At 45.1% G+C, this 71,574-nt stretch overlaps 3 protein-coding genes across 5 annotated transcripts; 2 read left to right on the plus strand and 1 right to left on the minus strand.

Annotated features, from left to right (window-relative positions):
- Positions 1-21,385: 21,385 nt before the first annotated feature.
- On the plus strand, positions 21,386-25,622 carry LOC109740140 (serine/threonine-protein kinase 52). 2 transcript variants are annotated; one of them, XM_020299178.4, is made up of 6 exons: positions 21,386-21,975; positions 23,213-23,334; positions 24,129-24,325; positions 24,432-24,606; positions 24,869-25,003; positions 25,109-25,622. In XM_020299178.4, exons 1-6 carry the CDS (start codon positions 21,660-21,662, stop codon positions 25,316-25,318), a joined length of 1,155 nt encoding a protein of 384 aa, XP_020154767.1. In that variant the 5' UTR covers positions 21,386-21,659; the 3' UTR covers positions 25,319-25,622. The 2 variants fall into 2 exon arrangements, with proteins under 2 accessions (XP_020154767.1, XP_020154768.1); XM_020299179.4 differs by having other exon boundaries at positions 21,388-21,960.
- A 2,398-nt stretch (positions 25,623-28,020) lies between these two features.
- Positions 28,021-31,696, plus strand: LOC109740133 (uncharacterized). Its single transcript, XM_020299166.4, has 8 exons — positions 28,021-28,467; positions 29,658-29,782; positions 29,904-29,941; positions 30,077-30,187; positions 30,277-30,356; positions 30,697-30,733; positions 31,145-31,186; positions 31,273-31,696. Exons 1-8 carry the CDS (start codon positions 28,207-28,209, stop codon positions 31,350-31,352), a joined length of 774 nt encoding a protein of 257 aa, XP_020154755.1. The 5' UTR covers positions 28,021-28,206; the 3' UTR covers positions 31,353-31,696.
- Positions 31,697-32,134: 438 nt separating this feature from the next.
- Positions 32,135-38,988, minus strand: LOC109740134 (uncharacterized). Of its 2 annotated transcripts, none has more exons than XM_020299168.4 (9): positions 38,548-38,988; positions 37,312-37,423; positions 37,126-37,208; positions 36,252-36,377; positions 36,032-36,152; positions 35,847-35,931; positions 35,316-35,429; positions 35,188-35,227; positions 32,135-32,578 (listed from the first exon to the last, which is right to left on the minus strand). In XM_020299168.4, exons 2-9 carry the CDS (start codon positions 37,397-37,399, stop codon positions 32,426-32,428), a joined length of 810 nt encoding a protein of 269 aa, XP_020154757.1. In that variant the 5' UTR covers positions 37,400-37,423; positions 38,548-38,988; the 3' UTR covers positions 32,135-32,425. The 2 variants fall into 2 exon arrangements, with proteins under 2 accessions (XP_020154757.1, XP_020154756.1); XM_020299167.4 differs by lacking the exon at positions 38,548-38,988 and adding an exon at positions 38,120-38,432.
- Positions 38,989-71,574: the final 32,586 nt, after the last annotated feature.

Here is a 71,574-nt window from a genome sequence, read left to right on the forward strand (position 1 = left end):
TTCGGCGGAGGCCACCTTTCGCCTCCTTGCTCTTTTTCTTGGGTTTTTTCTCCGACGCCTGATAGGGCGCCGAAACCAGCATCTTCATTAACACATGATCAGCTGGGTTTTTAGGGAGCGGAGCCGGACACCTGATCCGCTCTGCCTTCTTTGTCCAGCCCTGTTATAAGACAAAAAGTCTCAGTACACCCCTTTCTTTTGATTGATGAACTAAGTTATGACCGGACATACTGCACTTACTAGGGAAGCCGGATGATTGCAGTCAAGGCCGATGTCTTCAGACGTCTGTGGCCACAACTTTTGAGTTTTGAAGAGCATTCCATATTGCTTCGTGCGTCGTGCCGAAGAATTGTTGCAGGGTCCGCGTCCCTTCCGGATTGAACTCCCACATGCGGAGTGGCCGGCGTTGGCAGGGAAGGGTTCGGCGGATAAGCATCACCTGGACCATGTCAGTGAGGCTGGTGTCCTTCTCTATGATACTTTTGATGCGCTTTTGCAGCCTCAACACCTCATCGGATGATCCCCAGTCCAGGCCCTTGTTGGTCCACGACGCGAGCCGCAGCGGGGGTCTGGATCTGAAGGCAGGAGCGGCCGCCCACTTGCTGCCGCGAGGTTCAGTGATGTAGAACCACTCCTGCTGCCACGTCTTGACGGTCTCCATGAATGCCCCTCTAGGCCAGGTGACGTTGGGGAGTTTGCTCACCATGGCGGCGCCGCAATCTGCATGCTCTCCGTCGACCACCTTCGGCTTCACGTTGAAAGCCTTGAGCCACAAGCCGAAGTGTGGGGGGATGCGGAGGAATGCTTCACACACGACGATGAATGCCGAGATGTGGAGAATGGAGTTTGGGGCTAGATCGTGAAAATCTAGCCCATAATAGAACATGAGACCTCGAACAAAGGGGTGTAGGGGAAACCCTAGTCCGCGGAGAAAGTGAGGGAGGAACACAACCCTCTCACCAGGCTCTGGAGTGGGGATAACTTGCTCTTTGGCAGGGAGCATGTGTCTGATTTCCGCTGTCAAGTACCTCGCCTCCCGAAGCTCCTTGATGCTCTTCTCCGTCATGGAGGAGGCCACCCACTTGCCTTGAGAGCCGGATTCGGACATGGCTAGAGTGTTTGCTGGGGACGGAAAGGATTGAAGCTTGGGCGTTGGAGCTCGAGGGCGGATGGGCTGAGGAGGAAGAAGGCGTGGGGTAAAAAGATGGATCCTTATCCTCTTATAAAGTCAGTGAATATCAAGCGCCCTCCCCCACGAGCCTTAGAACTTGCCTATTCCCAAGGGGTCGTGCAAACGGCACGGTTGGATTACCCAAACCCATATTGATGAGAATCCCGCAATAAGGGGACACGATCTCTGCTTTGACAAGACGTGCCAATGAAGACCGTGCCTCGAAACGCAAAGCGGAAGGCTAAAAATGGTTCGAAATAATAAGAAGGCCAGAACATAACGTCTCACCGAAAAAGCTGTCAGTAGACATAACCTATTTTGTTTAAGTATTTTGCCCTTGTGGTTCAGGGTTGTAACTATTATACAAAGCCGGATATAGTTCTCTTGTTCAAATGCTCTGGAGTATTCGGAGGAGGAACCCGCCTTGCAATGCCGAAGACAATCTGCGCGCCGGACACATCGTCGTTGAAGCCTAGTTCAGGGGCTACTGAGGGGGTCCTGGATTAGGGGGTCCTCGGGCGTCCGGGCTATGTGACATGGGCCGGATTGATGGGCTGTGAAGATACAAGATAGAGGGCCTTCCCCCGTGTCCGGATGGGACTCTCCTTTGTGTGGATGGCAAGCTTGGCGTTCGAATATGAAGATTCCTTTCTCTGTAAACCGACTCTGTATAACCCTAGGCCCCTCCGGTGTCTATATAAACCAGAGGGTTTAGTCCGTAGAGGCAATCATAATCATACAGGCTAGACATCTAGGGTTTAGCCATTACGATCTCGAGGTAGATCAACTCTTGTAACCCCTATACTCATCAAAGTGAACCAAGAAGGAAGTAGGGTGTTACCTCCATTAAGAGGGCCCGAACCTGGGTAAACACCGTGTCCCTTGTCTCCTGTTACCTTCGATCCTCAGACGCACAGTTCGGGATCCCCTACCCGAGATCGGCCGGTTTTGACACCAACACCCGTGAGACTCACTCCTCCTCTTATGATGGTGGACCACTGCCATGGAAATCCGAGGACAAGATCTCTCCTTCATCACCATCATCTTCTTCACCACCGAAGGAGAACTGAGTATCGGGTATGGGCACTCCCCTTGGCTTCCGCCAAGCTTGGGGGAGGTGCCCCGGCATCATCTGTAAGTGCATCTAGTGCCCCTTAGTGATTTTGGTGTATTGAAGACTTATAGGTTAAGACAATGATATGTTTGTGAGTGTACACAAGTCTGTAAGTCTATGAGGAGTTTGATATTTACAGAGAAAGTCGACCCCTAAAAATGAAGTTCTTCGACTGAAGACTTTGGATTTCTGAAGACTTTGAAAGTGAAGAAATTGGTGTGACCTTAAAGACTTGGTATTCATTTGAGGAACATGAAGCGTGAAGACTTTTGTTTTCGTAGTTTCATTTTCTCTTTCTTGAGTCATAGGAAACACCGTACTGTTAAAGGGGGTCGAGGAAATACTAAGGAAAATTTTCCAAGTGATGCTCAACTCAAAATCCTACACCTACCAATCCCTTCGAGTGAAGCCATTGGAAATCTCATACAGTACAGTCATATTCTTTAGTGACAGAGACGAAGTTCTTCTGGTCTTTGAGGAATTTGGTCTGACTGAGGAGTTAGGAATTCGCCAGTGCGGATTGCCTACACAGTGAGGAACATGATAGCCTTGAGGAATTTGATACTCAAATTTCCGACCGTTGTTGTGCTATGCGCCAGCTGTCCCAAAATATCTACCCACCTAACGGTCATATCATTGAAGGGCATTTATCTCTTATCATGTCGGGCTGCTCCCTAGGCTATAAATAGCCGCCCCCCTACAACCACTAGCTGGTTGGCTGCTCCGAGAGAAACTGACACTTGTCATTTGAGAGCATCCCATCCTCCGAAGACTTTGAGCAAAAATCATCGAGTGAGGAAAAACCCAAACCCAAACCCAAACACCTACAAACCCAAAGTGATTGAGCATCACTGGAGGGATTGATCCTGCGTGGATCCGATGCTTGTTACCTTTGAAGACTGTGCTTCTTCCAGACGGTTAGGCGTCATGGTCTAGAGCATCCAAGAGGAATTGTGGATCGCCGAGTGACTGAGTTTGTGAAGGTTTGGAAGTCACCTGAAGACTTACCACGAGTGATTGAACGAGGTCTGTGTGACCTTAGCTCAAGGAGAATACGGTGAGGACTGTGTGTCCGGGACTGTGTGTCCTCAGGTTTAAATACCTAGCCGCTCCAACCAGATGTACAACTGAGACAGCAGTTGGAACTGGTCTACCAAATCATTGTCTTCACCAAGCCTACTGGTTCTATTTCCTCAACTCTTTCATTTCCTCATAACTGTGTTGTGTGCTTGTTCATATCTGTTTGAAGACTTTGACTGAAGACTTTCTCAACTTCCTCAGTTCAATTTCTTCAGTCTGTTTGTCTTCATCTTGTTTTATCCTGTGTTTACGCTTTCTGTACTCTGTGCTTATCTTCATTTCATCATGATGACCATGCCTATGTTCTGTTATGTTTACATCTGAGTACTTATTCCGCTGCAAGTAGTTCTTCGCTAAGGAATTTCCTCACCCACAAATTCCTCAGTGAAGAATTCATAAAAATCGCCTATTCACCCCCCTCTAGTCGATATAACGCACTTTCAATTGGTATCAGAGCAAGGTACTCCCTTGTTCTGTGTGATTTTGGTTTAACCGCCTGGAGTTTTAGTTATGTCGACCGCAGGTATGATCAAGGTCTCTGCTGGGTGTCCTACCTTCGATGGGACGGACTACCCCTACTGGAAGAATAAGATGCGAATGCATCTTGAGGCAATTGATAACGATCTCTGGTATGTTGTGGAAAATGGTGTTCCCTCAGTCACACCTTCTCTGAATGCTGCTGATGTGAAGAGATTCAAGCAACTCGACTCTCAAGCGAAGAATATCATATGTGGCCATCTGAGCAAAGGACAGTATGGAAGAGTGAGTGCTTTAGAAACTGCTAAGCTTATCTGGGATAGGCTGTCCAAAGTAAATGAAGGAGTCTCAACTCAGCATGACTCTTGAGTTGATGTTCTTCGCAATCTCTTCAACCGCTTCAAAAGACTTGACAATGAAAATGTTCAACAAACCTTCGATCGCCTCACTGACATCTCAAATGAGCTTCAAGCGCTTGGTGCCACTGACATCACCGACCATGAGGTGGTGAAGAAATTGTTGAGATCGCTTGATTCCTCATTTGATACTCTGGCATTGATGATACAAGAACGTGCTGATTACAAGTCACTTGATCCCGCTGATATCCTCGAGAGGCTAAATACTCATGAGGTCCAGCTTGCTGAAAAGAGAGATCTCTATGGTTCGAGCTATGGCAGATCGCGTGCACTGAAGGCCAAGGCAGTTTCTGAGTCTGAAGATGAAGACTCTGGCAGTAGCCTTGGTGATCCTGAAGAACTGAGTCATGAACTAGCACTGCTCGTGAAGAAATTCCAGAAGTTCTCAAGACGTGGTCGCTTTGGAAGACCCTCAAGGAGCAATGATTCCTCGTCCAGTGACTACAAGAAAAGGCTTTGTCACAAATGCAAGAAACCTGGACACTACATTCAAGATTGTCCTCAGTGGGAAAAGGAATCAAAGAAGAAGAAATACAAGGATTATAGTTCTGATGATGCGAAGAAAAAGAAGAAATCCTCAAAATCTTCATCATCAAAATCCTCAAAGTCTTCATCTCACAAGAAGAGCAGCTCCACGAAGGCTCGGGCATTCATTGGCAAGGAAATGGACTCTGAGGCTGAATCTGAAGAAAATGAGGAAGAGGAGGCATCTGAGGAGTTTGAGTCTGGTGTGGCGAGTCTAGCTCTCGCTACTGTATTCGTCAGCAAGTCTATCTTCAACTCTGAAGAAAATGGCTTCACCAACAGGGCTGATGAAGGCAATGATGACTACGCTCCCACCTATTGCTTCATGGCAAAGGGTGCCAAGGTACTCAAATATACCTCCTCTGAATCAAGTGAGAATGAATCTGATGAAAACCTCAAGCCCATCTATTCTAAACTTGCTAAGATTGTTGTGAAACAACAAAGGGCTTTTGAAAAGGTTCAAAACATGCTAGACAAAAGTGATGATATGTTGGGTGAAGAAATGGATCGCACTAAAACCTTGACTGAAAATCTTCAGAGACTTCAGACTAGGTTTGACAACCTTCAAGGTCATCATAACACTCTCTTATCTGATCATGAGAAGCTTTCTTATGAATTTCTTCAGAGAAAGCAAGATCTTGAGAAGCTAAGAGTGAGTTATGAAGATCTTCAGAAGGAGCACGATTCATTACTCGCTCAACAAATCAGCGCTTCTCAGGAAGAATTTGTTCCTCCATGCTTAAAGTGCATTGAACGTGAATCTGCTAATTCTTCACCTGAATGTTCAAATGCTTCTAATGTTACAAATTCTTCACCTGTCTCTGCTATCACTAATTCCACATCTGAGGACATTGCTAGTATCACTGACGATGCAGGGCTGAAGGAATTGTACATGACAGGCATGTACAAAAGCCTCAAAGGGCATCAGACTCTTTGTGATGTGCTTAAAAAGCAGATCCTCAACAGGAACCCTAGGAAAGAGGGTATTGCCTTTGAGAGGAAACTCAATGCTGATGGTACATATTGGAAGCCTGAGCAGTACCCCAAAACCTCATGGGTTGCTGCAAAGGGACCTCCAGTTGATCCATCCAATTTATCTGGCTTTACATGTGAATCTCCTCATTCTTCTGATGAGTCATTTGACTCCAACTATAAACTGTTCAAAAATCAGAATGGTGAAGTATTTGCTAGATATGTTGGCACTAACTGCAGGAACGGTTCCCCTATGAAGAAAATCTGGGTTCCCAAAAGGTGCCTTGAAAGTCTTCACGTGAATGTCCTCATGACACCACCTGTGAAGAATAGGAACCCCAGATCAAATTCTTCATATGGACCAAATTCTTCATATGGATCCAAGTCCTCATACGGACCAAATTCCTCACGTGGATCATATTCTTCAAAAGGATCAAAGTCCTCATATGAATATCGTCGTGCTAACAACTCTGTTTCGCAGGGAAGAGCTAAGGGCTATGAATATGAGCATTATTCTTCTAATCATTATGTTCATAAATCCTTGAAGAATTTATCTGCTTATTCATATGCTTACCCTAACTCCTCTTATGTGAAACGAAATGGACTGGCTTCTATGCCACCTTTCTCGTATGGAGCTCGCAGAGTGATGAACCCTTTGCCACCCCTTCAGATGTGGGTGGTGAAGAAAAAGAACTAATCTCTTCTGCAGGGTCGGGCCTCCACACGTACTCAAACGTCTGAAGAATTTGCTAGAGACCTGAAAAATTGCCTGAAAGGACGCAGGCTAATCATGAAGAAATGAATCTTCATTTCTCACGTCCTCATTCTTCTATATCTGTCTTACTGCTTGATGAAATTGATCTAATGAATTTGATGTCATATTCTTCACTGATGAAGTATATGAGTTTGTAAGCTGCACTAATTCATCTGCAGGATGATCAACCCAAAGCCACTGAGTGGGTCCTCGATAGTGGATGTACAAATCACATGACTGGTGACAAGAATCTATTGATGGATGCTCCCTTATCACCATCGCATCTGAAGCATATCATCTTCGCTGACAAAGGCAAAAGTCAGGTATTGGGTCTAGGTAAGGTTGCGATCACAAAGGATCGACACATGGACAAAGTCATGCTTGTCGAGTCCTTAGGATACAACCTCATGTCTGTCTCAATGCTTTGTGATCTTGATATGGTTGTTGTCTTTGGCAAGTATCATTGTGTTGTGGTTATGGAAGCTGACAATTCCAAAGTCTTCGAAGGCTTTAGGAGAGGAGACTTGTATATTGTTGATTTCTCTACAGGACCGCAACCAGCCGTGTGCCTACTTGCAAAAGCTTCAGAAGGCTGGCTATGGCATCGACGACTTGGTCATGTAGGCATGAGGAATTTGCACACGCTTGCGAAGAAGAAGCATGTCATTGGCATTGAGAATGTCAAATTCCTCAAGGATCACTTGTGTGGAGCTTGTGAAACTGGAAAGATGACCAAGGCCAAGCATCCAGGGAAGACTATCATGACCACTGCTCGACCCTTCGAATTTCTTCACATGGACCTCTTTGGTCCTAATCATTACTCAGCAGTCACTAATGATGCATCTCTCTATGGCTTTGTTATTGTTGATGATTACTCTCGATACACATGGGTACACATTGTTACTTACAAACATGAAGTGCAGGAAGTCTTCAAACGATTTTCCTCGAGGGCTTCAACCAACTTCGGTGTGAAGATCAAGCACATCAGAAGTGACAATGGAACTGAGTTCAAGAATTCTGGTCTTGATGACTATCTTGATGAACTTGGTATTACTCATGAGTTATCTGCTCCTTATACTCCTCAGCAGAATGGCGCCGTGCAGTGCAAGAACAGAACTCTTGTTGAGATGGCTCGCACTATGCTTGATGAGTACAAGACGCCTCATCACTTCTGGATTGAGGCAATTTATACTGCGTGCCACATCATCAACAGGGTATATATTCACAAATTCTTCAAGAAGACTGCCTATGAACTCCTCACTGACAAGAAACCAAATGTGAGTTATTTCAAAGTCTTCGGTGCTAAATGTTGGATTAGAGATCCTCATCAGAATGCTAAATTTGCACCGAAAGCACATGAAGGTTTTATGCTTGGTTACGGAAAAGACTCGCACACCTACAGAGTCTTCAACAATGTTCTTCACAAGATTGCTGAAACTGTAGATGTGCGGTTTGATGAAACTAATGGCTCGCAAAGAGAGCACCTACCTTCTGTGATAGATGAACAGTCTCCTGAGGAAATCATCAAGTTCAAGGCTACTGAGGATGTCATTCCTACTGAAGAATCTGCTGAAGAAGTCATTCCAGAACGTGAAGAACGTCGAGCTAATGCACCTGAAGAAAATGCTGAAGAAAATGCTGATCAAATTCCTCGACGACAACCAGCTCATCCTCGCGTTGCAAAAGAAGTGCAAGTTGAAAAGATCATCGATGACATCAAAGCACCAGGTCCTCTCACACGCTCAAAAGCTTCACATTTATCTAACTTTTGTGGGCACTATGCTTTTGTCTCTATCACAGAGCCCACTAAGGTAGATGAAGCATTTCTGGAGCCTGAGTGGATTCAGGCCATGCAAGAAGAATTACATCAGTTCGAGCTCAACAACGTCTGGGAACTGGTTAAACGTCCAGATCCTCGCAAGCACAATATCATTGGCACAAAGTGGATCTACCGCAACAAGCAAGATGAAAATGGCCTTGTGGTGAGGAATAAGGCACGGCTTGTAGCTCAAGGCTACACACAGGTTGAAGGAATTGATTTCGATGAAACTTTTGCACCTGTTGCTAGACTTGAGGCTATTCGCATATTACTTGCTTATGCTAACCATCATGATATCACCTTATATCAAATGGATGTGAAAAGTGCATTCCTCAATGGTAAGCTTGAGGAAGAAGTATATGTTGCTCAACCCCCAGGTTTTGAAGATCCAAAGCATCCTGACAAAGTCTTCAAACTCAATAAGGCCCTTTATGGCCTCAAGCAGGCCCCTCGGGCTTGGTATGTTACTTTGAAGGAATTCCTCATGAAGAAAGGCTTCAAACCCGGTTCACTCGACCCTACTCTTTTCACTAAGTCTTATGATGGTGAACTGTTTGTGTGCCAAATATATGTTGATGATATTATCTTTGGCTGTACTAACCAACATTATAGTGATGAATTTGCCTATATGATGAGTGAAGAACATCAAATGTCTATGATGGGAGAATTGAAATTCTTCTTAGGTCTTCAAATTCGTCAACAGCACAATGGCATATTCATATCTCAGGAGAAATACCTCAAGGATGTACTGAGGAAATTTGGCATGCAAGATTGCAAAGGCGTCAAAATTCCTATGCCCACAAATGGCCATATGTGCACTGATGAAAATGGTATTGACTTCGATCAAAAGGTATACCGCTCCATGATTGGTTCTTTATTGTACTTATGTGCATCTAGGCCAGATATTATGCTTAGTGTTTGCATGTGTGCCCGATTTCAAGCTACACCGAAGGAATCACACCATAAGGCTATGAAACATATTCTTTGATATCTAGCTCACACACCAACACTTGGATTATGGTACCCCAAGGGCTCGGCTTTTGATCTCATTAGATATTCTGACTCTGACTATGCTGGTGATCGTGTGGACCGCAAGTCAACATCTGGTACATGTCATTTCCTCGGACGATCTTTGGTCTGTTGGTCCTCGAAGAAACAGAACTGCATATCACTGTCTACTGTTGAAGCTGAGTACACTGCTTCCGGTTCTTGCTGTGCTCAATTGCTATGGATGAAGCAAACTCTCAAGGACTACGGTGTCAACGTGAAGAATGTGCCTCTCTTCTGTGACAATGAGAGTTCCATCAAGATTGCTCACAACCCAGTTCAGCACTCGAAGACAAAGCACATTCAGATTCATCATCATTTTCTTCGCGATCATGTGTTGAAGGGCGACATTTCAATTGAGCATGTGAAGACTAAAGAACAGCTAACCGATATCTTCACAAAGCCCTTGGATGAGAAGAGATTTAGCAAGTTGCGGTGTGAGCTAAATATCTTAGAATCTTCGAATGTTCTTTGAAAAGGACACTCATCCTAACACTTATGCAAAATTGATGACTTAGATGTGCAACACATGAAGAAACGTTTTTCTTCAATCAATGAAGAATAACACTCTAAGTGTGAAGAAATTAACGAAGAATTTGATTCTCAGAACCCTACGACAATTGTACGCGGTGTCTGAAATCATCATTCTTATACGGTGGGTCACGCCACCACCAAAAGTTGAAAATCTTCAATTTGAGTTTTTCCTCGGTTTTGAAATTCCTCAGTTGTTCATTTTCTTCAACTTTGCATTGTCTTCACTGTTTCCGTCGTTGTTCTTCATTGGCTATATATACACATACACATACACACACACACACACAGATATATATATATATATATATATATATATATATAAGTTTATGTCCTCTACAGCATTCACTTATGGCTAATTCTTCAAGTTGGTTTTTCTGCTAAGTGAATGTGATCGGACCCTTCCCCCTCTATGCTATACTCAACCCAATCTATTCACAAATTCTTCATGTGCGTTCTATTTGAAACTCGTTCAAAATCTTCACTGTGTCCTTGTCAGCTGAAGAATTTGCGAACGGAACTTTTAACTTATCTTATCCAAATTTTCGGCTTTGCCGCCCAAACCGTTCCGCATCCCACGAAATACTTATCTATTCACCCACGATCTAACATGATCTCCACTTCTCAGTACGTGGGTGACACATGTCAAGCGAATGAGAAGGGTCAGGGGCACGTTCGTCCAAATTCTTCGGGCGAACAGTTTTTCACCGTGGTTATAAATACCCCCTCCCCATCCTCACTTCCTTTACTCCGCTCGACCTCTCTCCCGCTCGAGCTTCTCAAACCCTAGCGCTGCCGCTACTTCATCGTCGCCGGTGAGGAAGAGCTTCACTGCCTTGACCTCATCGCCGTCGTACTCGCGCCGGCCGCGGAAATCTTCACTCCACCGCCGCCGTAGCTGTCTTCCTCCGCCAAGTTAGGGCGTGGAAGATCTGCACTGACGAACTTCACATCTCCACATCCCAGTTCGTCGTGTTCTTCGTCCAGGGTAATTAAAAGTTACTTTTACTGCCCTCTTTGATTCAAATGTTTTCTACAAAATCTTCAAAGGTGTTTTTCTTCAAATCTTCACACACCAAACACCTCACATGTCATCTGTTCTTGATACATTTCTCTAAGCTACGTTTTTCTTCAAGATTCCTCAGTTGTGTGGATCTTCGATCTATACAACTCTGGAACCTAAGACAAAGAACGCTTAGTGAAATTCTTCAAGACTCGTCTGGTCAAATTCCTCAAACTTGTTCTTTTTGCAAAACCTTCTGAGAACGCATATGACCTCTCCAAATTCCTCGCAACTATACTCTGTTCACAGGTACTCATGTCCGCTGCTGAATCACTAGGTTCTCATCAACTTAACTCATTTGCAGCGTTCCTCGAAGAAAAGTTGCATACTTCTTCAGAGAATTCCATTGTTCAAATTCATCATCTGAAGAAAATGGCTGATGGAAATAAGCCACAGAAGGGAGGAAAGAGGCATGAGGTTAATACTGCTTTTGAAATCCCTGATGACATATACAAGGATTACTGCACTCCTGATGAGGACAAGTTTGGAAAAGAGGACAAAAATCAGCGCAAGGTGCGCATCCAGAGGATAGAAAGGAGATGGGCAAGAGAGTGGAGGGAGTACAGATATGTTACTCCCAAATACATGAAGAAATTCGCGCTCAATCCTCCATGCCCAAGACCTCCATTGGCACCTGGCCAAATAGCTGATCCCACCAGCCTCAAGCGTGGTGAGGACTATCCTGAAGAATGGGCCAAGCGCCAAGCCAAGCTGGCTAGACAAGCCAGAGAAGCAGTGAGGAAATTCAACGAGGACTCTGCTGCTGCTGCTGCCTCTGCTAGCAAGCCGAAGAAATCCATGGCAAAGAAGCCTGCACATAAGCCAAGTGCTTCACCTTCAATGCCCTCATGGCCAGAATCCTCAAAGCCCTCACGGCCAACTCCTCATGCTGCTCCCGCTCCAAAGTCCTCAGCTCCTCCTCCAAAGTCCTCAGCTGCTCCGACCAAATCCTCAGCACCTGTGCATCTCGCCACGTGCCAAAGGACGACAGGCATCTCTATTGCCTCAGGAGCTTCTGCTAGTTCCTCAGCTGCACCAAATTCTTCAACGGGACCCTCTCTGCTGAAGACAAAGACCACTGCTGGACGAGGTTCTCGCCCAAGTCCTCACAAGAAGCAGGTCGCCTTCCAAGTGCCGTCTGATGAAGACGAAGCTGATGATGAGGAACTTGTTGAAATCATCAGAGATAGGCAAGTCAGGGCCGCTAGAGCCAAGGGCACAAATGTGCCTCTGCTTTTGGATCCAAAGTTGATCCTCGACTACATTGATCTCTGACACAAGGACCCAAACACTCCTATGCCTGATTTCAAGTTGACTCCTGGCCAAAGTCATATGCTGACTGCCTTCATCCAAGAAGAGAAATGGAAATTTGAGAAGGCCAGGCAGATCAAGAAAGCGCGGTACAGGAAGGAGAAATTCCTGAAGAACAACGTTGTCTCTATGACAACAGACGAACTTGTTAAGATTCAGTCTGAAATCAAAGTCCTCAGCGATGATTTCAATGCTTACTATGCTGATTGGCAAGGAGCCAAGGTCAGGTTTGTAAAACTGACTGAGAAATTCACTTCCAATGTTGCAGCTCCAACGCAACAAGAAATTCCTCAGGCTGAAGCATCTGCTCAGCCGACTGAAGAACATGCCAGCACCGTTGATGACATTCAGGCTGCTGAAGAAAATGTGAGTTCCGGGGCTGATGACTGCATTCCAACCGCTGATGAAATTGCCAGGGCATCCACTAGTGGTGCGCCTGAAGAAAATGAAGAAGTCAGGGCAACTGCATTAGTTGTGCCTGAAGAAAATCAACCACATTCCTCTGCTCCTCCTGCGCCTACACCAACTCCAATTCTTCCATCTGCATCAGATGTAAAGAAGACCAAGGTTGCAGAGCGTGCAGCTGTGAAGAAAAGGAAGGCATCTACTTCATCAGATTCTTCAGCTCCGAAGAAGATGAAGACACTGACAAGCTCACTCAAGAACCCAATTGATGTCGTTCCTCTCACTACCTTACCATCAAAGGCACTAGTTCCTTTTGATGAAGAATATGTGATCCCTAGCGGATCTGATGAAGAAAATCCTTCTGCTGCTTCGTCAGAGCAGATGGATGAAGAAATTGAAGGGGATGAAATACCTTCAACTCCTATTGTTTCCTCGCCTATGCCTCAGTTTACTGCTGAAGAGGCCGGCGTTGAAGAAATAGAAGATGAAGATGTGGATGTTGGTTGTACCACACCCATGCTAAATGATGACTTTTGGGAAAGTCAGCACCCCAACTCTCCACTCTTCACACCATTGCAATAAATTCCTCAGTCCCCAGCAACTACAGTTCAAATGGGATCTGATGAACCACATGCCACACCGTCTGTCCATGAAGAAATTCCAGGCACTAGTGCTGAAGAAAATGTAAATGAAGAATTGAAGACCCAGGCTGTTACTGGAGTAGAAGCTGGAATTCCTCAGCCTGAAGAACCTGAGATTGCAATTCCTGAGGTGATAATGCAATTTACTGACACTCCTCAGCCCAAACCAAAGGATCCATTCTCAAAGAAGCAGAAATTCAAGGCTGATGATTTCTTCGGTGAGCACGTGTTCTTCACTGACTACAATCCCTATGATTCTGCTCGTCTTAGAAGGAAGCGCCTCTGGACCGCCAGCCAGGCCAACTTCTATTCCTCAGTACTCTTCAACAAGGACAAAGTCTTCGACCATGAGCATATTCCTCATGTGGACATGGAATCACTGCCATGCTTCACACCTGTCCTCAGTGTGCTTCATGACACAGGCCTCCTCAACTTCTGCACAGACAAAGTTGATTGGAATGAAGAACTCATTCTTCAATTCTATGCAACATTGCACATCACAGGAGATGCTGACGATGTGAAATCCTGGGTTTTGGACTGGATGACTGAAAACACTCACTACAAAGCACCGGCCTCTGAATTACTTCACGCCTTGCCCATCAGTCCTCCACCTGAAGGAGCTCGTTGCATGTACCAAGAGCCTGAGCTTACAGATCACTATATGCAAGTGCTGATGAAGCCATTGAAACCTGGTCAAGCCTCAAGGACAAAATTCCTTGTGAAGGAATTGCAGTATGTACCAAGGACAGTCTATCGCATTCTGACGAAGACTATGAGTCCAATCAAAGGCCACGACTCATCCGATGAGGAAATTGTTGGCATCATGAAGAATCTGGTATTCAACATCATTCATGGCATTCCTGTCAATTATCACGATTTCTTCATGAGGACTCTGGCAAATGTTGCACTCTCTCCATTTGAGCTGAAGCCTTATGCACCTTGGATTATGAGATTCCTCAGGACAAGGTCTTCACTCAACTACAAGGCTGATTTTTAGAATCATCTCAACTACTTGCCCCCGATTGAAGTCCTCAAGCGGACCTATTCCTCAGCTGATGAAAAGGGCAAGGCACCAGCTATTATAGATGAAGGCATTCGTCCATTGGATGGTCAATTTCGCAAGGCCGCATCCTATTCCACCAATGATGACTCTGCCACTCATGATTCTGCTGCCCATGCCTCCAAGCCAAATCCTCAAGCTACTGCTCCTCGTGTGATGACTGACCGTGAGCTTCTGCTAAGTCTTCACCAGAAGGTTGATCGCAATCACAAATGGGTCAAGCGTCAGTTTGGTTCAATTCTTCACAACATGACTGCTACACATAATGCAGTGAAGAAAAACCATTACTACCTTCATGAAACCCTCAACCGCACCTGGGCTGTTCTGTCTCACATTTATAGCGAAGAAGATCTGAAGAACATGGGTCTCAAGGAGGATTTTGACTGGTCTGCACCTCCACCGAAGAAATACAAGAAGGTCAAGGTTCCTTCCTTGGTGGCCAGCTCCTATTCTTCATCGCGCGACACCGATGAGCATGAAGACTTGGACGACACTGCGGCAGGCCCTACATCAACAAACGACCCCAACAACGCTGGCGCTCCTTCATCAACTTGATATTCTTCAGGGGCGTTAGTCCTCATTTTTGATCCTTTTGGTCATTCGATGACAAAGGGGGAGAAATTTGAGTTGGTCTTCAAGCGGGTCTATCTTATATGGGCGTTTTTTTTTTCTTAAGTTACAACTCTCATTCTTCTGATGACTTTGCTGGATCGAGTTGTAAACTTAACTCTATGGTGGCCTGATACTTTTGCTGTTTCTTCTACACGCTTATTCCTCGTTAATGTTATTGCACGCATGCTGAATTACATCAGTCACCATATTTCAACATGCATTTCAAATTCTTCATATTATATGTCAAATGCGTGTATGAATTACAAGATATAGGGGGAGGTCTCCATGATTCAACTCTTCAAGTGTGCATTGCTTCAGAAGCAAATTCCTCACTATGCACATCTTCAGGGGGAGTTCTTCTATATCTTGCAATCAAATTCCTCAATATCAGTATTTACACTTCATATGTTTATCCCCGTTGAAAATTTAACCTATATTGTCATCAATCACCAAAAAGGGGGAGATTGTAAGTGCATCTAGTGCCCCTTAGTGATTTTGGTGTATTGAAGAATTATAGGTTAAGAGACTGATACGTTTGTGAGTGTACATAGGTCTATAAGTCTATGAGGAGTTTGATATTTACAGAGAAAGTCGACCCCTAAAAATGAAGTTCTTCGACTGAAGACTTTGGATTTCTGAAGACTTTCTGAAGACTTTGAAAGTGAAGAAATTTGTGTGACCTTGAAGACTTGGTATTCATTTGAGGAACATGAAGCGTGAAGACTTTTGTTTTTGTAGTTTCATTTTCTCTTTCTTGAGTCATAGGAAACACCGTACTGTTAAAGGGGGTCGAGGAAATACTAAGGAAAAATTTCCAAGTGATGCTCAACTCAAAATCCTACACCTACCAATCCCTTCGAGTGAAGCCATTGGAAATCTCATACAGTTCAGTCATATTCTTCAGTGACAGAGACAAAGTTCTTCTGGTCTCTGAGGAATTTGTTCTGACTGAGGAGTTAGGAATTCGCCAGTGCGGATTGCCTACACAGTGAGGAACATGATAGCCCTGAGGAATTTGATACTCAAATTTCCGACCGTTGTTGTGCTATGCGCCAGCTGTCCCAAAATATCTACCCACCTAATGGTCATATCACTGAAGGGCATTTATGTCTTATCATGTCGGGCTGCTCCCTAGACTATAAATAGCCGCCCCCTACAACCACTAGCTGGTTGGCTACTCCGAGAAAAACTGACACTTGTCATTTGAGAGCATCCCATCCTCCAAGGACTTTGAGCGAAAATGATCGACTGAGGAAAAACCCAAACCCAAACACCTACAAACCCAAAGTGATTGAGCATCACTGAAGAGATTGATCCTGCGTGGATCCGACGCTTGTTACCTTTGAAGACTGTGCTTCTTCCAGACGATTAGGCGTCATGGTCTAGAGCATCCGATCGTCGAGTGACTGAGTTTGTGAAGGTTCGGAAGTCACCTGAAGACTTACCACGAGTGATTGAGCGAGGTCTGTGTGACCTTAGCTCAAGGAGAATACAGTGAGGACTGTGTGTCCGGGACTGTGTGTCCTCAGGTTTAAATACCTAGCCGCTCCAACCAGATGTACAACTGAGACAACAGTTGGAACTGGTCTACCAAATCATTGTCTTCACCAAGCCTACTGGTTCTATTTCCTCAACTCTTTCATTTCCTCATAACTGTGTTGTGTGCTTGTTCATATCTGTTTGAAGACTTTGACTGAAGACTTTCTCAATTTCCTCAGTTCAATTTCTTCAGTCTGTTTGTCTTCATCCTGTTTTATCCTATGTTTACGCTTTCTGTACTCTGTGCTTGTCTTCATTTCATCATGATGACCATGCCTATGTTCTGTTATGTTTACATCTGAGTACTTATTCTGCTGCAAGTAGTTCTTCGCTAAGGAATTTCCTCACCCGCAAATTCCTCAGTGAAGAATTCATAAAAATCGCCTATTCATCCCCCCCCTCTAGTCGATATAACGCACTTTCATCATCTCACTATCTTATTACTTTTACTTATTTTAGTTCGATCTTTTTATTTAGATGAATAAAAGTTTAGTTCGATCCTTTCTTCTTTGAGAGTTTACTTAGTGATTTATCCTTGTAATCGTGTGCAAGTTATATAATAAAGTTTAGTGTGAGTTTTTGCTTTCTTTACCTTCATGTTGCAAATAAAAGAAAAGAAATAAAGAAAGAAAAAGAGAAAGGAAATAAATAAGAGAAAGGAAATAAATCAATAAGATTATATACTAATCCTATGGTAGGTGATGGCACCACATAAGGAAAGGTATAAGTAGAAAATTTTTATTAGAGGTTGACAAACATAGCATTAGTCAATGATGCAACTCATGAAAGAATTAATAATGGAAGAGAAGATTCACATATAAATATACTATCCTAGAAATCTTTTGTGATTGTGAGCCCTCATAAAAATATTATATGCCAAATTTTTTGACATTGGACAAGGAAGACAACTTAATGGTTTATGTTTGTTTATATTCACATAGAAGTCATATTGTCATAGATCCTTTAACATGTGATGTTTGCCCCCTATCTTTGCTAGCCAAAAATTCCGCACTAAGTAGAGATACTACTTGTGCATCCAAAAACCCTTAAACCCAAATCTTATTTTCAAGTGTCCACCATACCTACCTAGGGATTGAGCAAGATCCCTCAAGTAAGTTGTCATCGGTGCAAAAAGGCAATAAAAATTGCTTCTAAAAGTGTGAGATCATTTAGTGTAAGAGAAAATTGAGCGTTGTACGAACTTGGATGGCAAAGAATAAAAGCGACAGACTGCATAATAAAGGTTGACATCTTAAGGGGCAATACACGGTGACGTTATTTTGCACTAAGGGATTGAGCATACAAACAAATATGCGCATGGCAACCTCTGCTTCCCTCTGCGAAGTGCCTATCTTTTATTTTATGTATTTACTTTTATGCAAAGAGTCAAAGTTTTCCTTCTATTCCTTTTATTTTTCTCCTTTGGCAAGCATCATGTGGTGAGGAAAGATCTAGGCACATATGTCCAGTTGAATATAGATAGCATGAGTTATTATTGTTGACATCACCCTTGAAGTGAATATGTCGGGAGGCGAAATTATAAGCCCCTATCTTTCTATGTGTCCGGTTGAAACATTTTGCTCATGGGTACGAGGTGAGTGTTAGCAATCATAGAAGACTATATGATGGTTGAGTATGTGAACTTGTCTAAAGGCTCCGATACATGACCCTTCCTGAAAAGATGATGAATTATAGTTGCAAAGTTGACTGAGAACATAGTTTGTTGGTTTCTAATAGAGTTTTTGCTTTATACTTCGATTGTGTGATGAACTATTACTTATTCATGAGAAGTATATGATAAAAGTCATATGTTTAATTTTGTTTATGTTATAATAATCAACATGATGCTTCTATGTCCGTATTTTGTTTTTATCGACACCTCTCTCTCAAAGCATGTGGACATGTTTTTCGATTTCGGTTTTCGCTTGAGGACAAGCGAGGTCTAAGCTTGGGGGAGTTGATACGTCCATTTTGCATCATGTTTTCTTACTGTTATTCATAATGTTTTTATCCATAATAATGTTTTTTGGAGTAATTCTAATGCCTTTTCTCTCATAATTTGCAAGGTACACACCAAGAGGGAGAATTCCGACAGCTGGAAATCTGGACCTGAAAAAGCTACGTCAGGCTACCTATTCCGCACAACTCCAAATGAGCTGAAACTTCACGGAGAATTTTGATGGAATATATTAGAATTATTGGAGCAAATAACTACCAGAGGGGCCCATCAGGTGGGCACAACCCACCTGGGCGCGCCAGGGCCCCCAGGTGCGCCCTGGTGGGTTGTGCCCTCCTCGGCCCACCTCCGGTGCCCATCTTCTGGTATATAGGTCATTTTGACCTAGAAAAAAATAAAGAGAGGACTTTCGGGACGAAGCGCCGCCGCCTCGAGGCGGAACTTGGGCAGGAGCACTTTTGCCCTCCGGCGGAGCGATTCCGTCGGGGGGAACTTCCCTCCCGTAGGGGGAAATCATCGTCCTCATCATCACCAACAACTCTCCCATCTTGGGGAGGACAATCTCATCAACATCTTCAACAACACCATCTCATCTCAAACCCTAGTTCATCTCTTGTGTTCAATCTTGTTACCGGAACTATAGATTGGTGCTTGTGGGTGACTAGTAGTGTTGATTACATCTTGTAGTTGATTACTATATGGTTTATTTGGTGGAAGATTATATGTTCAGATCCAATATACTATTTAATATTCCTCTGATCATGAGCATGTTTATCATTTGTGAGTAGTTACTTTTGTTCTTGAGGTCACGGGAGAAATCATGTTGCAAGTAATCATGTGAATTTGATATGTGTTCGATATTTTGATAGTATGTATGTTGTGATTCCCTTAGTGGTGTCATGTGAACGTCGACTACATGACACTTCACCATATTTGGGCCTAAGGGAATGCATTGTGGAGTAGCAATTAGATGGTGGGTTACGAGAGTGATAGAAACTTAAACCCCAGTTTATGCGCTATTCCATAAGGGACCGAGTGGATCCAAAAGTTTAATGATATGGTTAGAATTTATTCTTAATACTTTTCTCGTAGTTGCGGATGTTTGCGGGAGGGTTAATCATAAGTAGGAGGTTTGTTCAAGTAAGAACAACACCCAAGCACCGGTCCACCCACATATCAAAAAAGTAGCGAACACAAATCAAACCAACATGATGAAAGAGACTAGATGAAATTTCCGTGTACCCTCAAGAATGCTTTGCTTATCATAAGAGACCGTTTTGGCCTGTCCTTTGCCTCAAAAGGATTGGGCTACCTTGCCGCACTTTTGTTACTATTATCGTTACTTGCTCGTTACAAATTATCTTACTATCAAACTACTTCGCTACTTACAATTTCAGCACTTGCAGACACTACCTTACTGAAAACTACTTGTCATTTTCTTCTGCTCCTCGTTGGGTTCGACACTCTTACTTATCGAAAAGAGCTACAATTGATCCCCTATACTTGTGGGTCATCATCGTCCAGTGGAAACCACTTCCAGATCAAAATATGGGAGTGGGTGTGGCTAGAGGACCCCTGCAAAATGTTCTACGCAGTTTTACTCTTAATCCTGATAGAATGGCGAGACATGATCTAGTAAACTAGGAAAGTCTATAACTCAAAGAAACCATCCATGGAGGAAAACAAAGGAGGGTGGAGAAGATGGGTTCAGTACCGGAGGAGGAGCCCATCTTCGAAGAAATCCACGGATGGGTAAGGCTCCATGGCGCGAGAAGGCACCGAAGAGGCTAGAGGCGATGATGGCGACTCTTGAGGCGTCCAGGGGTGAGGGGGAGCAATTGAGTGGGAATGAATCCTACCCCCCCCCCCCGCCCCACCTTTTAGGGGCTAAGAACTGCACACCCCGTGTGCACGGGCTAAAGTGCTCGTGTGCACGGGGTCCCGTGCGCACTAGAGAGTCCGTGGGCATGGGGGCCCGTGTGCACGAGCCTGTGGGCACGGGGTATCCAGAGGGTTTTGACAGACAAATATGCCTTGAGTCACGATTGAGTGTAAACCCTTATCTCTACCCTATAAAAGACTCAGTTGGTGATGATGATGTGTCTGCCATTTCTGACCATTAGATCTGCATCTAACGGCTGTGTGGTAAGTTGTGGCATTTTTGCAACAATAGCTCACTTCTCCGCTCCAATTTGCAGAAAACCCCTTATTATCTTATATGCAACCGCATCCCTCCCTCACCTCATCAAAACAGCCTGAGAAATATATTTTGAGTGAAAAGTAATATATTTTTAGTGGTATATATGTATATCAAAACAAGAGTGTTTTCTTTCAAGTTTGTGAACAAGTACTATTCTACTTTGGCATTTTTGCAACAATAGCTCACTTCTCCGCTCCAATTTGCAGAAAACCCCTTATTATCTTATATGCAACCGCATCCCTCCCTCACCTCATCAAAACAGCCTGAGAAATATATTTTGAGTGAAAAGTAATATATTTTTAGTGGTATATATGTATATCAAAACAAGAGTGTTTTCTTTCAAGTTTGTGAACAAGTACTATTCTACTTTGGATCCGTTGCAACGCACAGGCACATTGCTAGTCAAGTCTCAAATACATTCTCATCTCACTTTGATTCGTCCATTTTGCATCATGTTTTGCGCCGGACAGGGATTCATAGAGAGAAGGCGCTCGGGGCTAGGGTTTTACCTCCGGAGCCACCCGCGCAATCGGCCAAGGAGGAAGAGGGGAAACTAGTATCTTTGAAGAAAGTTTTTTCATGAAGGCTTTCACTAAAAAAATACTCCTCTGTAAAGAAATATAAGAATGTTTAGATCACTACTTTAATAATAAATGCTTTTATATTTTCTTACGGAGGGAGTACATGCCCCAAGGACTTCAGGTGGGTTCCACGACACGAGTCCTCTCCTCCTCACTCGCTGCTGGTCACTTCCCCCGTGCCTGCCTACTTCCATGCGCTCACATGGAGCCTCGCGCAGGAATACGAGCCACCTCTGCCTCGCCATCACCTAGTCTATAGCACAGCCACCATAGTCCACAGACTGCTCCTCGCCGCGGCATCCGTACCACCAGACGCCTTCCACGCCCACCCATACGATCGCCGCAACCTCGCCGCGTGCCCGACTCCTCGGGCGTGCTCCAAGCATGAGGCTTCCAGGCGCAGGCGGCGGCGGGAGCGGGGACGCGGGGTTCGTGCGGGCGGACCAGATCGACCTCAAGAGCCTCGACGAGCAACTGGAGCGCCACCTCAGCCGCCAGGAGCGGGACGCGGCCCCGGCGCAGCCAGGGAGCCGCCGAGGCGGGTCCGCGAGGCTGGGGGAGCCGCAGCCAGCGCCGCAGCAGCGCCGGCGCCGCGAGGACTGGGAGGTTGACCCCGCCAAGCTCGTCATCAAAGGCGTCATTGCCCGCGGCACCTTCGGCACCGTCCACCGCGGCGTCTATGACGGTCAGGACGTTGCCGGTATCGTACCATCTCAACTTCACATTTGCGCGTACACTACTTGCCAATTTCAGTGCCCGTAAGCTGCTCGATGAAATTACAGTGCCACTTAGTGTTGGCCGCGTTAGATACTTGTTGTTTCTGATCCATCATTCGTTTTGCAAGTTCCTGGTAAACATTGCTTCTTTATTTTCTTCTCCGTACTCGATTTTTTTGGCCTAGGATGCAGAATGCAGAATGAGTTGATCGATCGACGGCAATGCCATTTACTTTTCCGAGTTATTTTCGCCGGTCATGTCACCAGTGCGTTTCCTTGTCAGCAAATTGCTAAAGTTGATGCCTCTGCTTTCCTGGATTCCACGGTGTGTTCCGTGACTTGGGGTTGCTAAGTCCGCCTTTTCTGTGTAACCTTCCTCATGTGATTCGAACCAACCAACTTAAAGTTTTAGTAGGCATGATTCATGTGTTAGCCTTATGATGAGCCCCTGGAAGTTGGAGATAACAAATCAGAACAGCTGGTCCTTTAGGCAAAAAGGTTGCAACTTGCAACGGACCTGGTACTTTCCAGGGACCAGGAATTGAGAAGCATCTGAGCCAGAACGTCTGGTTTTGCACTCTCTCACCAGGCATAATCACATGACACGGGACGAAGCAAATGCAAAATGCTTGCCTGTCCACAACTTTATCACCTACTGCATTGTGCCACCAGGACATTCAGTTCAGTCTGTTGCAAAAACAATAAAATCCTCATTTAGCTTCATAAAATGCATTTACTAACTCATTGAAGTTATTGACTTGCTCGTTTTGCCCTTTTTCTACTGCATTTTAAGTTTATTTTTGCTGAAACCAGTGAATAATTTGTCAGTTATCACATTCCATGGCTGGCTCAGACATTTGAATCTGCCATTGTCTTTCATTTGCATGTTAAGCACTTAAAGTGGAATCTCTTTGATTTGGTTTTCCACACCACACATGAAGCTGTAGCTGGTATTGATATACTCTTTAAAGATTTTTTTTAAATTTTCTGTAAAGAGTTGCTGTTCAGCATGACAGCCAATACTCTTCTCAATGCACTGACCGCATTTTGTTCATGAATAATGCGTCACCTTTGGTCCTTAGCAACTGCTAATCTACTATTTGAGATTTGAATTTCGCTAGTATAGCAGTACACATTGCCTGCCATGTCTCAATATGTGCAAAACTAAACTTACTACTGCAACTTTCATTTTGAAAATAACTATTTAACTCTGTGTTCCAGTGAAGTTGCTTGACTGGGGGGAGGATGGTCATAGATCAGAACAAGAAATTACCGCACTAAGATCAGCATTTGCACAAGAGGTCGCTGTGTGGCATAAGCTTGATCATCCAAATGTTACGAAGGTAGGCTTTGGCTGAAGAAGTCCTCTTCCCGCCCTTTCAAATTTCATAGGTAAATTTTGCTGATAAAGTTCACATCAAATCAATTTGCATCCATGTTTGTTTCATAAAACAATGACTGCAAGGTCACATGCTGAAAGTGTTCTTCAATATGATCCAGCATAACCACATGGGCAACCTTGTTTTAACATGCACGATCCACATACTACAGCAATATGCTGAATTATGTGGCCAGTTATCCCTTTGGCGTCGCTTATGTTCCCTTTTTTTGGTGATGGGCTTATGTTCCCATGGCTAGCTAGATATGCGTCATCATAATGATAAGTAGTTGACTATTGCTAGCTATTTTATGCTCTTAGTTGTCATATAATTCCCGTAAAAGAAGTTCCATAATTTATTCAAGGCATGACATCATTATCAAAGTTTACATGCTTTTCTCTTCATGACATCATTATTCCCGTAAAAGAAGTTCCATAATTTTTCTCTTCTTGACCCTACACAGAACATTAGAACCTTTGTATAATCCGAATATTAATTGACTTTCTCAACAGTAGTGAAAATTTTGGTTTAGGGTTTGATGTGCTCCTATTTTGGTGTGTAGCATATGATACCATGGAAATATGGTAAGCATTCTATATTAAAAAAAACTATAGGAGGCTCCAAATTTGCAATATATCCATCTCATTGTGGATTATAAAGAGGTGTTATAGAGACTTTTATATATTCACTTTGCGAGTGTAGATTTATTATACTTGTCAACTGGCTGTCCTAACAATATGTTGAACTTGAACTGACAGTTTATTGGGGCTATAATGGGTGCAAGAGATCTAAATGTACAGACAGAACATGGGCATCTTGGCATGCCGAGTAATATTTGCTGCGTTGTTGTTGAGTACCTTGCTGGTGGTGCACTGAAAAATTTCCTGATAAAAAATAGGAGAAGGAAGCTAGCCTTTAAAGTTGTGGTCCAACTAGCCCTTGACCTTGCCAGGGGGTAAGTAATTGTTTGGTTTTGTTCTTCTTGGTCGTTTTCTGCGAAGTTCTTCCATTATGTCCCTTCAGTTTGGGAAGATCTCATTGCTACCTTTATGTTTGAATAGATTAAGCTATCTTCACTCAGAGAAGATAGTGCATCGTGATGTGAAGACTGAAAATATGCTTCTCGACAAAACAAGAACCGTGAAAATTGCTGATTTTGGGGTTGCTCGAGTCGAGGCTTCAAACCCTAGCGACATGACGGGTGAAACAGGCACACTTGGTTACATGGCACCTGAGGTACTAACCATCTGGAGATATTACCGTATTTATTAGACCAAAGTATCAAAATATTTTTAAGTTGGGCCGTGTTGCATTTCCTTGTTTCGCTTTTGGAGCAATGGGTAGTACTACCTCCTCCGATATTAGTTTTCGCTGAAATGGATGTATCTAAATGTATTTCAATGATACATCTGTTTGAGCGACTGCTAATACGGGGACGGAGGGAGCGTGCTAGTGGCATCATGTTGGCTTATAAATGCCGGCATCTATCTATGTGCAGGTCCTGAATGGTCATCCTTACAACAGGAAATGCGATGTTTATAGCTTTGGGATCTGCTTATGGGAGATATACTGCTGCGACATGCCATATCCTGACCTCAGCTTCTCAGAAGTAACTTCTGCCGTTGTCCGCCAGGTCAAAAATGTTTCCTTCCCTTGTGGCGTTGCCAGGCTCTTGTTTCTGACGCCTTCTGAACCACTGAAAACATAACATAATACAAAAAGCATCGTTGGTGTGCAGAACCTGAGGCCGGAGATACCGCGGTGCTGTCCGAGCGCTTTGGCGAACGTGATGAAACGGTGCTGGGACGCGAACCCCGACAAGCGGCCTGAGATGGCCGAGGTGGTGGCCATGATAGAGGCCATCGACACGTCCAAGGGCGGCGGCATGATCCCGATAGACCAGTCGCAGGGGTGCTTCGCCTGCTTCCGTCAGTACCGAGGCCCCTGACGGTCTGGTCTGACGGCGTCACCTGGTGATCTAGAATCTTAGTGTAATTCTCCTTAACTAATCACGTCGGTTATGGCTAATGTAGTAAATGCCCGCTTCATCTCATCATTGTATGTATGCCTTGTGCGAACCCTAATGCCTGGCATGCCCTAGGATCAAGCTCGGAGTTTAGTATGAGTCTGACAGGGGGGCAGGTCACAGGTGGTCTTACGGTCTCATGGTCTGAAGCGGACACTCTGTACTATTGCAGTTTATATATGTTTAATTGCAGAATGTGAATAAAGAACATATTCCCCGTTTGGAATGCAACTTGTTTTACCAACCGAGCATACCTCAGATGAGCTCTCGGCTCCTTCTAAGTGTTCATGTAAACGTCTGTGTTGTATTGGGCGTGTTTGGTAACCTGAACCGATTTTTGCCCCCTAACATATGTGTTTGTCTGCATCCTTCCCAGCCTGGCTGCGAAGAAACACACGCACGGTGGTGTTTGGTTGCGGGCTTGTCTAGGCAGATGCAAAGTGTGTGATGTTTGGTTACATGCAATACATGTTTGGTTATATAGATAAAATAGGCAGCATGAACTCATAAGCCGGAGTCTTAAACGCATAGTTAAACGATAAAACAGTCGCGGCAAAGCCTGAAACATCCTATGCAAAAGTCTTAGGTGCAAAGATAACATTTTAGGCATCCATGGCAAAGGCCTCCTTGTGCTTCTTGCACTTGGTCACCACCTCGACATCGTCGTTGTTGAAGACGATCATCTTCAGGGTATTGGGAGTCGCCAGCTTGATGGTGACGAGGTACCTGATCTTGATCCGGTGAACAGTGGTGAAGGGGGCCCAACCCTTGTCAAACATGTGCTTGTTGTTGATCATCCAGACCGTCACCCTCCAGGCGTAACCGGTGTTCGTCATCAGTTTGAATTCCTCTAGGACGTGGATGAAGTGATTGGTGAACTCAAGTTACATGGGCAGGCACTCCAATCTGGGTGCAAGGATGATCTTGCAAAAGTGGGTTGGGCCGGCGTCCTCATGGAAATGGTCGTAGTTTCTCGGCCGCTTGGGGGCGCTGCTGAGCTCCACCACAGCCTTGCTCTTCTTGTCAGCCACAACCACCTCCTTGCCCTTAGAGTTCCCTAGAACAGCCTGGTCGATCTGCATTATGAACATGATGAATGAAGGTCAATGGAGGGACAAAATGCATACGAGCAAAATCATTGAAGGTACGCGGAATTTTTTGAACAAAATTATCAGCATTCATTCATCCCACCCACCTACCTCGAAGCCCCTATTTATTCACCGCCACACTCCACTACCTCTTCCAACTATCCCCCCCCCTCTCTCTCTGTCTGTGTGTTTGTCTTCTACCGTCTCCTCTTCCACGACTCTCTCTCTTTCTCTCTCTCTCTCCATCCATCACCATGAACCCCCATCCCCAACCCCTTCTCTAACAGCATTGGATGGAGGGCATTCCTCCTTGGGTGCTCGCTCGGTGACTACACCAAGTTCGCGAAGACCATGGAGGCGTGTTCTCAATTCAAGAGCATTGACGAGATGCATAAATTATGTTGTTGAAGAAGATGAAAATGAAGTTAAAGAGGTTGTATCCTAACCCAACCAAAGGCGCTATATCAGTGGGCATACTACGGTAGGCGATGGATGAGGTCGAGTTGACCGATCCAAGTCAGAGAGCCAGATAGGCCAAGTACAGGCTTGCCAGGGCTCCTCATGACCAATTGGATGTCATGGTGGCATTGACCACCATCGTTCTGGAGGACGAGGAGGAGGAGGAGATGGTGGATGCTGCCAGTGACGAACTGGTCGAGCCTCGGGAAGCTGACAATGCGAAAACGGTGGAGATGGTTATCACGGCGCCTCAGCCATACGGCCATACCCTGTCCTTGGAGGTCGACGATTACAGGCCTCAACCTCAAGGCCACCGCCGCTCCCAGCTCCTTGAGGCTCGTTGTGGCTAGGATGTAGTGCTTGTTGGGATGGATGTCAATGGATGTAAGCTCGATTTACCAACCCCCCCCCCCCCCCTCCCCCGGTAAAAATCTTACGCAATCCCGTTCAAACTGCTCAAATCCCAAATTGAGTATGCCTAACTCTAGAGCCAGATCAAACCCAAGAGGTAGATTGGATGCCTAGTGTGCGATGCTTAAATCAAATGCGGACATGATAAATCGATTTCATCGGGAGCAGAGCGCTTACCGCCATTGACGAATGCCTGCAGGTAAAGTGATGAGGCCGGGGCTTACCATCTAGATCTTTGCTCCGATGCTCGCCCTCCAGATCTTGTGCTCGCCGCCATTGATGTGAGAGTGGAGAGAGAGGAGAGTGAGCGATGAGAAAAGGATGAGAGGAGTTATGGCGGAATTTTGAGGAGTAACGTGACGTCTCGAGCATAGCTCCTCGCGTGCAACCTCCGACGCCTACGTGTCTTGAGTTGCATCGCTCAAGCCTGACATGGAGAAACGACCGATTCGAGACAATCAAACGAATCACAACTGCATCGCGCGGCGCCGGCTTGAACCTAATGCAGGTTACCAAATGTTTTTGAAATCAAAATCAAAAGAATGAAAAAAAACGCAACTTGCCTTTTCCAATTCTGCACAGCTGTTGTGGATGTTTTGCGATGCATGCAACCGAGCCAGGGGTAGGTATGAGTGACAACACGGACGGCTGGATGATGACGAGGGGCAAGGTTGGTTCGAGAGCGTGGGCGTCCGATTCGACTCGACGTCTGCTGTCTGCCCTGTTCCACAGAAGCAGGAGGGGCGAGCAAAGGACGGCACAAGAGGAGACGGAAAGCAAAGCCGCCGCCGCCCGCCGATTCCTCCGCCTTTTCCACTGATCCCCTCCAACCCAGCGACCGCGCTCCCTCCTATGGCCGTAAGCTCGCGGTTACCCGCCCCTCCCGCGCGCGGCCTCCTCCGCCGCTCGCCGCCGCGTATCCTCCCTCCGAGGCGCCTCGCTTGTGGTGCCCGCGCCGTCTCCGGGAGCCCTGGACCAGGCGGATCGCCCGTGCCCAGGCGGCCGCCGGCGCCGGTGGACGCCGCGGCAGTCGCTCCGCCCTCGCCGGCGTCCTCCGCAGCGTCGTCCGCCGCCTCGGCCATCGATTTCCTCACTCTCTGCCATAGCCTCAAGGTAAATCACGCCATGCTTGCTCCTTCCTTTGCTGGCCTTACGTGGTGTACCATCAGACTAGTGATACTCCTAGGTCCTGGCAAAGGAGTAAATAATTTTGATATAGCTTTGCTAACTTGAGCTAAATACCGGGGAGCTCACAAAAACTATACTCGATCCGAACAGGGCTTCGTATATGCAAGTTTTGAAACGATCAATTCGTATGGTGAATTGGTGATTCATGACGTCTCACTATGGCTGCTCAGCTCACATGTCTAAGTATATGATGTGTAGTGCATGAACATGGACTCCGTCTTCAGTTCATGCCTTCATGCCCCCATGCTTATGATGCGAGATTCTCCAGCAGATCACCTATCCACTACATAAAAGCTCTCAATAATCGATTATTTCTTCCTCCAACAGATCCCCTATATGGCTGCCAATGCCTAAAAAAATTAGGCGGCCAACTAAAAACCAGGCCCAACCTCCTACATGTAGGGATGCCCCCTCCCACCCTCTATCCTTCTGTGTTTATTCTTGGTGGGCTGAATTTTCAGCCCCTAGGGGCTGAGGGCCATTGCTGCCTCTCGCTGCGCGCTGCCTTCCCCAACTGTCTGCCACCACCGGAGCTCCGTCCACCGCTGCACCATCCCCTCCTCACCCCTGCCACCTGTTTCTCCAGCGCGCGCCGCCTTCTGTCCCCTCTGCACAGCCACCACCTATCTGTACTGTGTGCGCTGCCGTCCCGTGCCCGCTGCTGGAGCTACTTTGTGTGCTGCCATGGCTCCCCGTCCCCACGTTGCCTCCCCTCCGCGTGGGCCGAGCTCGGTTGCTGCAAGTGGCAACACAGCTGGTTCGAGCTGCAGCGCTGTTGCACGAGCTCCAGAGCATCCCGAAGGTAGGGCAGTGCAAGGCGATGGACAACCGGAAGGTGGGGCAGGGCACCGCTGATGGAGTGGGTAGGAAAAATAATAATTGGCCCACTGACATGTTAGTGTGTATACACAAACGAGGGGTGTGTTTTATTAGGTACTAGTCTGTTGGAGGAGGTGCACAAAAAAGGCTTTGCCTGAACAGAAGGAGCCCCAACGTGAATTTTTAGAAGGGGGGGGGGGGGGGGGGGGTGTTTAGGGATCTGCTGGAGATGGTATCCATCATATTGCACTATTCTGAGGTTTATTTGGTTGTTCCTTGTTCCGCTCTTACCACAGACCACTAAAAGGAAAGGCTGGATAAATCACAGCATCAAGGGTCCGGAGTCTATTGCTGATCACATGTATCGTATGGCCCTGATGGCTTTGATCGCTGATGACCTACCTGCTGTAAATCGAGAAAGGTTAAGTTTTCTATGTTTCCCCTTTTTACTATTGATATTAAAGTGGCATTTTTAGGTGCCATTTTCATTACTCATTACTACTCTACCTGCTGCTGAAGGAACATTTATTTTGCTGTAACAGGTGTATCAAAATAGCTATCGTTCACGACATTGCTGAAGGTAGGTCAATAAACATATCTATATTTACTTGTTGATTCTGTGTGCTGTCCTTCACCTGCTCTTTTGTTAGCATCTTTCAGTTTTCAACCAAGTGCTTTTCAACTATTCATACCTTATACCTTATTTTATTAACAGCTATTGTTGGCGACATCACTCCATCTGACGGCATACCTAAAGCAGAAAAAAGCAGGCGTGAACAAGAAGCTCTAAATGAAATGTGTGAAGTTCTTGGTGGTGGATCAACAGGTATGTCTCCATTTGTGACGAGAATTTTCAGTTCTTAAATGAATGTTCGATAACATTATGTTAACATAATTGAATTTACTGTTTTCTAGCTGAGGAAATTAAGGGGCTGTGGGAAGAATACGAAAACAACTCCTCTGTTGAAGCCAATCTCGTAAAGGATTTTGATAAAGTAAGCCTGCCATTATTTTCTTAACTTCATACTTTGTTCATAAATATTGGTTCTGCTTTCCTTTACACGTGTCATCTAATTTGTATCATATATATCAGGGTTATCATTTGTTGTTGCCATGCAAGTTTCTTTAGTTTGGGTTTCCTTCCAGACATGCGAAGTTCTGGCACTTGAAAGCATTTAAGTTTGTTAACGGATTAATAATAATACTCCAAAAGTTTTATCTCATGCAAACATGTTCATGTGTATCGTTATGGTTTACTCTGATGCACATTCTGTTTTGTTTTTATGTTCTGTTTGGTCCAGCTGATTTCACCTGTTGCTACTTTTTTTGTTTCAGGTGGAAATGATTCTTCAAGCGTTAGAGTATGAGAAGGGTATTAACTTCTGCCATAGTTGATTTGTCTACATTCAAAGAATGAGTCACTTGCTAATTTTAAATAATTTCCCCATATACGAACTCTGGCACGGTGTGCATTGGTTCCTTATTCTGAAATAACCTGCCCTTATCAATAATATGCGTCTAAATCATCATGTTCTTATTGCATCTTTGTGATCCTTTGATATTGATAATAGTAATGTCTAGCGAAACTCATGTATACCTGGCTTCGGCAAGAACATAGTTGGAATCTGTTGCTACCTTGTTGACAATAACAGGAAACTACTTGATTCATACGGCCAAACTTGTTTTTGCTTCCAGCAGTGTGCAGTGTATCAATCCTGCGTGCATATGTTGCCATCTTCCTCTTCTGCATTTATGCTGACTCTGCACATCTTGAAAATTGCAGAGCATGGAAAAGTGCTAGATGAGTTCTTTCTCTCTACTGCTGGTAATGTGATTGATCAACCGTATAGACCATAAAAAGTTGAAATTGCTTCCTTTTGCTAAATATACTTTCCAAACATGTTATTGCAGGCAAGTTCCAGACAGAGATTGGCAAGAGCTGGGCTGCTGAAGTGAATTCAAGGAGAAGCAATGGATGTGGACAGAACTAGGGGTAACTTGATGTTTGGTGCTGGATATAGCCTCTATGAAATTTTCATGTTGGGGTGGTGTGGCGGATCTCAGACTCCAGATTCAAGCCCACTTCGAGGCAAACATAACCAATTTGCCTCAGCTATCAGGTGTTGCCATGCAAGTTGACAAAACTCGGGGATCTAAATTTGGTTAAGAGCTCAGTGGGCTGAATATGCACTGAGACTAGTAGTATGTAGTGTACTAAGCAGTTTTTATGTATGCTGTTGGTTAGGAACTTAGATCCAGGGAACACGTTGTTTTTGTTGAGTCAGGAAATAAAAAGGCTGGGGCCGTTCTCGACTGCCACCTTCCTTCGGTCGAAGTTGGTCTCTCTTATTGCTCTGTGCCAATTCGTCATTTCACTCTTAAACTTTGCGTCTGATGAAAGTTAAGACAGGTGAGGGCACATATCCGGAGCCCAGACTAACCAATACAAGCTCATGAAAGGAGTCATCATGATTTGCAGAAGTGGGCAATTAGCGGTGAACCAAAGCTCATGAAAGTGAATCATCAGCAGTCACTTTGGTTGTCTAATTTACAGCAAATAAAGAAATTCCAACTCAAAAATGAATGATTTTGCCTAAAAACGCCTTCATAGTCGACGGAAACGTCTCCTCCCACTGAACGCACATCATTGGAAGGGCTGGAATAAATCTAGAAAAAAGCAAGCACCAATGCAAGTTTAGGATTTGAACTCTGCTAGGAGTGGTTGGAAACCACTGCCCTCCTAATCATCCAACCACAAATTGGTTCCCGTGCATAGTGTAATTGAATACTATTGGTTCCACAAGAGATGAATTACACATCTCACTTCATGCCAAACAGATTATAGTCTCTAAGATCTTGACTAAGTTATACAATCACGGGGTAAGTTACAAGAGTTACTACTCATCACTAGCTATCATCAGCTCGATATTGCCAAAAAAGGACTAATAACAACTCACTCACAAGCTGCACCTTTGCTAAGAAAAAGATATCTCTTGGGTTAACTGTGAAATCGTCACCAAAAACATTTATATCCCTTTACATGACTACCGGCACCATATCCATCCTACCTGAACCACCATCTCATACCGGCGTTTATCGGGTCATGAAGAAAAGGGGTGTAACTGCTGATGTAGGGGTTAGCTGTCCGGCCAATCTTTAGCCAGATAGCTCTGTGGTAGCCAGCAGTGAAAGGAGAATGATACATTAGCTTCAACAACTGCAATTTCCGGATAACCAGAGTGAGATATGAATTCACCAAGACAATGTATTCTGTTAATATAGTAATAAGTTCGTCTATAATCTGAATTACAGGTGAAATATCATGCAAATTCCTCTTTTGTCCTTAAAGAAAACAAAATGTTACTTGGGCTAAGCAGATGAATACTAATGGTGCCTTTATGAAATGTTCTGAAATGTAGCTCATGGTACCACAAAAGACACTGTCCGGCTCTATTAACATGTAAGAGCATCTCTAGCAGACCCCTTAAAACTGCGACCCGTATAAGTGTTTTACAGGTCGAGAAAAACACATTATAAGGGCCGATTTTAGCCGCAACCGAACAGAACCCGTATAATCAACCCGTGAAAAAGAATATTCTCTACATATACCATCTTCTTCCTCACGCCATTTCCATCTCGACCTCCATCCCCTCGGTGTGTGCGCGTCCTGCCTCTGCGACTGCCTCCTCGTGCTCGCCACTGAGCGCGACCGGGCTGGGGCCAACAGCAGTGCCGACTGCAGCAGCAGCAGCCGCCGCCGCCGAGGCGTTCACGGCCGACTCGCATGCTCTGAATCGAGCGGACGCTCTGAATCGAGCGGACGGAGAGCTAGCTAGCTAGCAATCGAGCGGACGGGGAGCTAGCTATCTAGCTTCATGCGACGGTTGGGCATGGAGGCCGGCGGCCACGGGCGGGCGGCGGGCGGCCGGACGAACGGGCGGCGGCGGTGCGGTCACTGCAGGCGGCGAGCTTCAAGGCGTTGGCGGGAGCTGAAATTTCCCAACTGCCAGCGTTGACTGGTATTCGGGGCCCTGGCAAAATTGCTACCGAAACTGAAGATACACAGGTCTCGGGCATGTGTTCACGGGGCCTGTAAAAAGTTTTAAGGGTCGGACGATTTTAAGGGGTCTGCTCGGGTCCGTTTTTTCGACTGAAACTGTAAAAAACGGTTTTTTTACGGGTTTGACCACTTATACGGGGTCTGCTAGGATGCTCTAAGAGTCTCGCAGCCTAAGATGCTGGGGTTACCACTTCCCAGGTTTAAAATTCACTAACCAAAAGCAGTTACGTGCTATACTGCTATTGTCGGGCATACAACAGTCCTGACTATACAACCAATCAAACTGAGTTTTTAACAGATTAACAGAAGCAACATCCATTGCCTAGGTCCTTTTCTAAAAGGAAGCGGCAGTGTTTAGTCAAGTTGGCGGCTTGGCACAGCCATTGTAGAAATTTCTTGACTGGTCTCTTTAGATTACTGGAAGATATTAATTCTGGACCCTTACATGGGCTTCAGCAAGCCCCATGCTCCAGAAGGATGGGTGGCAAGAGAGATGCTAGGCTTAGACAGCTGACAGAGCCTAGTTATTTAAGAAGTTGGTAAAGTAATTTCCTATTGTTAGAGCATGTCCAACCCGAATGGGCTAATTTGGCCCGTTTGAGGGACACGGCTGCGCGGGCGGACAATTGAGAGGGACACGGCTGCGCGGGCGGACAATTGAGGGTTCAAAGCAGGCGCGTCGCGGGCCTGCTTTGAACCCTCAATTGTCCGCACGTGCAGCCGTGTCCCTCAAATTGTCCGGATGCATGCATATGATTGGTGGGGATGGAGAGAGAAAGGGAAAGAAAGAATAAAGAAACAGAAAAGTTGGTCCAGTGTGACATCCTGGCTTAATAAGAATGATAGACTACTTATATCAACAAGGTGCACCTTCTTTTCCGGAGCCCATCTGAAAGGAACCTCAAAGTTAAGCGTGCTTGACTTGGAGCAATTTGAGGATGAGTGACCGACCAGGAAGTTGATCCCTGGTGCGCATAAGTGAGGATAATGTGTGCAGGAAAGACTAGTGTTGGTCTGTGAGGCCAGTCTAGATCCTAGGTGGTAGCCAGACACAACGGACAGGAATCGGTGGGTTTGGCCGAGGCGTTACATCCAGGGTGGGCCGTGTCCGATGTGGCGGACTGCTTGGACACACCCGGACACCCTCGTATCCTCCCAATACATGGGCTGAGGTTGAGGGTTCACAAACAGCCCGGACATATGAGGACAATTTGAGGGGTCCGGTTGGGTGGCGTTTTTCCTTCTCTCTCCTGTCTGGGCTGTCCGATCGGACATATAGGGACAAAATGGGGGGTCCGGTTGGAGATGCTCTTAGGATTCTGCGCAATCAGCCTCCCCTCCCCTATATTAAAGGAGTTTGTGGACATCCCTACGTAATAGGACTTGGCCATGAGGAACAACCAAACAAGAAATAAACCAATCTAATCCCAATTCCCTTCCTTGAGTCCTTCCCCTGAGGACCGACTGCCGACAAGGTACCATCCCCCCTGCTGCGGTCCAAGCAAGTATCCTACCGTAATTATACCAGTATAGGTGATATGCAGGTCAATACAAACGCATTACAAAAGTAAGTGTGATAAATGTTTAATGTGTTGTAGAATTCAGTGAGCGCTTACTATTGTCAAAAGCTGATTGGACAATTTTAGTGTGATGGCAAAATTTTAGTGTGATTAGACAATTTTATGTGTGAAAAAGCCAACAACCCGGTTAACAGTAAACAAGAAAGATCATTTGGCGAAGCCAATTGATGTTTATCAGGAACTAACCTGCCAGTACATGAATGTTTGCATAGCATTGCGTTGTTTCCTACAAAAGTAAAAGAACAATATAAATGCATGGTTAAGTGGCCACTGGAAGGGGGTTAATCACAATGAACAAGGGCAGGCCTACTGACGAGAACAGGGATAAGATCATAAGAAAGCCCAACAAAATCTCTGCATTTGCAATCAGAAAGTTGACTGCAGTTGTGTTTGCCTCAACCCATGTGCAAAGCGGCTCCAGGTATGCCCTACAAATTAGCAACACGACAGTTATAATCCATTTTGCCAGCATGTTCAACGGGCAAAATATTGTAAACTGATAGCAGATTCAGTTCATACAAAATGATTATTCTGCATTTATCGGCTTGTTACCATGCAATTTTAATACACATAAACATTTCTATTTTGTGTTTGACTACTGATGGACCGGGGCTTGCTCATGTGGTCTGTTAGCCATTGCACAAAAAGGCAACAAAGAGTACTTTCAGGGGTTGAGGCTCAGAGAGATGAAAGCATATAACAAAAAAGCCAAGATAACAACCTAATGAGTATGGAGATCATGCCTAAGGTATTGATTCTTTATGCGCAAAGCTGGAATGATAACATGCACTGTGTATGCATAGAAGGCAAAACATGTGCCTCCAAGTCTGCCAGGTTCATTTTACCTGTAGAGAGAGGAATTGGTAAAATGGCGCCGTAGAAATCTGGCCACATGTTCAAGTGCCCAGCAAATTACCGGTACCAAAACAACTGCCACAAAGGGTTAACTCGTCATGTGCAGGAAAGCTGAGACGTTTGGGTAGTAACATGAAAAATTTGATCTCAAAGATTAAATACTTCATATGCTTACGCTTCAAGTGTAGTTTAGATGTAACAAACATAAGGCAGTACATGAATGGAATAAAATCCTTTGATGAAGTTACATGGTGGCACCAGGCCTGAACAGCCTGTGTGTTCCCTACTCTGGGTAGCTGATAGGAAGGGTAAATGTTAATTAAGTTGTGCAAGGTATCTGAAGTGGGAGGAAGCATAAAAAAAGTAAATACAACACTCAGTTTCATGTTACTGACCCCATAAAGAGCAAATATGGCATAACCTGTGGTACAGGTTGTGCCAAGAAGTGACAAACGATATCCCTTGAGTTGCAGTTGTCGTGTTGCCAGTGGAATGATGCCGATCAACGCAACAATAAGAACCTATAGAAAAAAGTGTGTATGATAAAGATAATGTGATTATCTAGAGTATTTTGCACACATCAACAAAAAATCTCCCGTTGCTCATCATAATACATGCAAGCTAAAAGAAAGTATACAAGATTACGCATTCCACACACTAACGTAGGTACTATCATAAGTTGGAAAACTGATACTATAAAGTATAAAATGGATAGTTTGAATGTTTGATGCAATTCTAGACAAAAGTATAAAGATCCATTCATACAGTTCAAATTACGCAGGGAGGGCACTAAGATCTTGTTCATACAAAAACCAAGGATCAATTATCCTTGACTAGTTGTGTTTTGGCGAAACAAAACTTAGAACACTGTGTTAATCTGCTCTAACATATGCCTAATTCTGTGATAATCCTGACCGTCCATTCGCTTATGATTTTTTTTTGAAACTAAACTTCCATTAGGCAAATGAAGGGTCAAGATGAAGGTATTTTCATGAACACCAGCGTGCAGGCTTGACTAAAGCAAAATATGCTCGGACTAGTAGTTAGTCTGATTAATCTCACTTACAGAAGTGAGCTGTTGTTTTACACTCCATTCAACTAAGCCTAAAAATAGTTATCCGGTGGAGTACAAGATTGAGATGGATCTGACACTTTTAAGAGATGCACCAACTTAGACAAGACTAAGATATTCAGCAAGGATTGATGTCGACATATAGAAAAATTACATGTGATACAGTAATTGCTGACAAAGTACATCAGTCCATTTACCCAAGCATTAACAGAAAAATGTAATGACCGCTGATCCAACTGAAGCGAAAGTCTGCTTTGTGCTGGTCCAGCAGAATCAGCACCTACAAAATCCACGAAGATCAGATTGACAGATGAAAATGGCTACAACTTACTAGGTGTTCAGTGTAGAGAGATGATACAACACAAGAATATGCTTGTTATCACCTGGATCATGAGGTATTGCATTATCATTAGCAGTTGTAGATTCTCGCTCTGTTGATGCTGGGAACTGAGAAGAGCTGGCTGAGGACATTCCTCTAACAACAAAGTCAGGACCCTATAACCAAACACAGGATAAGAAACAAACCTAAGCTCTTATAAAACCACGTTATGCATATAAAAACAGAAATAGATCCCCAAAAGGAGACAGAAAAAATATATTAAGTCAGTCAACATCACAGCCTTAATAGCAGTAGAATAGTAAAAGGAAGATGTTTTGTGAAATTGCAGCAGATATCAGTGACTTGACTTGGTTGGAACAAAATAAAAAGATACATGGGAAAAACGTCACAGAAGGTCTTCCTTAAAGAAAGAGGCCTATATAGATACAACGATTCAACAATGTAGGTAGTCCTAAAAAAAGCTCTAATGTAGAACTTCAATTATTTTTCCCCGCTCCCTTTTTCGTACCGCAACAATTTAATCTATTCCTTGCCATTTACAACTTTCATGGCCGTATGTACAATGTTCTAACTAGCACACTGGCAGAGGCCATAGAGTCAAATTAGGCAGAGATCGGGATCACTCAAATAGGCAGAAACAAAGCAGAAGCACAAACAGCTAGACCAAGTACACGAACTGATTAGTGGGCATTTGAAAATCGAAATAGAACTAATCAAGCTTGTATGAACCTCAAGGAGTGAAATCCAAAAGGTGGGAACTGTTTGGCAGCCGCGGTTTTGTTCTAGACAAGTTGAAGAGCGAGGTTAGGTCTGAAACAAATCACCGAGGATGCAAGAATGCGGTCAATTACTTGAGGGGAAGAAGGCGGCGAATCTTCGCAGCATTGCTTGGCCACAAGCTGAAAACCGGCGGAAAAGGAAGACATGAGCGCAAGGAGGCGAGAATCTTGAGAGACCCTAACGAATTCCACCGTAAATCAGGCACCGCCTAGTCCTACAGCACTCAGTATCCCCCTCGCATCGCACATGTTCATCGTCTCTTGTCTCTCTCGCCAGTGAGCTGAAACTTTGAGCTCATGGCCAAACAATCTTGGGGGGTCATGTGGCGGGGGCGGCAGCAAGCGGGGCGGCTGTGCGCAATGCGGGGAGCCAAATCGGGTGTGGGGATTAGCGAAGTCAAATGAAGCAGAGCTCCACTACAGAACAGAAGAGAACAGAACACCAAGGGAGATGAGTAGTACTAGTGCTGGTAGAAGCAGAGGCAGCAGCAAAACCTAACCTGCGTAAAATAATCCAGGGCCGCTTGGAACGGAGCCGGTCGCGAATTCCGATACAGTGGAGCCACGGGAAGGGGAGAGAGAGGGAGGGAGGGCGAGGGAGCCAGCCCTCCTCGAATCTAGACTTGGGCAATCTCCGACGCAAAGGCAGCAGCAGCAGCACAGGGACAGAGGAAGAAGACTGACCCCCTGCCTGCCTGCTGTCTCCTTCTCCTCCCCTTCTTTTTTTCTCCTCTGATTTTTCTTTTATTTTCTTTTGCAATGCAGGCCATTGGTTATGTCGTTATGACGAGCGCCCGCTAGCCCACACGGCACGAAAGCGACCAGTGCGGGGGGGCCGCGACCATCGACGGACAGTTCAGGGGCGAGATCGCAACATTGGAGGGTTCCGTGGTGCCAACTGCCAAGATGCCCCTTTTCCTTTCTTTTTCTTTTCTTTTTCTGTGACTGATAAAAGACGTACACCACGAGTAAAAATGGGGGAAATTCGAGTGGGGAGGAGGAGCTAAAGCAAACCGCACCACTGCGCCGCCAGATCTGCGCACCACCCTCGATTTCTCCAATAACATTAGAGCACCTTCGGTCGTTCGGCCCCAGGGACTAGAAATATCGCCGCTTGAGGGTGAACCGGCGGTAATTTCGACGTGAGGGGCCTTGGATTCCCAGCCGAACCCCCCAAGTTCGCCCCCAGCCGTCGATTTCGGTTCAATTTCGATGCAAAATAGGCTCAAATTCGTCCTAAATTCGGCATGTTTCTTCACAAATTCAACTTAAACTATTTTTTATCACATAGTTTATCACACAAATCAATACAAATCAAATAGTTCAACGAAGCAAACTCATAACTCAAACACACAAAAAACTCATAGTTCATCACAGTCGAACTAGGCGTTGCCCTTGAGCCTCCATAGGTGCCCCACCAGATCGTGTTGCAGTTCTTGATGCATCTGTGGATCTCGGATCTCCTGGCGCATATTGAGAAAGGCAGCCCATGATGTCGGAGCTGGTGATTAACTTGGGCAAAAGGACCCTGCCTGTAGTATGGTTCAGTGTCGAACACTCGCTCTTCCTACTCGCTCTCAATGATCATGTTGTGCAAGATGACACAACAAGTCATGACTTTCCACATTTGATCTTTCGACCAGGTCAGGAAATCGAGATTGGAGCCCACCAAATGCCCGCTCCACATCCTTCTTGCAAGCCTCCTAACACTTGGCAAAGTAGGAGTTCTTGCCTACTCGCACAGGGTTTGAGATAGTATTCACAAATGTGGACCATCTCGGATAGATGTCATCTACTAGGTAGTATCCCGTGTTGTAGTGGCGTCCATTGACCTTGAAGTTCACCGGAGGAGCATGATCTTCAACAAGCTTGGCAAAGACATTCGAGCACTACAGTACGTTGATATCATTGTGAGTTCCTGGCATGCCAAAGAAGGAGTGCCAAATCCAGAGGTCATGTGTGGCCACTGCCTCAAGTACCACACTACAAGCTCTTTTGGCGCCTTTGTACATCCCCTGCCAAGCAAATGGACAGTTTTCCATGCCCAATGCATGCAGTCGATGCTTCCAAGCATCCCAGAAAATCCTTGTTGGAAAACGTAGCATGCAATTTCAAAAAATTTCTACGCTCACGCAAGATCTATCTAGGAGATGCATAGCAACAAGAGGGCGGGGGAGTGTGTCCACGTACCCTCGTAGACCGAAAGCGGAAGCGTTTGACAATGCGGTTGATGTAGTCGAACTTCTTCTCGTTCTGACCGATCAAGCACCGAACGTACGACACCTCCGAGTTCTGCACACGTTCAGCTCGATGACGTCCCTCAAACTCTTGATCCAGCAAAGTGTCGAGGGAGAGTTCCGTCAACATGACGGCGTGGTGACGGTGATGGTGAAGTGATCCACGCAAGGCTTCGCCTAAGCACTACGTGAATATGACCGGAGGCGTAAACTGTGGAGGGGGGCGCCGCACACGGCTAACAGATGTTGTTGTGTGTTCTAGCGGTGCCCCCCTCATATATATAGGTTGGAGGGGAGGGGAGGCAGCCAAGGGGGCGCCCCAAGTAAGAGGAATCCTACTTGGGCGCCTGCCAATTCGGCCCCCTTCCATATTCATCCGGAGGGGGAAGGAAGGAGGAGGGAGGAGAGAAGGAAGGGGGAGGCCGAATCCCTCCCCTTCCTTTCTCTCTTCTCCTCTTTCCTTCCCCCCCTACTTTGGCCTACATGGGGCGCACCAGCCCCCTAGGGATCGGTCTGTCCCCTTATTGGCCCATTAGGCCCATGTAGATGCCGGGGGGATGCCCGGAACCCCTTCCGGTGACCCGATATGTACCCGGTACCCCCAGAACACTTCCGGTGTCCGAATATCATCGTCCTATATATGAATCTTCACCTCTCGACCATTTCGAGACTCCTCGTCATGTTCGTGATCTCATCCGGGACTACGTACAATATTCGGTCACCAAATCACATAACTCATATAATACAAAATCGTCATCGAACGTTAAGCGTGCGGACCCTACGGGTTCGAGAACTATGTAGACATGACCAAGACACCTCTTCGGTCAATAACCAACAACGGAACCTGGATGCACAGATTGGTTCCCACATATTCTACAAAGATCTTTATCGGTCGTACCATAATGACAACATACGTTATTCCCTTTGTCACCGGTATGTTACTTGCCCGAGCTTCGATCATCGGTATCTTCATACCTAGTTCAATCTCGTTATCGGCAAGTCTCTTTACTCGTTCCGTAATACATCATCCTGCAACTAACTCATTAGTCACATTGCTTGCAAGGTTTATCATGATGTGTATTACCGAGAGGGCCCAGAGATACCTCTCCGATACTCGGAGTGACAAATCCTAATCTCGATCTATGCCAACCCAACAAACACCTTCGGAGATACCTGTAGAGCATCTTTATAATCACCCAGTTATGTTGTGACGTTTGATAGCACATAAGGTATTCCTTCGGTATCAGGGAGTTGCATAATCTCATAGTCGAAGGAATATGTATATGACATGAAGAAAGCAATAGCAATAAAACTTAACGATCATTATGCTAAGCTAATGGATGGGTCTTCTCCATCACATCATTCCCCTAATGATGTGATCCCGTCCATCAAATGAAAACTCATGTCTATGGTTAGGAAACTTAACCATCTTTGATCAACGAGCTAGTCTAGTAGAGGCCCACTAAGGACACTGTGTTTTGTCTATGTATCCACACATGTATCAAGTTTCCAGTTAATACAATTCCAGCATGAATAATAAACATTTATCATGATATAAGGAAATATAAATAACAACTTTATTATTGCCTCTAGGGCATATTTCCTTCAGTCTCCCACTTGCACTAGAGTCAATAATATAGTTCACATCGCCATGTGATTTAACACCAATAGATCACATCGTCATGTGATTAACACCCATAGTTCACATCGCCATGTGACCAACACCCAAAGGGTTTACTAGAGTCAATAATCTATTTCACATCACCATGTGATTAACACCCAAAGAGTACTAAGGTGTGATCATGTTTTGCTTGTGAGAGAAGTTTAGTCAACGGGTATGCCACATCCAGATCCGTATGTATTTTGCAAATTTCTATGTCTACAATGCTCTGAATGGATCTACTCTAGCTAATTGCTCCCACTTTCAATATGTATCCAGATTGAGACTCAGAGTCATCCAGATCGGTGTCAAAGCTTGCATCGACGTAACTCTTTACGACGAACTCTTTATCACCTCCATAACCGAGATATATTTCCTTAGTCCTCTAAGGAAAATTTTGACCGTTGTCTAGTAATCTACTCCTGGATCACTATTGTACCCCCTTGCCAAACTCATGGCAAAGTACACAATAGGTCTGGTACACAACATGGCATACTTTATAGAACCTATGGCTGAGGCATAGGGAATGACTTTCTCTCTCTATCTTCTGCCGTGGTCGGGTTTTGAGTCTTACTCAACTTCATACCTTACAACTCAGGCAAGAACTCCTTCTTTGACCGATCCATTTTGAACTCCTTCAAAATCTTATCAAGGTATGTACTCATTGAAAGTTCTATCAAACGTCTTGATCTATCTCTATAGATCTTGATGCCCAATATGTAAGCAGCTTCACCGAGGTCTTTCTTTGAAAAACTCCTTTCAAACACTCCTTTATGCTTTCCAGAAAATTCTACATCATTTTCGACCAATAATATGTCATTCACATATACTTATCAGAAAGGTTGTAGTGCTCCACTCGCTTTCTTGTAAATACAGGCTTCACCGCAAGTCTGTATAAAACCATATGCTTTGATCACCTCATAAAAACGTATATTCCAACTCCGAGATGCTTGCACCAGTGCATAAATGGATCGCTGGAGCTTGCACACTTTGTTAGCACCTTTAGGATCGAAAAAACCTTCTGGTTGCATCATATACAACTCTTCTTTAAGAAATCCATTAAGGAATGCAGTTTTGACGTCCATTTGCCAGATTTCATAATCATAAAATGCGGCAATTGCTAACATGATTCAGACAGACTTAAGCATCACTACGGGTGAGAAAGTCTCATCGTAGTCAACTCCTTGAACTTGTCGAAAACCTTTCGCGACAAGTCGAGCTCGAGCTTTGTAGACAGTAACATTACCATCAGCGTCAGTCTTCTTCTTGAAAATCCATTTATTCTCTATGGCTTGCCGATCATCGGGCAAGTCAACCAAAGTCCATACTTTGTTCTCATACATGGATCCCATCTCATATTTCATGGCCTTAAGCCATTTTGCGGAATCTGGGCTCATCATCGCTTCCTCATAGTTCGTAGGTTCGTCATGGTCTAGTAACATGACTTCCAGAATAGGATTACCATACCACTCTGGTGCGGAACATGCTATGGTTGACCTACGAGGTTCGGTATTAACTTGATCTGAAGTTTCATGATCATTATCATTAGCTTCCTCTCTAATTGGTGTAGGCATCACGGGAACGGTTTTCTGTGATGAGCTACTTTCCAATTCGAGAGAAGGTACAATTACCACATCAAGTTCTACTTTCCTCCCACTCACTTCTTTCGAGAGAAACTCCTTCTCTAGAAAGGATCCATTTTTAGCAACAAAGATTTTGCCTTAGAATCTATGATAGAAGGTGTACCCAACAGTTTCTTTTGGGTATCCTATGAAGACGCACTTCTCCGATTTGGGTTCGAGCTTATGAAGCTAAAGCTTTTTCACATAAGCATCGCAACCCCAAACTTTAAGAAACGGCAGCTTAGGTTTCTTGCCAAACCACAGTTCATACGGTGTCGTCTCAACGGATTTAGACGGTGCCCTATTTAACGTGAATGCAGCTGTCTCTAATGCATAACCCCAAAATGATAGTGGTAAATCGGTAAGAGATATCATAGATCGCACCATATCTAATAAAGTACGGTTACAACGTTCGGATACACCATTACGATGTGGTGTCCCAGGTGGCGTGAGTTGTGAAACTATTCCACATTGTTTTAAATGAAGACCAAACTCGTAACTCAAATATTCGCCTCCGCGATCAGATCGTAGAAACTTTATTTTCTTGTTAGGATGATTCTCTACTTCACTCTGAAATTCTTTGAACTTTTCAAATGTTTCAGACTTGTGTTTCATTAAGTAGATATACCCATATCTGCTCAAATCATCTGTGAAGGTCAGAAAATAACGATACCTACCGCGAGCCTCAACACTCATCGGACCGCATACATTTTTTTTCGAAAGCTCGGACCGCATACATTGGTATGTATTATTTTCAATAAGTCAGTGGCTCGCTCCATTGTTCCGGAGAACGGAGTTTAGTCATCTTGCCCATGAGGCATGGTTCGCAAGCATCAAATGATTCATAATCAAGTGATTCCAAAAGTCCATCCGCATGGAGTTTCTTCATGCGCTTTACACCAATATGACCTAAACGGCAGTGCCACAAATATGTTGCACTATCATTATCAACTTTGCATCTTTTGGCATCAATATTATGAATATATGTATCACTATGATCGAGATTCAATAAACCATTTATATTGAGTGTTTGAACATAGAAGGTTTTATTCATGTAAACAGAACAATAATTATTCTCCGACTTAAATGAATAACCGTATTGCAATAAACATGATCCAATCATATTCATGCTCAACGCAAACACAAAATAACATTTATTTAGGTTCAACACTAATACTGAAGGTAGAGGGAGTATGCGATGGTGATCTTATCAACCTTGGAATCACTTCCAACACACATCGTCTCCTCGTTCTCAACTAGTATCTGTTCATTTTGTAACTCCTGTTTTGAGTTACTAATCTTAGCAAGTGAATCGGTATGAAATACCCAGGGGCTACTATGAACACTAGTAAAGTACACATCAATAACATGTATATCAAATATACCTTTGTTCACTTTGCCATCCTTCTTATCCGCCAAGTTTTTGGGGCAGTTCCGCTTCCAGTGACCATTTCCTTTGCAGTAGAAGCACTTAGTTTCAGGTTTGGGTCTAACTTTGGGCTTCTTCACGGGAGTGGCAACTTGCTTGCCATAATTCTTGAAGTTCTCTCTCTTTCCCTTGCCCTTTTTCTTGAAACTAGTGGTCTTGTTAACCATCAACACTTGATGCTATTTCTTGATTTCTACCTTCGCCGATTTCAGCATCGCGAAGAGCTTGGGAATCGTTTTGGTCATCCCTTGCATATTATAGTTCATCACTAAGTTCTAGTAACTTGGTGATAGTGACTAGAGAACTCTGTCAATCACTATCTTATCTGGAAGATTAACTCCCACTTGATTCAAGCGATTGTAGTACCCAGACATTCTGTGCACATGCTCACTAGTTGAGCTATTCTCCTCCATCTTGTAGGCAAAGTACTTGTCAGAGGTCTCATACCTCTTAACACGGGCATGAGTCTGAAATATCATTTTCGGCTCTTGGAGCATCTCATATGCTCCATGGCGTTCAAAACATTTTTGAAGTACCGGTTCTAAGCCGTAAAGTATGGTGTACTAAACTATCAAGTAGTCATCATACCGAGCTTGTCAAACGCTCATAACGTCTGCATCTGCTCCTGCAATAGGTCTGTTACCTAGCGGTACATCAAGCACATAATTCTTCTGTGCAGCAATGAGGATAATCCTCAGATCACGAACCCAGTCCGCATCATTGCTACTATCATCTTTCAAGTTTCTCTAGGCACATATCAAAAATAAAACAGGGGAGCTATACGCGAGCTATTGATCTACAACATAGATATGCAAATACTATCAGGACTAAGTTCATGATAATTAAGTTCAATTAATCAAATTACTTAAGAACTCCCACTTAGATAGACATCCCCCAAGTCATATAAATGATACATGATCCAAATCAACTAAACCATGTCCGATCATCACGTGAGATGGAGTAGTCATCAATGGTGAACATCTCTATGTTGATCATATCTACTATATGATTCACGTTCGACCTTTCGGTCTCCAGTGTTCCGAGGCCATGTCTGTGCATGCTAGGCTCGTCGAGTTTAACCTGAGTATTCCGCATGTGCAAAACTGTCTTGCACCCGTTGTATGTGAACGTAGAGCCTATCACACCCGATCATCACATGATGTCTCAGCACGACGAACTATCGCAATGGTGCATACTCAGGGAGAACACTTATACCTTGAAATTTTAGTAAGGGGTCATCTTATAATGCTACCGCTGTACTAAGCAAAATAAGATGCATAAAAGATAAACATCACATGCAATCAAAATATGTGACATGATATGGCCATCATCATCTTGTGCCTTTGATCTCCATCTCCAAAGCACTATCATGATCTCCATCATCACCGGCTTGACACCTTGATCTCCATCGTAGCGTCGTGGTCGTCTCGCCAACTATTGCTTCTACAACTATCGCTAACGCATAGTGATAAAGTAAAGCAAGTACATGGCGTTTGCATTTCATACAATAAAGCGACAACCATAAGGCTCCTGCCAGTTGCCGATAACTTTTACAAAACATGATCATCTCATACAATAACGTATATCACATCATGTCTTGACCATATCACATCACAACATCTGCAAAAACAAGTTAGACGTCCTCTACTTTGTTGTTGCAAGTTTTACGTGGCTGCTACGGGGTTCTAGTAAGAACCGTTCTTACCTACGCATCAAAAACCACAACGGTGATCTATCAAGTTTGCTATTTTAACCTTCAACAAGGATAGGCCATAGTCAAATTTGGTTCAACTAAAGTTGGAGAAACAGACACCCACCAACCACCTTTATGCAAAACTAGTTGCATGTCTGTCAGTGGAACCGGTCTCATGAACGTGGTCATGTAAGGTTGGTCCGGGCCGCTTCATCCAACAATACCGCCAAATCAAAATAAGACATTGGTGGTAAGCAGTATGACGATCACCGCGCACAACTCTTTGTGTTCTACTCGTGCATATCATCTACGCATAGACCTAGCTCGGATGCCACTGTTGGGAAACGTAGCATGCAATTTCAAAAATTTCCTACACTCATGCAAGATCTATCTAGGAGATGCATAGCAACGAGAGGGGGAGAGTGTGTCCACGTACCCTCGTAGACCGAAAGCGGAAGTGTTTGACAAGGCAGTTGATGTAGTTGGACTTCTTCTCGTTCCGACCGATCAAGCACCGAACGTACGGCACCTCCGAGTTCTGCACACGTTCAGCTCCATGACGTCCCTCGAACTCTTGATCCAGCAAAGTGTCGAGGGAGAGTTCCGTCAACATGACGGCATTGTGACGGTGATGGTGAAGTGATCCATGCAGGGCTTCGCCTAAGCACTATGTGAATATGACTGGAGGTGTAAACTGTGGAGGGGGGCGCCGCACATGGCTAACAGATGTTGTTGTGTGTTCTAGCGGTGCCCCCCCTCATATATATAGGTTGGAGGGGAGGAGAGGCAGCCAAGGGGGCACCCCAAGTAGGAGGAATCCTACTTGGGGCCTCCCAATTCGGCCTCCCCCCTTTCATATTCATCCGGAGGGGGAAGGAAGGAGGAGGGAGGAGAGAAGGAAGGGGGAGGCCGAATCCCTCCCATTCCTTTCTCTCTTATCCTCTTTCCTTCCCCCCTATTTTGGCCTACATGGGGCGCACCAGCCCCCTAGGGGCTGGTCTGTCCCCTTATTGGCCCATTAGGCCCATGTAGTTGCGGGGGGGGGGGATACGTGTCCAACGTATCTATATTTTTTTATCGTTCCATGCTATTATATTATCTATTTTGGATGTTTAATGGGCTTTAATATGCTCTTTTATATTATTTTTGGGACTAACCTATTAACCGGAGGCCCAGTACGAGTTGCTATTTTTTGCCTATTTCAGTGTTTCGCAGAAAAGGAATATCAAACGGAATCCAAATGGAACAAAACCTTCGCGAGGATCTTTCTTGGAACAAACGCAATCCAGGAGACTTGGAGTGGAAGCCAGAGACGCAACGAGGCGGCCACGAGGTAGGAGGGCGCGCCCAGGGGGTAGGCGCGCCCCCACCCTCGTGGGCCCCTCGTAGCTCCACCGACGTACTTCTTTCGCCTATATATACCCTTGTACCCTAAAAACATCCAGGAGAGCCACGAAACCACTTTTCCACCGCCGCAACCTTCTGTACCCGTGAGATCCCATCTTGGGGCCTTTTCCGGCGATTTGCCAGAGGGGGATTCGATCACGGAGGGCTTCTACATCAACACCATAGCCTCTTCGAAGATGTGTGAGTAGTTTACCACAGACCTTCGGGTCCATAGTTATTAGCTAGATGGCTTCTTCTCTCTCTTTGGTTCTCAATACAAAGTTCTCCTCGATGTTCTTGGAGATCTATTCGATGTAATACTTTTTGCGGTGTGTTTGCCGAGATCCGATGAATTGTGGGTTTATGATCAAGATTATCTATGAACAATATTTGGTTCTTCTCTGAATTCTTATATGCATGATTTGATATCTTTGCAAGTCTCTTCGAATTATCGGTTTAGTTTGGCCCACTAGATTGATCTTTCTTGCAATGGGAGAAGTGCTTAGCTTTGGGTTCAATCTTGCTGTGTCCTTTCCCAGTGACAGTAGGGGCAGCAAGGCACGTATTGTATTGTTGCCATCGAGGATAAAAAGATGGGGTTTATATCATATTGCTTGAGTTTATCCCTCTACATCATGTCATCTTGCCTAATGCGTTACTCTGTTCTTATGAACTTAATACTCTAGATGCATGCTGGATAGCGGTCGATGTGTGGAGTAATAGTAGTAGATGCAGAATCATTACGGTCTACTTGACACGGACGTGATGCCTATATTCATGATCATGCCTAGATATTCTCATAACAATGCACTTTTCTATCAATTGCTCGGCAATAATTTGTTCACCCACCGTAATATATGCTATCATGAGAAAAGCCACTAGTGAAACCTATGGCCCCCGGGTCTACTTTACATCATATAAGTTTCCAATCTATAATTCTAGTTTACTATCTATTTATTTTGCAATCTTTACTTTCCAATCTATACAACAAAAATACCAAAAATATTTATCTTATTATCTTTATCAGATCTCACTTTTGCAAGTGGCCGAGAAGGGATTGACAACCCCTTTATCGCGTTGGTTTCAAGGTTCTTGATTGGTTGTGCAGGTACTAGGTGACTTGTGTGTAGTCTCCTACTGGATTGATACCTTGGTTCTCAAAAACTGAGGGAAATACTTACGCTACTTTGCTGCATCACCCTTTCCTCTTCAAGGGAAAACCAACGCATGCTCAAGAGGTAGCAAGAAGGATTTTTGGCGCCGTTGCCGAGGAGATCTACGCTCAATTCAAGACATACCAAGTACCCATCACAAACTCTTATCCCTCGCATTACATTATTTGCCATTTGCCTCTTGTTTTCCTCTCCCCCACTTCACCTTTGCCGTTTTATTCGCCCTTTTTCGTTCTCTCTTTTCGCTTGCTTCATGTGTGCTTGTGTGTTGGATTGATTGTTTGTCACGATGGCTCAAGATAATACTAAATTATGTGACTTTTCCAATACCAACAACAATGATTTTGTTAGCACTCCGATTGCTCCTATTACCGATGTTGAATCTTGTGAAATTAATGCTGCTTTGTTAAATCTTGTCATGAAAGATCAATTTTCTGGCCTTCCTAGTGAAGATGCCGCTACCCATCTAATCAACTGTGTTGATTTGTGCGATATGCAAAAGAAGAAAGATGTGGATAATGATATTGTTAAATTGAAGCTATTTCCGTTTTCGCTTAGAGATCGTGCTAAAACTTGGTTCTCTTCTTTGCCTAAAAATAGTATTGATTCATGGAATAAGCACAAAGATGCTTTTATCTCTAAGTATTTTCCTCCCGCTAAGATCATCTCTCTTAGAAACGATATTATGAATTTTAAGCAACTTGATCATGAGCATTTTGCACAAGCTTGGGATAGGATGAAATTAATGATACGTAATTGCCCTACACATGGTTTGAATTTATGGATGATTATACAAAAAAATTATGCCGGATTGAATTTTGCTTCTAAAAATCTTTTAGATTCTTCCGCGGGAGGCACTTTTATGGAAATCACTTTAGGAGAAGCTACTAAACTCCTAGATAATATTATGGTTAATTATTCTCGATGGCACACCGAAAGATCCACTAGTAAAAAAGTTCATGCGATTAAAGAGATTAATGTTTTGAGTGGAAAGATGGATGAACTTATGAAATTGTTTGCTAATAAGAGTGTTTCTTCTTATCCTAATGATATGCCTTTGTCCACTTTGATTGAGAATAATAATGAATCTATGGTTGTGAATTTTGTTGGTAGGAACAACTTTGGTAATAACGCGTATAGAGGAAACTTTAATTCTAGGCCGTTCCCTAGTAATTCCTCTAATAATTATGGTAATTCCTACAAGAACTCTTATGAAAATTTTAATAAGATGCCCTCTGATTTTGAGACTAGTGTTAAAGAATTTATGAATTCACAAAAGAATTTCAACGCTTTGCTTGAAGAAAAAATGCCTAAGATTGATGAGTTGGCTTGAAACGTGGATATAATTTCTCTTGATGTTGATTCTTTGAAACTTAGATCTATTCCACCTAAGCATGATATCAATGAGTCTCTCAAAGCCATGAGAATTTTCATTGATGAGTGCAAAGAAAGAACCGTTAGGATGCATGCAAAAAAAGATTGCTTTGTGAAAACGTGTTCTTCTAGTTTTCATGAGAGTAATGATGAAGATATAAAAGTGATTGATGTGTCTCCTATTAAATCTTTGTTTTCCAATACGAATCTTTATAAAGATGGGACTGGAGATGAGTCAACTTTAGTTAAAAGGCGTCCCAATGATTCAGAGTTTTTAGATCTTGATGCTAAAATTAATACAAGTGGGATTGAAGAGGTCAAAACTTTACATAGCAATGAACCCACTATTTTGGATTTCAAGGAATTTAATTATGATAATTGCTCTTTGATAGATTGTATTTCCTTGTTGCAATCCGTGTTAAATTCTCCTCATGCTTATGATCAAAATAAAGCTTTTACTAAACATATCATTGATGCTTTAATGCAATCCTATGAAGAAAATCTTGAGCTAGAAGTTTCTATCCCTAGAAAACTTTATGATGAGTGGGAACCTACTATTAAAATTAAGATTAAAGATCATGAATGCTATCCTGTATGTGATTTGGGTGCTAGTGTTTCCACGGTTCCAAAAACTTTGTGTGATGTGTTAGGTTTTCGTGAATTTGATGATTGTTCTTTAAATTTGCACCTTGCGGATTACACCATTAAGAAACCTATGGGAAGAATTAATGATGTTCTTATTGTTGCAAATAGGAATTATGTGCCCGTAGATTTTTGTTCTTCATATAGATTGCAATCCTACATGTCCTATTATTCTTGGTAGACCTTTCCTTAGAATGATTGGTGCAATTATTGACATGAAAGAAGGAAATATTAGATTCCAATTTCCGTTAAGGAAAGGCATGTAACACTTTCTTAGAAAGAAAATTAAATTACCGTATGAATCTATTATGAGAGCCACATATGGATTGCATACCAAAGATGATAATACCTAGATCTATTCTTGCTTTATGCCTAGCTAGGGGCGTTAAACGATAGCGCTTGTTGGGAGGCAACCCAATTTTATTTTTGTTCCTTGCTTTTTGTTCCTGTTTAGTAATAAATAATTCATCTAGCCTCTGTTTAGATGTGGTTTTATGTTTTAACTAGATTATTGAAGACGTGCGTTGCTGCGTCCGTCAATTTTGGCACTTTAATGTTATGCATGATTATACTTTTATTGAGTAATATAAGAATTAATTCGCAAAAAAAAACTATTTGGAGCGGTATTATTTTTCATGTTAGTTATTGACGAAAAAATATTTGGGGATTTTTATAGGTATACGTTGTTTGATGAGGAAAATGCCAGATTGAGGACTTTCATGACATTTGCAAAACAAAATCATGTGTTCATGTGATAGCTAAACTTTCATTTGGTCGCTCATCACATACAGACGTTTTCATGGCTTCTCCTCAACGTGGCAAGGCTTAGGGGCAGTTTGGTTCATGTCCTGAACTCCACGCCTGGGAAATTTTGCTGCCTGGCCAGGCGTGAGAATCTGAAAAAAAGTTGCCTGGTCAGGCTAGCATATGGAAGGAGTGTTTGGTTCATAGCCTGGCCTAGTGGATTCTAACCCGTCGCTGTTTGCTCCCTGTTTGCCTCGTTTTCTGCACCACATCAATTAATATATGCAATTACTTCCAGGCTGTTGCACCAGGCATGTCCAGGCATCCAAAAAAGGACGCCTGGGACCAGGCTAATCATCTTGCCTCGTTTTCCACCAGGCTAACTAGGCTGTTTCGTTGTCCAGGCCAGGCGTACTTCCTCTTTTCGTGGACATCAACCAAACATGCAGCAGGAAATTCCAGGCAGCCCCCAGGCCAGGCGTCACCCGCTGTGGACACGAACCAAACTGCCCCTTAGTCGCTCACCTCATGGTAATGGTTCGCCTACTTGTGAGTCCCGCTCGCAAGAATTATTACTCCTTGTGAAGAGCAGATGACTCACATGAATCCACGCACGAGTATTACGGTTGCAGTCCGGAAACGATTCACAGAACTGCACGGCTGATGCTTGCACCCCGAAGGCCCATAGAGTCAAAATAATATAAGAGCTTCAATTTTGAAATGAGAGCAGCGGCCCAGTCCCTAGCATTCTGCGATCAACTAAAGCCTGGGATCTCCAACAAAGTAGCAGTAACGTTCTGACTACTTAACTCCTCCCCAAGAAAAGTCTCCTTTCTCCTCCCGTCGGCGCCACCGCGGATCCGCCCTGCCTCCAATGGCCTTTGTCCTGTGGAGGTGCGGAGGACCTCGGCCCCCCGCCGGCGGGAGGGACCCCGTTCTCATTTTTGCTAGGTTGAACATCTTGGTTGGGGCTGTGTGGCGGCTGCGATGTCCCTCGGTAGCAATAATGTATCCCACGTCCTATCCCCGTCTCGATGGTGCAAATAGTGTTGTGTTGAGGTGTGTCTCCGTCGGATCTCATGGGATTCGGTCGGTGCTGGTCTTCGGTGGATCTAGTTTTTGTTCGTCTACGTTTGCGTGGTTCCAGGTTTGATCTTTCCGATCTACAACTTTCTTCATCGTGATGGTTGCTGCTCTGGTGTGCTGGTCCTTTGGAGCCTTAGCACATCGACTTCCCGACTGTCTACTACAACAAGGTTTGTCTGGCTCCGTTGATGGAGGGGCGATGACGCCGGCACGCCTTCGGCTCGCTCCAGTGCTTGTAGTCGTCGCTAGGTGGTTCATAGACCTAGTTGTAATTTTTATTACCTCTTATGTTCTCTGTACTGCCATAATTGATGAATAGATTGGAAATTTCTCTCGCAAAAAAGCATGAGATTATGAGTTGATCAAACAGTCAAAAATGCCCAAAGTTCCCATCCGAGCACCCATCCATTAGTCCAATAAATTTGTTGGAATTCTCTTATTTAGTAACTTGTATGGTGGAAGAAGGAAAATTTTGCTGTTTTGTGGATATGTCAAATTACAACATGGTGTACATGTTGACCTTACATATTACAAGTAAACTACTAACTGGGAATAGATTATAAATTTAGAAATTTATTTACATGGTGTACTTGCATATTCAGAAAATCCTGAATTTGTGCCGTCCAACTTGGTTCCTGCTTTGTCTTTTGAGCGTTATATCCTTTGTTTTCAGGTCAAGACATTCCTCTAACAGAGAATTATCTCGTCCACTGTTCTCATCTTCTCACCTGTCAACCAACTATAACCATAGCTAACAACACATTGTTAGTCTCCTCATCTCTTCCATTCTCCCATCCACCAAAATCTAGCTAATGATTTGCCTGAAATATATGACAAACAACACATGTATAATTATGAAATAAATTCGGTGAAACAAAACCAGTGCCCCAGCTTTGCCAGACCTGACTGGCAACTCTATCATAAGGTTTTCATGAATTTACATTAGTACCAGTAAAGGATTGATAGTCAGTAAATATTAAGTCCTACCTTTTCAGTAAATTATATCAAAAGCATCAGCAAGCTGCAAAATCGAATACCAAAATCTTCCTTGAATATAATCAGCAACATGTCTACTTCGTGTCAGAACTTTTGGTGGCGTCAACCCGAATATCTCTTCAAAAGCATAAAACCTTCTTTCAGTTAAAATTAGTAATAAAATGATACTTTCAAGCAACTCAATCAGTATGTTTCCATGCATCTACAGTCAGGGGAGCAAGAATAGAATTATCTAAATCAAGTCATGGATACTTTGGAGCCACGTGTGCCCCTGTATTTTTTACTGGAATTTGTGTACCTGGCATTGTAGCGCTTGTCGGTGTCAAAACCGGCGGATCTCGGGTAGGGGGTTCTAAACTGTGCGTCTAAGGTCGATGGTAACAGGAGACGAGGGACACGATGTTTACCCAGGTTCGGGCCCTCTTGATGGAGGTAATACCCTACTTCCTGCTTGATTGATCTTGATGAATATGAAGATTACAAGAGTTGATCTACCACGAGATCGTAATGGCTAAACCCTAGATGTCTAGCCTGTATGATTATGATTGCCTCTACGGACTAAACCCTTCGGTTTATATAGACACCGGAGGGGCCTAGGGTTGTACAGAGTCGGTTTACAGAGGAAGGAATCTTCATATCCGAACGCCAAGCTTGCCTTCCACGCAAAGGAGAGTCCCATCTGGACACGGGAGGAAGTCTTCTATCTTGTATCTTCACGGCCCATCAGTCCGGCCCACGTCACATAGGCCGGACGTCCGAGGACCCCTTAATCCAGGACTCCCTCAGTAGCCCCGAAACAGACTTCAATGATAATGTGTCCGGCGCGCTGATAGTCTTCGGGATTGCAAGGCGGGTTCTTCCTCCGAATACTTCGAAGTGTCTGATCTGAAGAATTATACTCGGCTTTCCATTTAATGTCGTACCCCTGGTCTTCTGTGCCTCCATTGCTTCGGCTTCCACGTGCCGAGCGAACACGAAAGGTCGGAGTATTTTTGCACATAACACCCTGGCCATGTAAGAAAGGCGTATATTTAAGTGGACTGGATCTCAGATGCCATCTCACACCAGGCGGAAAATCCTTAGATCTTGCTAGGAGAAACCCTTCGAGCATGGCTAGCGTTCCCAGTTCTTCCTCCCGCCCCCATGGCTCCGAAAAAGGCGATTGGGAGAAATGTTCAGTATCCCATGACCAGCTGAGTAAGCTTCAAACGCAGGGATTCCTTCCCCCCGCGGATCTAGTCCTCGTCCGGGCAGGATTAACCTCCTTCACAGGCGAAGCCCTGGCGGAAAATTTCCCTAATCTGACCAGGGGGGAGCGAGTGTCTTCATATCCTTCTTAATAAGAGGTGTCGGGTTTCCAATCCACCCTTTCCTCCGAGACCTCCTGGAGTACTACGGCCTCCAACTGCACAACTTCACTCCGGCCTCCATCCTGCATATCGCGGGTTTCGTTGCTCTTTGCGAGCTATTCCTGGGCTGCGAGGCCCACTTTGATCTATGGAGGAAACTTTTCTGCCTCGTCCCTCGTACCCAAAAGGGATCCGTATTCGAGGTGGGTGGTGCCGAGATATGGTGCATAGCAGGGACCGGATACCTATCCGGCACGCCGAAGAAGGCATCCGAAGAGTGGCCCTCCGAGTGGTTTTATATTGAAGATGTCGCTCTCCCCGACCCACTCCGAATGGGCCTTCCTAAATTCGAGGTGGGTGGTGCCGAGATATGGCGCGCAGAAGTCCAACAATTAATGGGCAAGATAAGGACACTCGCCTAGTCCGGATTATCAATAATCGAGGTAATGGCCACTTCCACAGTGCGAGGTGTTCGGCCACTCCAATTCAGAGGGCTCCCTATGTGGCACTACAATGGGGAAGATGACGCCTCAAGTTGCGAACGGAAAGGTCCGGACACCCCTGCCGCCCTGGCCACAATATTGGCCGATCTGTATAAAGGGGAGAAAGAGGAGTTTACTCGCCTTAAGCGCCAAGAGGGATTCTCTCCATGTACAATCCCCCTAGTTGGGTGAGTTTTAATCCCACCTCCTTATTCAATCCTTTCCCAGAGTCATGTTTAATTGACATTTACCCGTCCATTTTTAACAGGAATGGCGGAAGGTTATCGCGGGGATCTATAGCCCCGCTCCACAGCCGGAGGACCATAACCGAGACCTCGATCCCGGATTTGAAGAGGATCCGAACATATTGTAGAACTCCAAGAGGGAGTCTTCTACCAGGTGAGCTATGATGGCACAGAAGTGGCCATCGTGGCCGATTATCCTGGCCTCCTTCCTGCCTCACATGTAAGTAGCCAGCAGACATCTCCTCCGAAAGAGCTTCCTCATTATGCCTCACCCACCGCACTGTCTCGTGCTCCAAAGGGGAGGCGCTCGACGCGTCATGCCGCACTAGAGGCGTCTCATAAGAGAGCGGCACTTACGCCGGGCGGGTCTTCAAAGAGGAAGGCAAATGACAATGCGGCCGAGCCTTCATCAAAGAGGTATGACTCTAAATATGCCCCCTGGCAGTCACATCGAACCGTGACATTGTCCGCTGTGTTTTATCAGGAAGAGTGTTCGTCAGACTATGTCCGGGGATCCTGCCGATCGCGCCTCCATCAGTCAGGCTCCAGACCCTGCCTCTAGGGCGGGGGCTGACATGGGAGCGACGCCGGATTGTCCTCCTTCAGAGGATTCGGATAATGTATCCGTCACGAACTCTGAAGTGGAGAGCGCCATGAATCATCGGCACCGGAGGGCCGCTCTTCGCGACCCTGGCTTTACTAAAGAGGCGTTCAATGCCTTCAGCTTGGCTGATGCATACATCCGAGCTACTCGGGACGGGCTTGTCAAAGCCACTGACCAGCATTTGAAAGATATGCGGGTAAGTACGCATTGTACAGATCTGGTAATCATGTACCGGTAGCCCCCGAGACTTGAAACAGTTTGAAATAATTGATTTAAGGATAATTGTATAATCAGGTACTCACAGAGAAGAACAACAGGTTGTCTCACGAGCTGGAAAGGTGCCGGACTCAGCTAACTGTTGTGACCGCTGAACTGGAGAAGTCCAAGGAGGCACTGCCTGGTAATGTTCCCCTCCATCCAGAAAAAGTATAATCATGTACCAGTAATGTTAATACTGTTGCGTTTCTGATGACAGGATCAGCAGATCAACTGAAAGAGGAACTGAAAGTCGTGCAGGCGGGTGAACAAGAGGCCAAAAGGCAACTGGCCGCAGGCGAATGTGTGCTGACACGGGTCAGGGATGATAAGAACAAGCTGCAGGATTTCAACACCCTGCTGGGCAAAGAACTAAAAGATGTACGAGCCCTGCTAGCTGACGCTGTAAAGGAAAATAGGAGGCTACGAGGCGGCAATTCAGTATGCTTTTGAACTTACCTCCGTGTAATTTGGCAAAAAAGTGAGCTGACAGATTTATGTCTGCAGGTATGCTGACTGGCCGTCCCGAAGAGGAAATGTCCGGATCTCAAGGCGACCTGCTACAAGAGCTGTCCCAAGTGCACGAGCGAGCTCGGCAAGCAATGCGGAGCGTTGCCAAGGCTTTGTGGCCATCCGCCTCCCCTCCAGGAAGTATGGGGGAGCTTGTGAAGCTGTTCCAGGGAGCTCGGTGGCGCTTTCGATTATGGAAGATATCGGCCTGCTGGGAAGGTGCACGAGAGGCCTGGGCATGGTAAAAACACGGTACACCAAGCTTGATCCGAATCATATGGCCCGGGTCGGACCTCGGGGGTCAGATGGACAAGAAATTCCAGTGAGTTTGGTATATGACCAAGTAAAGATAGCCGCCAAGTTCTCCAAACAGGATTGTAAGCTAGACAGCCTGTTAGACGGCATAGAGGAAGAAGTTTTTGAGTCCAAGTGACTATATACTTCAATTGACAAATTTGTCCCTAGCCGGATTGTAAAACGATTGTCATGGCAGACCTTTTCGCTTTGACCTCTGGACCCGAAGGTGCGGAGTGTTTCCGAATACCGGAGCGGCAATATAGACCGTGGTATGCGTGGAAACCAGGCGTAGGGGTCATAGTTGCTTGAACAAACAAGTTGTATCCGGCTAGCTATGTTATATTACTTGTTGATTGTAAGAAACATCTTCCAGGGAGAATAGTTCCGTTAAGGATCCCTTTCCCTAGGTGAACATGCGTTAGTTTGCATGCCCGAACTGTGATTGAAAAAACGCAGTATACATAACATCTGGGGGTTCACAGTGAAATTAGGGTATAACGTCTTAAGTCCGCCGACTATATATTCCCTTAAGAATGCTAGCTTTCGGCTTCACCCAGTCTGAGGTACAAGTCCGGATGACCCGGCTGTAACAATCGCAGAGGTGCTCCCTTTATGCCCTAGCCGAACAAACGGGAACGTAGGGCATAAGCACAGGAGCCAGGCAACCCAGCTTGGCCAAAACTTAAGTCATAACGGTGCATATAATGGCGAAGAAAAGGTACATATGAGGAAAGGACACATATGTGGGGAGCTTGATGCTCGGAAAATAATAATAATAATAATAAGCTTTTGTAAAAGAAGCCCCCAGGTATCATGAGCGTATACATTTAAGGATGTGTACGTCATAGGTGTGCGGTTTAGCCGCACAAGAGCTATAGAGCTGGAGAGAAAAAAATTAAAGAGAGAAAAATGGGAACAAAGGGAGAAGGATACAAACAAAGAGTACGACTCTAGGCATAGAATCTCTGGAGTCAGGCGGCATTCCACGGGTTTGGCTCTAAGCGATTGTCCGATGCATCACGCAGGCGGTACACTCCTCCAGTGAGAACTTCATCTATGATGAAGGGACCCTCCCACTTGGGCTTGAGTTTGTCCTTTTTCTTTTCTGGCAAGCGTAGAACGAGTTCACCAACATTATAAGTCTTGGCCCGCACTTCTCTGCTTTGGTATCTGCGAGCCTGTTGTTGATAGAATGCAGAACGTGCTTTTGCAACATCGCGCTCCTCCTCCAGGGTATCTAGACTGTCCTGCCGATCAAGCTCGGCCTCTCTCTCTTCATACATGCGCACTCGAGGTGAGTCATGAATGATGTCGCAGGGCAAAACGGCCTCTGCGCCGTACACCATGAATAATGGTGTGTATCCGGTAGTGCGATTGGGCGTGGTCTGCAGCCCCCAGAGTATGGAGTCGAGCTCCTCAACCCAGTGCTTGTCTGATTCTTTCAACGACCGCACTAGTCTAGGCTTAATGCCGCTCATGATAAGACCATTAGCTCATTCGACTTGACCGTTTGTTTGTGGGTGATAGACCGAGGCATAATCGAGCTTAATGCCCAATTTAGCACACCAGGTTTTCACTTCATCGGCTATGAAATTGGAGCCGTTATCGGTGATGATGCTGTGTGGGACACCATAACGGTGCACGGCACCAGATATAAATTTTATCACCGGTCCGGCTTCGGCCGTTTTAACTGCTTTGGCCTCTATCCACTTGGTGAATTTATCTACCATGACTAGCAGATATTTTTTCTTATGGCTTCCTCCTTTAAGGGGTCCGACCATATCAAGCCCCTAGACCGCGAAAGGCCAAGTAATGGGGATTGTTTGTAGAGCGGTAGGCGACATGTGGCTTTGGTTGGTGAAAAGCTGGCATCCGACACAACGTTGGACCAGGTCCTATGCATCTGCTCGGGCCGTCGGCCAAAAGAAGCCTGTACGGAAGGCCTTACTTACAAGGGCCCGAGCCGCGGCTTGGTGACCGCCGAGACCAGCATGGATTTCGGCCAGGAGCTGTCGTCCCTCTTCTTTGGAGATACATCTTTGAAGGACTCCGGTAGCGCTTTTCTTGTAGAGCTCTCCGTCATGGACCTTGTAGGCTTTCGAGCGCCGAACAATGCAGCGAGCCTCATTCTGGTCCTCAGGGAGCTCTCGCCTATTAAGGTAGGCCAAGAAGGGTTCGGTCCATGGGGTAATTACTGCCATTATTAGATGGGCCGATGATGTTATTTCGGTGGCTGAGCCCCCGATGATATCGGTATTGTGTTTGGAATTTGGGGGTGTAATCGGATCCGGACTGGTGTTGCTGCTCTCACCCTGCCACACCACGGATGGCTTGAAGAGCCTTTCCAGCAAGATGTTAGGCGGGACGAGGTCGCGCTTGGCGCCCATGCAAGCAAGGACATCCGCCGCTTGATTACTTTCTCGAGCCACATGATGAAACTCGAGTCCCTCAAACCTAGCTGATATTTTGAGTATGGTGTTACGATAGGCCACCATCTTCGGATCTTTGGCATCGAAGTCTCCATTTATTTGGGATATTGCGAGATTTGAATCCCCGCGCACCTCCAGGCATTGTATGCCCATGGAGGCAGCCATCCGAAGACCGTGCAATAAGGCCTCGTATTCGGCTGCATTGTTGGAGTCTGTGTATAATATTTGGAGTATGTACTGGACTATGTCTCCAGTGGGGGACATTAAGACGACGCCTGCTCCTAAGCCAACTAGCATTTTAGAGCCATCGAAGTGCATGACCCAGTTGGAATATGTGACGTACTCTTTAGGGAGTTCGGCCTCTGTCCATTCGGTGACGAAGTCGGCCAGTACTTGGGATTTAATGGCTCGGCGTGGTTTGTATGTTATGTCGAATGGTAGGAGCTCGATGGCCCACTTGGCAATCCGGCCTGTAGCGTCGCGGTTGTTTATTATGTCATTGAGTGGTACTTCTGAAGCCACCGTGATCGAGCACTCTTGGAAGTAGTGTCGTAGCTTCCGAGATGCCATGAAGACCGCATATGCTATCTTTTGGTAATGAGGGTACCGGGATTTGCATGGTGTGAGGACAGTGGATACGTAGTATACCAGTTTCTGGAGTGGGAATTTGTGTCCGTCCTCCTCTCGCTCAACGACAAGCACCGCGCTCACCACCTGGTGTGTTGCAGAGATGTGTAATAACATTGGTTCGCCGATGTTCGGCGCGGCCAGGATTGGGTTGCTCGCTAAAAGAGCCTTTATTTCTTCCAGTCCGGCCGTTGCCGCATCCGTCCACTCGAAGTGGTCGGTGCGTCGGAGAAGGCGATAAAGTGGCAATGCTTTTTCTCCTAATCTCGAGATTAAGCGGCTTAAAGCTGCCATGCATCCGACTAGTTTTTGGACCTGTTTAAGGTCTGTTGGTGTAGCCAATTGTGACAAAGCTCGGATTTTAGCTGGATTTGCCTCAATTCCTCTATTGGAAATGATGAAGCCCAGCAGTTTTCCAGCGAGAACGCCGAAAACACACTTTTCGGATTGAGCTTGATGTCATATGTGCGGAGGTTGTCGAATGTGAGACGTAGGTCGTCTATTAATGACTCGACGTGCCTAGTCTTGATGACGACGTCATCCACATATGCTTCAACTGTCTTGCCAATTTGTTTCTCCAGGCATGTTTGAATCATCCGCTGGTAGGTGGCGCCGACGTTTTTAAGCCCGAAGGGCATGGTGTTGAAGCAGAAAGGCCCGTAAGGTGTAATGAATGCCGTTGCGGCCTGATTGGACTCCTTCATTTTGATTTGATGGTATCCGGAGTATGCGTCGAGGAAACACAGTGAGTCGTGTCCTGCGGTAGCATCAATAATCTGATCGATGCGCGGGAAGGGGAAGGGATCCTTAGGGCAGGCTTTGCTGAGGTCTTTGAAATCGACGCACATGCCCAGGATTTGTGCTTCTTTGGCACCATCACCAGGTTTGCTAGCCAGTCCGGGTGTTTTATTTCTCTAATGAATCCGGCCTCGATTAACTTTGCTAGCTCCTCCCCCATAGCTTGTCGTTTGGGTTCAGAAAAGCGCCGCCGTGTTTGCTTGACCGGCTTATATCATTTCAATATATTGAGGCTGTGTTCGGCCAACCTGCGTGGGATTCCTGGCATATCAGAAGGGTGCCAGGCGAATATGTCCCAATTCTCACGCAGGAATGCTCGTAGTGCGGTGTCAACCGTTGGGTCCAGCTGTACCCCGATGGAAGCTGTCTTCTTGGGGTCCGTCGGGTGGACTTGAAATTTGACTATTTCGTCTGCTGGTTTGAAAGAGGTGGAGTTGGGCCGCTTATCAAGGATTATGTCGTCCCTATCCACCGTGGAGCGTAGGCGTTTAACTCTTTGGCCGCGAGGGCCTCGGACAGTGCCTCGAGGGCCAGGGATGCGGTTTTGTTTTCGGCGCAGAGGGCTATGTCCGGATCGCTGGCGAGAGTGATAATACCATTGGGCCCGGGCATCTTGAGCTTCATATACCCGTAATGAGGTATGGCTTGAAAGCGTGTGAATGTGTCTCGCCCCAATAGGGCGTGATATCCGCTGTTGAAAGGGGCCACTTGGAAGGTTATCTCTTCGGACCGATAGTTCTCCGGCGTGCCGAATACAACGTCAAGTGTAATTTTCCCCGCGCACCGTGCCTCCCGGCTGGGAATGATTCCTCGGAAGGTCATATTACTTTGCTCGATGCGGCTCCTGTCTATTTCCATTTTATTGAGTGTGTCCTCATAGATGAGGTTTAGCCCGCTGCCACTGTCCATGAATACTTTAGTGAGCCGAAAGCCATCCACAATTGGATTGAGGACCAAGGCGGCTGGTGCCTGGACTGACCAGAATTATGGTTCGTCACTGGCATTGAAAGTGATGGCCGTGTCGTTCCAGGGGTTTATTGCTGCGACTTGGCAGACTTCGGCGAGGTCGCGGAGTGCCCTCTTGCGCCGATTGTTTGAAGCGAAAGTCTCGAAGACCATCAATACTCTGAGGTCGTCGCCTTCCGGGGGTGTTGCTCTGAGGTGTCTTTGGTGAGGATATCCTCGCTGCTCTTGGCCACTTGCCGGAGTATCCAACATGCTCTAAGGCTGTGGGTTGGTATGGTATTCGGTGTCGTGTGTATTTTGCATGGCCTATCGAGCCATCCCTCCAGAACGGTTCCACGTCCCGTAGTGGGCTTAGTTTTCTTCACTATGGGGTCGGGTGCCCCGCGAGGGTGCATCCTTTTTGTTTGCCAGGGGGTTGAGTGGAGACCGATGGTTCCCAGCGAGCTGTCTGAGTTTACCACGCGCTTTCGATTGCGCAGTACTTCTGTACTATGGTTGCCAAGTCAGCGAAGTGTAATACACGGCAGCGGTTGATGGCGTTGAGGATTCCTTCGTCCGTGCAATTATTGCAGAACACGGAAATCGTGTCCTCGTCGCGGCAATCTTTAATCTTGTCTTTGACAAGGAGGAATCTTGCCCAAAAGTGATGGACTGTTTCCTGAGACTGCTGTCGTACGTACATGAGGTCGCATATATCCGGAGGGCCGTAATTGCTTGGCGAATATTGCTTGTGGTGGGTGGGTGGCTTTAAATTCGAACCCTGACCCAATTCGGAGTCCGGAGTTTGAAGAACTTCCGAGCTTATTAGTTCAAACTCCGGGGTATTAAATGATTTTCCAGGCCCGACACCCGATTCTAGGTTCGGAGGACCGGGAGTGTTGTCCCGCAAATAGGTATCCGGCTCTTCGAGCTCGAAAATCCGAACACAACTCGTCTTCAACACAGGGGAAGAGTTGTTGTTTTGCTCCTCTACGACCGCTATCTGATGGGTGATCGGCGGAGATTTGATTTCTCTCTGATCGGGTTTAAGCCCAATCTGATCGTAGTCTGTAGCGAGCCCCATGGCGGCGATGTGATCCAGGAGTTCGTTTAAAGACGACAACTCTGCCGGATCCATCCGTTTGGAGTATTCGGAGTCAACACGGAGACGATTTTCGATGACCTGAAAAGTCATCATCGGCTTGACAGCCGAGCGGGTGGTCATGGTAAAGCCGCCCAGCCGGAGGGTTTGGCCTGAGGCCAGGGCTCCTTCGGAGGTGATACTGTCCTTGATAACAAGGTGAGCCATCAATCCTGTCTTTGATGTCACAGCGGAACTCTCAATGAAAGCACCAATGTCGGTGTCAAAACAGGCGGATCTCGGGTAGCGGGTCCCGAACTGTGCGTCTAAGGTTGATGGTAACAGGAGACGGGGGACACGATGTTTACCCAGGTTCGAGCCCTCTTGATGGAGGTAATACCCTACTTCCTGCTTGATTGATCTTGATGAATATGAAGATTACAAAAGTTGATCTACAACGAGATCGTAATGGCTAAACCCTAGATGTCTAGCTTGTATGATTATGATTGCCTCTACGGACTAAACCCTCTTGTTTATATATACACCGGAGGGGCCTAGGGTTGTACAAAGTCGGTTTACAGAGGAAGGAATCTTCATATCCAAACGCCAAGCTTGCCTTCCACGCAAAGGAGAGTCCCATCCGGACACGGGAGGAAGTCTTCTATCTTGTATCTTCATGGCCCATCAGTTCGGCCCACGTCACATAGGCCGGACGTCCGAGGACCCCTTAATCCAGGACTCCCTCAGCGCTTGCCCAAGACGCGCTTGCATTCGGCCTCCTTATGACTTTGTGAGGCACCTCCACGATGTGGGCGGGCACCTCCTAGAGCTGCCTTTGCTTGACCCGACACAACCGCTTTTCCTCCTGAGCGGTGAGGTCGTGCTCCCGCCACGGTTTTCCTGGTAGCCAGTTTGCTGTGCCGTGGACGGAGAGTAAGGAATCGAGGAGGAGAGGAAACAGCCGCTAGCCGGTTGCCTCGGTCGCCACCTAGGCAGATGTGTGATAGGAAGGAGGGAATATATGGACACATGTGGAGTACATGAAGCGCCATGGTAACTGACATGTAATTATTCGGCGTCGATGAGTGATGCGCATCTAATTGCCATTAAAGCCCTGTGAATGGTATCGAATCGCCCGCGAGGGGTATCGAATTGACAGGCGACGATCTGTAGCCCCGCCCATCTTGATCGGACCCGAAGGAAGTCGACATGCGACACCATAGGTCGGGTCGGTCGGATCCTGGCGCGGTGGCCATGGGAGGCACTCCCACACAGCGTCGGCCTCCACGCCACGCCCACGCGACGACTGCGTTTGTGCGAAAGAGAAAGCAGTGTAACGTAGTAGAGGCCTGTATCTTCTGTATATGGGCTGCACGGACTGGGGAGCAGTAGAAGCGCATTAGGCCCAATTTCACACCTGACGCTCAAAAAAGTCACCAGAGCAGCGGCCCAACATGGATATGGCTCATTCTTAACGAACGAAGCGAGCAAGCGCGGGATTGAGAGAAATTCAACGGCTGAAAACACCTAAAACTGAATATCCAACGGCTGCAAATGCTAATGGCCTGAGATGGCTGGATTAGTGCTCAGTTTTAATGTCTTTAAATTAGTGTTTGTGCCAAGTAGAACCTTTGGGAAGACTTGGGTGAAGTCTTTGCAATCATGCTGTAAAAAATAGAAACTTTTGCGCTCACGAGATTAGATGCCATTTTTTTTACTGGAGAGTGATTTTAGGTTGATTCTTTTTGAAGATGATTAATAGAAAAAGTCCTCACATCCACCAATTTATTTCAGATTTTTTGGAGTTCCAGAAGTATTTATTTGATACAGATTACTACAGACTGTTCTGTTTTTGACATATTCTGTTTTTCGTGTGTTGTTTGCTTATTTTGATGAATCTATGGCTAGTATCTGGGGGTATGAACCATAGAGAAGTTGGAATACAGTAGGTTTAACACCAATATAAATAAATAATGAGTTCATTACAGTACCTTAAAGTGGTGGTTTGTTTTATTTCGCTAACGGAGCTCATGAGATTTTCTGTTGAGTTTTGTGTTGTGAAGTTTTCAAGTTTTTGGGTAAAGATTTGATGGATTATGGAACAAGGAGTGGCAAGAGGCTAAGATTGGGGATGCCAAGGCACCCCAAGGTAAAATTCAAGGACAACCAAAATCCTAAGCTTGGGGATGCCCCGGAAGGCATCCCCTCTTTCGTCTTCGTCTATCGGTAACTTTACTTGAGGCTATATTTTTATTCACCACATGATATGTGTTTTGCTTGGAGCGTCTTGTATGATTTGAGTCTTTGCTTTTTAGTTTAACACAATCATCCTTGCTGTACACACCTTTTGAGAGAGACACACATGAATCGGAATTTATTAGAATACTCCATGTGCTTCACTTATATCTTTTGAGCTAGATAATTTTGCTCTAGTGCTTCACTTTTTTTTTGAGCACGGTGGTGGTTTTATTTTATAGAAATTATTGATCTCTCATGCTTCACTTATATTATTTTGAGAGTCTTTTAGAACAGCATGGTAATTTGCTTTGGCTATAAAATTAGTCCTAATATGGTAGGCATCGAAGATGGGTATAAAAAAACTTTCATATAGAGTGCATTAAACACTATGAGAAGTTTGATACTTGATAATTGTTTTGAGATATAAAGATGGTGATATTAGAGTCATGCTAGTTGAGTAATTGTTAAATTGAGAAATACTTGCATTGAGGTTTGCAAGTCCCGTAGCATGCACGTATGGTAACCGTTGTGTGACAAATTTGAAGCATGAGGTGTTCTTTGATTGCTTTCCTTATGAGTGGCGGTCAGGGACGAGCGTTGGTCTTTTCCTACCAATCTATCCCCCTAGGAGCATGCGCGTAGTGCTTGGTTTTTATGAATTGTAGATTTTTGCAATAAGTATGTCAGTTCTTTATGACTAATGTTGAGTCCATGGATTATACGCACTCTCACCCTTCCATCATTGCTAGCCTCTTCGGTACCGTGCATTTCCCTTTCTCACCTCGAGAGTTGGTGCAAACTTCGCCGGTGCATCCAAACCCCATGATATGATACTCTCTATCACACATAAGCCTTATCTTCCTCAAAACAGCCACCATACCTACCTATTATGGCATTTCCATAGCCATTCCGAGATATATTGCCATGCAACTTTCCACTGTTCCATTTATTATGACACGCTTCATCATTGTCATATTGCCTTGCATGATCATGTAGTTGACATCGTATTTGTGGCAAGGCCACCATGCATAATTTTTCATACATGTCACTCTTGATTCATTGCCCATCCCGGTACAACGCCGGAGGCACTCATATAGAGTCATATTTTGTTCTAGTATCGAGTTGCAATCCTTGAGTTGTAAATAAATAGAAGTGTGATGATCATCATTATTAGAGCATTGTCCCGTGTGAGGAAATAATAAAAATAAGAGAAAGGCCAAATAAAAAAAGTAAAGGCCAAAAAAAAGAAAAGGAAAGGCCAAAAAAAGAGAAGGCCCAAAAAAAGAGAGAAAAAGATAGAAGGGGCAATGTTACTACTATCCTTTTTCCACACTTATGCTTCAAAGTAGCACCATGATGTTCATGATAGAGAGTCTCTTATTTTGTCACTTTCATATACTAGTGGGAATTTTTCATTATAGAACATGGCTTGTATATTCCAATGATGGGCTTCCTCAAAATGCCCTAAGTCTTCGTGAGCAAGCAAGTTGGATGCACACCCACTTAGTTTCTTTTGTTGAGCTTTCATACATTTATAGCTCTAGTGCATCTGTTGCATGATAATCCCTACTCCTCGCATTGACATCAATTGATGGGCATCTCCATAGCCCATTGATTAGCCGCGTCGATGTGAGACTTTCTCCCTTTTTGTCTTCTCCACACAACCTCCATCATCATATTCTATTCCACCCATAGTGCTATGTCCATGGCTCGTGCTCATGTATTGTGTGAAAGTTGAAAAAGTTTGAGAATACTAAAGTATGAAACAATTGCTTGGCTTGTCATCGGGGTTGTGCATGATGAGAGCATCTTGTGTGATGAAAATGAAGCATGGCCAAACTATATGATTTTTTAGGGATGAGCTTTCTTGGGCTATGTTATTTTGAGAAGACATAATGGCTTGGTTAGTATGCTTGAAGTATTATTATTTTTATGTCAATATTAAACTTTTGTCTTGAATCTTTCGGATCTAAACATTCATGCCACAATAAATAATATTACATTGAAAATTATGTTAGCTAGCATTCCACATCAAAAATTCTGTTTTTATCATATACCTACTCGAGGACGAGCAGGAATTAAGCTTGGAGATGTTGATACGTCTCCAACGTATCTATAATTTTTGATCGTTCCATGCTATTATATTATCTGTTTTGGATGTTTAATGGGCTTTAATATGCTCTTTTATATTATTTTGGGACTAACCTATTAACCGGAGGCCCAATGCCCGTTGCTATTTTTTTGCCTATTTCAGTGTTTCGCAGAAAAGGAATATCAAACGGAATCCAAAAGAACGAAACATTTGCGAGGATCTTTCTTGGAACAAACGCAATCCAGGAGACTTGGAGTGGCAGTCAGAGACGCAACGAGGCGGCCACGAGGTAGGAGGGCGCGCCCAGGGGGGTAGGCGCGCCCCCACCCTCGTGGGCCCCTCGTAGCTCCACCAACGTACTTATTTCACCTATATATACCCTTGTACCCTAAAAACACCCAGGAGATCCACGAAATCACTTTTCCACCACCGCAACCTTCTGTAACCGTGAGATCCCATCTTGGGGCCTTTTCCGGCGATCTGCCGGAGGGGGATTCGATCACGGAGGGCTTCTACATCAACACCATAGCCTCTCCGATGATGTGTGAGTAGTTTACCACAGACCTTCGGGTCCATATTTATTAGCTAGATGGCTTCTTCTCTCTCTTTGGTTCTCAATACAAAGTTCTCCTCGATGTTCTTGGAGATCTATTCGATGTAATACTTTTTGCGGTGTGTTTGCCGAGATCCGATGAATTGTGGGTTTATGATCAAGATTATTTATGAACAACATTTGGTTCTTCTCTGAATTCTTATATGCATGATTTGATATCTTTGCAAGTCTCTTTGATTTATCGGTTTAGTTTGGCCTACTAGATTGATCTTTCTTGCAATGGGAGAAGTGCTTAGCTTTGGGTTCAATCTTGTTGTGTCCTTTCCCAGTGACAGTAGGGGCAGCAAGGCACGTATTGTATTGTTGCCATCGAGGATAAAAAGATGGGGTTTATATCATATTGCTTGAGTTTATCCCTCGACATCATGTCATCTTGCCTAATGCGTTAGTCTGTTCTTATGAACTTAATACTCTAGATGCATGCTGGATAGCGGTCGATGTGTGGAGTAATAGTAGTAGATGCAGAATCATTACGGTCTACTTGACACGGACGTGATGCCTATATTCATGATCATGCCTAGATATTCTCATAACAATGCACTTTTATATCAATTGCTCGGCAATAATTTGTTCACCCACCGTAATATATGCTATCATGAGAGAAGCCACTAGTGAAACCTATGGCCCCCGGGTCTACTTTACATCATATAAGTTTCCAATCTATAATTCTAGTTTACTATCTATTTATTTTGCAATCTTTACTTTCCAATCTATACAACAAAAATACCAAAAATATTTATCTTATTATCTTTATCAGATCTCACTTTTGCAAGTGGCCGAGAAGGGATTGACAACCCCTTTATCGCGTTGGTTTCAAGGTTCTTGATTGGTTGTGCAGGTACTAGGTGACTTGTGTGTAGTCTCCTACTGGATTGATACCTTGGTTCTCAAAAACTGAGGGAAATACTTACGCTACTTTGCTGCATCACCCTTTCCTCTTCAAGGGAAAACCAACGCATGCTCAAGAGGTTGCGGGGGGGGGGGGTGCCCGGAACCCCTTCCAGTGACCCGATATGTACCCGGTACCCCCATAACACTTCCGGTGTCTGAATATCATCATCCTATATATGGATCTTTACCTCTCGACCAATTCGAGACTCCTCGTCATTCCCGTGATCTCATCCGGGATTCCGAACAACATTTGGTCACCAAATCACATAACTCATATAATACAAAATCGTCATCGAACGTTAACCGTGCGGACCCTACGGGTTCGAGAACGATGTAGACATGACCGAGACACCTCTCTGGTCAATAACCAACGGCGGAACCTGGATGCTGATATTGGTTCCCACATATTCTACGAAGATCTTTATTGGTCGTACCGTAATGACAACATATGTTATTCCCTTTGTCATCGGTATGTTACTTGCCCGAGATTCAATCGTCGGTATCTTCATACCTAGTTCAATCTCATTACCGTCAAGTCTCTTTACTCGTTCTATAATACATCATCCTACAACTAACTCATTAGTCACATTGCTTGCAAGGCTTATCATGATGTGTATTACCGAGAGGGCCCAGAGATACCTCTCCGATACTTGGGGTGACAAATCCTAATCTCGATCTATGCCAACCCGACAAACACCTTCGGAGATACCTGTAGAGCATCTTTATAATCACCCAGTTACGTTGTGACATTTGATAGCACACAAGGTATTCCTCTGGTATCCGGGAGTTGCATAATCTCATAGTCAAAGGAATATGTATATGACATGAATAAAGCAATAGCAATAAAACTTAACGATCATTATGCTAAGCTAACGGATGGGTCTTGTCCATCACATCATTCTCCTAATGATGTGATCCCGTCCATCAAATGACAACTCATGCTGGTTAGGAAACTTAACCATCTTTGAACAACGAGCTAGTCTAGTAGAGGCTCACTAGGGACACTGTGTTTTGTCTATGTATCCACACATGTATCAAGTTTCCAGTTAATACAATTCTAGCATGAATAATAAACTTTTATCATGATATAAGGAAATATAAATAACAACTTTATTATTGCCTCTAGGGCATATTTCCTTCAATCCTCTTGATGCATTCTGTGCTAGGATCCGAGCAGTGTCTTTAACATTGGATGATCACAAGTATTATGGTCCAAACACTGCCACTATTTCCCTGCAAACTTGTACAAACACTCAATGGCCGTGGACTCGGCCATGCGTCCATAGTCTTCCAATATATCACCAGGAGCTCTGTATGCAAGCATCCTCACAACTGTCGTGCACTTCTGGAGTGAGGTGAATCCAAGTGTGCCGATGCAATCCTTCTAGCACTTGAAGTAGTTGTCGAACTCCCAGATGGAATTCACAATCCTGAGGAAGAGCTTCCGGGTCATCCGATAACGGCACCGAAATACTTTCTCGTCGTGCAGTGGAGCATCGGCGAAGTAGTTGGCATAGAGCAAGCAATAGCCCTCCAGTCGATGTCTCTGCTTGCTCTTACGGCGACCCAACACCGACCCACCTCGCCGCGACTTTGCATTGCTCGCGAACAGGCCAGCCAGAGCGGCGAGCATCATGAGGTGCTCTTCATCTTGGGTGTCAGCCTCGGCTTCCTCCTCCAACAGCGCCGGGAATGCCTCCTCGTCGTTGGAGTCTATTGCTGAACAGGCAAATCGCCGAACACCTGGCGGGCGTGGTAGGTGCGCAGCCGCTGGAACCCCCCTACGTGCCCAGAGTGCTGGAAAGCTCGCCCAGGAGCGGGATGGAGGCTGCCGCGGCGAAGCCCTCTCTTTTCGGCGGGGAAATGGCCTTTCTACCGGTGAACCAACGGCTGTGGACAGGTGGGCGGCGCCGGGATCAGCACGGCGGCGAAAGGGCAAGTGCCGTTCTACAGCGCGTGGGGGCGAATCTGGGCGGGGAAAAGTTGTTTTTCGCCTGGCAGTGGTGGCCCATGCGCCCTTTTTCCTTCGG

Source organism: Aegilops tauschii, chromosome 3 (assembly GCF_002575655.3).
Source record: "Aegilops tauschii subsp. strangulata cultivar AL8/78 chromosome 3, Aet v6.0, whole genome shotgun sequence".
NCBI classification, from domain to species: domain Eukaryota; kingdom Viridiplantae; phylum Streptophyta; class Magnoliopsida; order Poales; family Poaceae; genus Aegilops; species Aegilops tauschii.

Bases quoted from the DNA above. Each gene is read 5' to 3' on its own strand.
- LOC109740140 (XM_020299178.4), top strand. From the start codon at position 21,660: ATGAGGCTTCCAGGCGCAGGCGGCGGCGGGAGCGGGGACGCGGGGTTC. The intron at 21,976-23,212 runs GTATCGTACCAT...TCTGTGTTCCAG, and splicing joins TGACGGTCAGGACGTTGCCG to TGAAGTTGCTTGACTGGGGG. The intron at 25,004-25,108 runs GTCAAAAATGTT...GTTGGTGTGCAG, and splicing joins CTTCTGCCGTTGTCCGCCAG to AACCTGAGGCCGGAGATACC.
- LOC109740133 (XM_020299166.4), top strand. From the start codon at position 28,207: ATGGCCGTAAGCTCGCGGTTACCCGCCCCTCCCGCGCGCGGCCTCCTC. The intron at 28,468-29,657 runs GTAAATCACGCC...CTCTTACCACAG, and splicing joins CTCTCTGCCATAGCCTCAAG to ACCACTAAAAGGAAAGGCTG. The intron at 29,942-30,076 runs GTAGGTCAATAA...TTTTATTAACAG, and splicing joins CGTTCACGACATTGCTGAAG to CTATTGTTGGCGACATCACT.
- LOC109740134 (XM_020299167.4), bottom strand. From the start codon at position 38,194: ATGTCTTCCTTTTCCGCCGGTTTTCAGCTTGTGGCCAAGCAATGCTGC. The intron at 37,424-38,119 runs GTAATTGACCGC...GTTTGGTTATAG, and splicing joins CGCCGCCTTCTTCCCCTCAA to GGTCCTGACTTTGTTGTTAG. The intron at 35,228-35,315 runs GTCAGTAGGCCT...TTACTTTTGTAG, and splicing joins ATGATCTTATCCCTGTTCTC to GAAACAACGCAATGCTATGC.